The following is a 63,635-nucleotide window of genomic DNA, read 5'->3' on the forward strand; positions in this document are numbered from 1 at the left end:
AAATTTTAACTTGTTGCTGATGCTACTGATACATTAATAAATCAATTACCGATCCAGTATCTGCCTATAGTAACTGAGGAGGAGCACGTTTCATAATAAGCTCTCCTCTTTCCTACTGAGATCATGTGATGTGTCTCTGGCGCCCCTCAGTGGAGGTTTGGTGTAACTGCACCCTCCTTCTTCACTGCTCTCATTTCCACACTCACTCTTTAAAACCTGTTTCTGTACTGCTGTCAGTTATGTCACTTAAAATGTCTTATTAGCTTTATACATGGATGCATTACACATTTTATCTGTCAGAATAACCAAGACTGTTTTAAAATGAAGACAAATTTATTGTGAACGGTGGCAGTCAAGACTTCAGATTACATCAGAATTGCCTTTTGACCTGTAAATCTTTGATATCTTCCCCCAAACTCAAAGATTACAAAGTATGTTTAGAAAGTGTGTATCTTCAGTCAGCTAACATTTAACACAATTCAATCTCAGCAAGTCGAGAATTAATTCACCAGATCTACTTTGTTTGAAAACCATGAAGAACGTTAGCGTTATGATACTGAGCTCATGCTGGAAAAAATGAGACCAAAAATCATTTTGTTCACTTACAAAAACTAACAACGTGGTCAACAAAAAATGAACAGCTGAATGAAAAACATGCAGGATGAAAATCACAGATGGAGAAAAAACAACTTCCAACTTCATTCAACATGTGAAGTCACACCAAACACTGTAAGTTAAAACTAATTAGCAAGCTAATGTTTAGCTAACATCACTTTGTAAATCAGTGAGGCTGAAACTAATCAGAGTCTGAATGTTTCCTGACCCTGAAAACTGCAGTTTGACCCCAGATTCTGACATGACATTTTGTGGCAGCATTTTGTGGACTTTGCAACATAATTCCATGTGTTGATGAAGAGAATCAGGCTGAACTGAATGGATTTTGCTCACTCAGGAGGAGTATGTAGGGTCAGGTTGAGACACGGAGACGTGGGTTTATTATGCTTTACTGAAGGCTTAAAAATCTGCAGACAGTTCCACAAAACACTTTTTTTCACTTTCAGTTTCATTGTACATCTTTTTCAGAACAAAAACATTTTCTGTATGAATATTTGGACAGAGCAGACTGAAAGATGCTGCTTTTTCAGGTTTCAGGCAGATATTAAGAAACAGATGCATTAAAAAAACACAATAATGTTCCTAAATACATTCTAAATGTACGTTCTAAAGGTAAATCTGATATGAGATTTTCTTTTTTTTTTTAATTCAAGCTCTTGACTTCAGCTTTGTGCTCACTACAGTAATGACTCACCTGATGAGAGAGAAATAAATCTAGTCAGTCTGAAAACATTTGGCCTGCAGGCTGCATTCATTAAGGTTTGTCTTGACTAAATGCATAAATGTCTCAAGGACAGCCAAGTTCAAAAGCACTCTGTTAGTTTGAGCTCCTTTAACAATAAACCTGAGATGCATTATTCTTATTTGACAGATAATAATAATAGGTCTGTTCTTTTCTTTAGTCAAATCAGATTTGGCTGATCTTGTCTTTGTTTTCTCCAGGATGTAAATGAGCTCAAACTAAGACCAATATGAGATTTTGACCATGTTTTTATACTTCTTAAATTTGGCTCCTGAGAGACAGTCTTTTGTCTCGTCTCACCGCTCCATCCATCCAGTTTGTTTCAGTAGTCAATTTAAAGTCTTGTTGCTCCACACAGTCATTCAAAAGAAACATCTGAGACACCTGTGAGCTCAGCAAAAGATCTCCTGCTTTTCTTACCCTTTTTCTCCTAAGGGGAGGTTTAGGAGAAACAGATGAGAATTCAGGGAGCTCAAAATAAGAATCTCAATTATTATTATTATGAAAAAGACAATTGTGCAAAACAAAATTTCCCTCTGGGTTTTTTCATGCTTCTTAAATTTGGCTCATGAGAACTGGCCTAACTAATTTTGAGCTCAATTTAAGATCTTAGAATGTTATTATTTTTGTCTCACTGCATTGATCTTAAATTAGGATTAAATAATCAGCTGTTGAAATAACAGTGAGATCTAAAAGAAAATCTGGTTTTCTTAAAAAGACAAGACAGTTGTGAGAAAAACTACCTTTGTCTCGTTCCAGCCCACGACTAATTTGAGCCCAGTTTTATATCTTAAAATGTTCCGTTTTTGCCTCACTGCACTAAACTTTTAAAAAGTCTTAAAAACTTTGCTCAGGGATTCTCTGGCTAGCTGCTAGCAACTTTTGATTTTAGGTCAGATCGAGGCTGGATCATGTTTCCACCACAAATGAACTACTCTAGAATTCATTTGTGACCAGACTGAGACCACTTCCTCAAACTGAACCACACAGGTTAGGTATGACAGAACCCTTACAAGCATCTGCTCCCAGTATATAATATAGTGTGTATTGTTAAGGTTTGGCTCCATAACTGGTTTCTGTTGGCTGGTTCAGTCCAGCTCTGGCCCCTGGCTCGCCTGAGAGGCTCTTACTTTTATTTCCTGGAGGACTTAAAGAATTGGCTGACAGCAGCGTCCCAGCTCAATTAACCTTCACGCGCCTTCAAGTTCATTCAACAAAAGCTGCTTGAAAAGAGGAAAAAAGTGAACAAAGCAGCTGGGGAGTCTGAGGAAGCTCATCAGTCCGGTTCTCATATCTTTACACTGACTTCCTACTTGTCAAAACTTGATTTTAAAATATGTCAGTTGGTTTATTTCTGATCTGCTGCTCCGTTATGATCCGTCCCATTCAGGCTACATTTTCCAGACTCTGAACTAAACATGGAGAAGCAGCGTTCAGTTTTTATGTTCGACAAATCTGAAACAAAGAAGAGCAAAGAGCAGAGGTCTGTTAGCATCACTGAAGTCCTAACAATGACGTTAAAGCTCAACTTCAAAACAACAAAAGTTACAGACAATATAAAAGATATAATTACAACATATTCATATTGTGGGGCAATTTGATCTTGATATTAAAAAGCAAAACCAAAAAATTTTTGCTCATGTTATCTCCTTTTGCATGTCAGGACTTTAGGGGACTGGTTTACACCAGACGAGCAGTATGGAGGCATTTCATGGGTTTTTTTGGTGGTTTTTATGTTTGAAAACTGGTCACCATTCACTTCCATTGTTTGGGAGATTCTGCAGTGCTGTTTCATGTGAAACTCCTGCAGTGTTTTGTGGATTAACAAAATAAACCATACCTTCAGTCGACATGAGGGTGAGGAGATTACGACTGAATTTTCATTTTTGGGTGAACTATCCCTTTAAGATCAAAGCAATTCATCAACACACTCAGGTGAGTATGAACACATATTCTAAACACACCTCCTTCTTTAACTGCTTTGTGCAAGAACAAATTTACAATAAGAGAAAAATACAGCATTCAAGCACGAGACTCACTGATGGAAACGTGAAATAATATAAATACACAATTCAACAACATATATAACACAGGTCTATCATTTCTGTTTTAATGTGGAAATGTTACATATTAAACAAAAATGGATTCTCATGTGTTTTTATCCAGATCTTGAAGACAAACTTAAGGTCAGATTTCTGTTCTGACAGCTGTGATGTCATTAGTTTATGTGCTTATAATTAAAGCTGAAACAAACATTTTAAATGGAAAACTAATACAACCAAACAGTTTCATATTTTTGGACATTCTGTAGTTTAGACAATAATGTTTGTTTGTTTGTTTTCCTCTAATCATTGAAATCTCACACTAACATTTCATATTTGTTTTTTATAAAACTAAAACCAGATGAAACAGGAACATTAAATTCCATTAAAAAGACAATAAAGAGTTTTGTGTTTGGGTTTTGACTCTTTGACTTCATCACCACTGTGTCCGTCAGCCAATTTATTTCCCGCTAATCCGTTAATCTCCTCTTAATGTCCTCACTCCACTTCTCAGACTTTATTATTTATCATTATTACGCCCGACTCTCTGATTGGCAGCTGTTCACGGTTAGTGAGTCTCAATGGAAACAGAAGTCAGAGGTCAGGAAGAAACAGTAAACAGAGCAAATGTTCCCTGTGACCCTCGACTGGTGGAGAACGAGACTGATGTGCAAACTGAAGAGGAAGAGGAGTTTAAGTTCAGCGTCTTATTTCTGCATCATAATGTAGCTTTGAATTGTGATGATATTGGTGGGTCCTTGCAGCTTCATGTTGTTGATAATAAACAGAGTTTGAACACAGAGATGATAAATGAACCCGGCAGAGAACACAAAACTTTTGTGGTGCAAGAAAACATGACTAAAATTGTTGGACTGCTTCATCAGAACTGTCCAGCAAAGGGTCAAAAAGCCTTGGAAACAGCCTCCCCCAACATTTTTCCACCTTTGTCTGGCAACCTGTCAAAGCTGACCCCTCATTAAGCCCCGCCTCTAAACAGCAACTGTCCAATCATAGGATAGCAACAGTAACCAGGTCTGTCAAGCTTTGCATTTCTCTCCATGCTGAAGGTGTGCAGGACACAAAATTTGGTCAAGTCACCTGAAACGAGCCAAGAACAAATAATTATTTGCCTTTATGCCTTTATGGTACATATTCTTCTGGTGGTTAAATGGAAGGGGAGGGACTTCAGGTTTTCACATACAGAGAATTTGTCATCGTGTATTTGTGCATAACATAGTACAAGAAAATATGAATCAAAATAAAGAAGATGATGGGAGTTAAATTCTTGCTGTTTATCTGCTGGTTTGTGTTTTTTTTTTTTTTAACTGTATTTATAATTCATGGACACATTTGCTGAACAGGTGATAGGTGTAGAGTGAGGGGTGAGGGGTGAGAGGTGAGGGGTGAGGGGTGAGAGGTGTGTGTTGGTTAATGGAGGATTTAAGTATTTGTCACCTGATGTGTTTTCGGTACAAGCAGGTTTTGTTTCCTGTTACAGAGGAGACAGAAGTGGTCGTACCTGTCCTTTAATTATTAATTCACTGACCAAGCTCTCTGAAGGAAAAACTAAATTTATACTTTCTTCATCCAGCAGTTCTCTGTTACAAACACCTTGTAGGCAGAGAGGAGGGTCACATTTATTAAATAGGTGATGATATTAATGATTAAAAATTTGAACATTATTCTATCCAAACAACACTGTATTGTTACCATGTTTAAAAATCATTAAATGCACCAGACTAAAGGGCAACAAATGCTGAAAAATCAAAGACATGTCTTTAAAAGTGACATGCTATTTATACAGCATCATGCTGCCCTTAAAGGGACAGTTCAGATTATTTTGTGTGTGGTTGTATGAGGTATTTGTCCACAGTGTATCACCTACAGTAGCTGGTGGTCAGTTTTTTTTTAAGTGTACGCTATATTTAGAATAGTTTCTTCACTTTATTTTGCTGTCAGACAGACTTTTCTGATGGGAAACTGAAATTATAAATGATATATATGTATATGTAATGTGTGTGTACATATAATCAACAAATTAATCAACTATGAAAATCATCATTAGTTTCAGCCCTAAAAACACAAACTTTTTATTTTATATATTTCAGTTACATGTTATTTAAAAATATTGCTTCATGTTTATTAGAGCCAAGAATCATTTTTATGAGTGTGAATATAAGACAAATATTTACCTTTCTTTTTTTTCGGTAAACGATAATAATAATAAAAAGCTTTGTGTCAGAGTCCTGCATCATTTTGTCGGGATTTATTTCACAGTAAAGACCTGCTCACTTTACAACCGTGTATTTTTACTGAAGTAAAGGATCTTCCACCTCTTTTCTGCAGCCTGTGTGGCACTAATGACCCCTCATACATGAGAGACCACCGCACTACAGCAAACACACACACACACACACACACACACACACACACACACACACACACACACACACTGACCTCTCTCTCCATCTCTGTCTCTCTCTCAGTGTGTGTGTGTGTGTGTGTGTGTGTGTGTGTGTGTCTCTCAGTGTGTGTGTGTCTCTCTCAGTGTGTGTGTGTGTGTGTGTGTGTGTGTGTGTGTGTCTCTCAGTGTGCGTGTGAGTCTGTCTCTCTTTCTCTCTCTCTCTCTCTCTCTCTCTCTCTCTCTCTGAGTGTGTGTGTGTGTGAGTGTGTGTGTCTCTCTCTCTCAGTGTGTGTGTGTCTCTCTCAGTGTGTGTTCTCCTCTCCGCTCGGTCGGTCGGTCGGTTCGGTCTGCGGCTGATCTGATCTGTCATCACTGTTCTGGTATCGATCGTCATTAATCGGATCAATAAGATCAGAGCGGGATGAAGCTTCTCTGCAGCGGATCGATGGTTTATCTCCTGCTGCTCCTCTTCCTCCCAGGTGAGAGAAAAAAAAAACATTTTCAGCTTCTCTTCTGATACTTTGAGGTTCATTGATCATCAATCAGCGGAGTGAAACAAAATAAAAGCGTCTGTTTTTTGTTTATTCCTGGACTGAAATGTTGAGAAATTTTAAATGAAGGGTTCTGGCTGTTTTATTTTGGAACATTACATCCATGTTTATGTATGAAAAGTGAATCTGCATGTTGTCAGACTGCAATTTGCAATTTGAAGAAACCTTAAAAAACTACAGAGAAAATAACTCGTCAACTAACTCTTTAATACTACATGTCTCCATGAAATGTAATGATGATGATGATGATGATGATGATGATGATGATGATGATTATAGTAATGTTGTTGTTGTTGCATTATCGCCTGACTCAATAATATCAATTATTATAACCAATTCATTCCTGTTACCTGAACTATTTCTGAAATGTTATCCTATATTAAAAATATCTATATTTTTAAACCATTGAACAGAGATGGGACGTAATTAAGTACAAATATTTATAGTATATAATAGTTACTGTACTGAAGTAGATTTTTCCAGCTGTCTGTACTTTGCTTGAGTATTTATTTTTCTGAGAACTTTTTACTTTTACTCCCTACATTTGATCATAAATATCTGAACTCTTATTTTAAAAACAGACTTGCTACTTTAGTTTTATTGCAAAATGAGAACAAAAAAAAAAAAAGAATGTAAAAAAGACAAAAATGACATAAATGATGTAACAAGACAAAAACAGTGTAAAAGATGTAACAATTTTAAAATGACAAAAACAACGTAACAGTATTTAAGACCAAAATGACGTAAAAGACATGACAAGATCTAAGACAAGAACAATGTAACAACATGTAACAGGACAAAAATGTTGTTAGACATGACAAGACAAAAACAACATCAAAGATGAAACAAAACATAACAAGACCAAATGAGACAAAAGCGATGACGAAGACGTAACAGGATGAAACAGAGACAGAGACTCTGGTGGAGAAAAGCTGAGCTTCACTTTCAGCTTTGAACAGAAACAGTCAGTAGAAACGTCCTTCACAGGATGACTGTGTACTTTTATACTCTGAGTACATTTCAGAGCCTGAACTTTTTCACTTTTACTCCAGTAAACAAGTTCAATCAGTACTTCTACTTATACCAGAGTATATTTTTTTACAGAAGTGTGTGTACTTCTACTGCAGAACAGAACGTTTGGATGTTTTCCACCTCTGGACTTGAAGGTGTTCTGTGTTCTCATGCCGTCAGTATTGACACAGTGGAGCTACAGTTCATGTATTAATGATGCTAAAAACTTCTGTGTCTTTCAGTCCTGGTGCTAAAAAGGCACAATCCTCATTTAGAAACCTTGAAAAATAAATAAAATGGCAGGAGATTTAAATGTGGATTATTAGATACGGTGCTGAAAAAAGATCTAAGAACTAAGTTATAACATGTACATGCCATCAGTTTGGTGTAATGGTCCTTTTACACAAGAGTTTTTCATCCTAGAAACAAGCTGAAGTGTGTTTTGGATGTTGTCACAGTTTGGTGACCGACAAAGAGCTCAGGAACGTGTTGAAACAGGAGGATGACAGTCAGACTGAGGATTAAACTCATCGATCTGTTTTGGTTTAAAGTGTCTGAACTCTGGAGAACATTTCATCTGTTCCACTTTTATTTTCATCAAATTTTGTTCCAAACTGTGTCTTTATGGGTTTTACAGGAACTTAATCAACAATTATAAACAAGTTATAAAATAGTTTTCATACATGGATCCAGATTCAGTTACTGCTCACGATTAATTCATCTTATCAGCGAGTCACTGAGATCAATGAGAATGATAAGATCTGAAGCTGAACAGTAGAGCTGCAATGATTAATCAAATCTATTATTAATAGATTATTAAATTCATCACCAACTATTTTGATAATCGATCAATCGTTCTCTGATTCTAGCTCCTTAAATGTGGATATTTTCTGGTTTCTCTCTGGTTTCTGAGGACGTCATCTTGGGCTTTGGGAAACTCTGGTCGACATTTTTCACTATTTTATGAACCAAACAAGTAATCAATCATGAAAGTGATCAATAAATGAATGGGTATTAAAAATAAACATTACAGAAAAGACTTGAAAACTGTCGAGCACATGTACGTACATCAGGGGAAACTAACTCTTAATTAACTCTTGGTTGCTCTGTATTCCTTAACAAAACATGACATTGTTTGCTTGCTAATGTTAGCTAAAAAGTTAGAAATGTTAGAATGTAACATTAACTAGAAAGTTAAAACATTACATGTTTTAGTTACATTTAGTTTTAGTTACATTACATGTTTAAGTTTTCAAAACAAAGAAAAACAATTACATTAAATAACCAAAATAATAACCACATGCTCCACATGTTTGGAGAAAATGATCGACAGATTAATCAACAATGAAGATAATTAGTAAGTCAGTTGCAGCTGTAATTAACAGTACAGATAAATATCTGGCAAGCAGGAGGTCACTGCCATTTTTGTCCAATGTGTTGAACAGCCTGTCGGTGATGTAACATTTACAAACTGTAATAACCTCATTATAAACATTTATAAGTCATTGTAAGGGTAGTCTTATTGTAAAGTGGTGCTGAATTTGTTTTCATCGGGGGCTGCAAGTAGCAATTATTTTCATAATCCATCAATCTGTCAAATATTATATTTTGATTTCTTGTTTAATCTCTCAGTTTATATAATGTCCAAAAAAATACTGAAAATCACACAACACACAACAAACCCTCTGAAGGTGATTTGACAACAAGATGACTTGTTGTCCACATTTATATCATGAGAAAATGTTTTGAAAAATCACTGAATTCATAATCAAATAATCATTTCAGCTCTAAACACTGTAAATCTCAGCTGACGGTCTTTATCAGTTGCCTTCATGTGTCGAGTGTGTTGGTGTGTTTACTGGGCAGTGAAGTGAACGGGGGCGTTCAGGATTCATGTGTCTCTGAGTGATAAGGACAGGAGGACAAAAAAATAAAAGAGTTTAGAGCCAGGAGGTGAAGGTCGGGGTGGAGGAAGGGATCTGGAGCTGATGTGGTTCTTTAGAGGCCTGATCCAAAGTGTTCAAATGCTTTTATTGTGAAGGAATGACCAGATGGATAAAAAGAGATTTTTCAAAAGCTTCATGGACCATTTCAAATTCAGAAAAGTCTGCTTTTTATTTTGGTGAACTGAAACTAAAGAGCTTTGAGAACCTTGATATTTCAGGGATTTTAGTGTCTTGTAGTCTGTCTGTACCAATGAAATGTCCAAACAAAGGTCCAGTGAGTCAGATTTATGTTGTCTAAATATGGCAGAAATGGAAGGAAATATTGAAAATAAGAATTTGTTGCTACCTTTATATCAACAGAGGGAGATGCAGTTAAAGCCCAAATGTTCTTTACTCAAGTAAAAGCAGAGAGACTTGAGTAAAAAAGTCTCAGCAGTCAGCAGCAGATGAGAGCGGTGCTGCACGCGGAGGGTAACGGTGCTGATTAGCTGGACGCCATCGCTCTCTTCATAAGAAAATGATTGGACGGCCAGCGCAGAGCGGTTTTACTGCTGATCATGTGAGGGGGGTCAAGAGCTTTAGATCTGAACCTGAACCCAATAGGACCCGACAGGAGCGGACGGGTTCGGGTCGACTCAGACAGAATTTCGTCGTCATCGGGCTCAACTTTTCAGGCACGATTAATGCACTATGGGGATCATTGGCGTGGCGCACCAGGGCTGCACGATGTGCAGTTTTTTACTGAAATTGCGATTTATGATACAGTCAGTGGGAATGATCAGTTTTTACTTTTTCAAAGCATTTGGTTCTAGTTCTGTGATTTGGATACTGAACTTGGCCATATAACAATTTTATTGTGATTGCAATTAATTGTGCAGCTCTGTGGCGCACTGCTCCACATCGCCACACGCATAATTCAGATTGTTGCACTGCGCTTTGCCTCTAGCAGTCTCTGAAGGCAGCTGAACTTGTCGTTTTTTCACACTCCTTCATAGTGTGACTGGTTTGCCGCCCTTGGAAGAATTTCAGCCCAAGTACAAGATGACAAAGTAAAGTTTTGTGCATTGGCGTTGGTATCAATGGTGACAGATCAGCGTGGTACATGTAAGAAAACAGGAAACAACCGCAAGCAACATCATGATGAAGGCAAGGTAGATGAAGAAGTTTGGTGAATAAAGCGTGTTGTTGTTGTGACGTGTTTTAATTTGATGGACTTCTATCAAAACTCACCTCGCTGTTTGACATTTTCAAAAAAATTGACTCAGTGATTTCAAGCAGCACCGCGGCATCTGCAATCTACTCCCGGAAAGTTCCTGGAAACAAGAACACATGCTAAACAAAAGCAAATTGGCACCTGGGATGCCAACAGTATGAATGTGAACAAGCTAACAGCTGCTAGCTTTTCTTTTGCAGCGATGTCATCATTTTAATGCCAGAGTTCTCTTCCCAACATGCAAATGTTCCCCCAAAACAAGTTCCCCTTTGACACTATTTTGCAGCAGCGCCCAAGAAGTTTGTGATTGGTTTAAAGAAATGCAAACAAGGCAGGAAGATTTTTTCCTCTGAGAGCCGTGGAGATGTGCAGCGTTGAGAGACCGTGTATTTTTAAATGACCAGAAACAGCCGTCCACACTGGTCCATGTAGAATGAAACTCAACTGCTGGTAACTGGGAATGCAATATGTGTGTGTGAGTGAGTGCGTGTGTGCGTGTGCGCGTGTGCGCGTGTGCGTGCGTGTGCGTGCGTGTGTGTGTGTGTGCGTGTATGTATGCATGTGTGCGTGCGTGCGTGTGTGCGTGTGTGTGTGTGCGTGGTTGATGTCAGGACAATGCGAGGAGGCAGACTGAGCCGTGATAAGCGATGATGGCTGTGAGGATTAAAGCCGTCAATCAAACTGTCCGTCCAGATAAGAGGAGGAGAGACCTCCAGAGGTCAAACAGCAGAGATAATCCAAACACACTTCAGTCACAGACTGACACACACATCCTGTCTGCTGTACACACTCCACATGGACATCAACAGTGATTTGTCCAAAGATGATATTAGATATTCTAACACACATTTGTTCTGATGGAGTCACATTTTGAACTTTGTCAACAATTTTGTCAACATTCAGCGCTGCATCCAACTCTGCAGTCAAATCTTTGTACAACATGTTGACAAAAAATGTCTACTTTTGTTATTTTGTTATTTTGATTCTTTAAAAGTGAGCAGAAACCAGAATGCAGGACTGGGGGAGGACACCGTCTGCTTTTCACCATCAGCTCCACTATAGAGCTGGGTATCAAATCAGAGATCCCAAATCCATTTGATTCATTTCACAAGGTCCAGATTTGATTTGATTTGATAAAGATATGATTATTTGTTCAGTTCAATCTCAAAAGAGATTTTCATTCATGCTGTGAACTGATCCCAGAGCAGTTACATCCCCTACCTTTGTCTTTGGGGGATGAGAGAAGCAAAATATTTTATTTTATGTTGTGAATTCTTCATTTTTAGACTCTTAGAAATAATGGTTCCAGAGAGGGTTCTAAGTGGAACCTTTCATAGATGGTTCTGGGTATAACCCTTTAAGTTGGGTTTTTAGAACTCTCTGACAGGGTTCCAAGTGAACTCCTCTGGAGACAAGCTGAAGAACCCTATATGGTTCTACTTAGACCTTTTATTGCTGTGGAAATAAAACTTTGACTGATGGGAAAATTAATTTGGTTTTGTTTATGCAAAATGTTTAAGATTTTGTAAGTATGATTAATTGATTAATTGATTGTTAATTTTACCAGTGATTAAGAAGAGAGCTTACAGTTTGCAGCCCTGATGTGGACACACAGTTCACACAGTCTCACAGGGGGAGGATCTCTTTTTGCAGCTCTAAGATGCTTTAGTTAATTTTGCTTCAGTAATGAGTCACAGATCTGCAGTAAAGAGCTGAAATACATCTGATGACTCTGTTCTCTGACCGGAGCCTGCAGAGGTCAAACCCTGCAGCACCAAGAGATCTCTGAAGGCTCATCACGCAAAACTGCAGGCTGGACCACACATCCACAGGAGAAAACACAGATATTAAAAGATCAATTTGGGGATTTTATGAAACCCTATCAGAACATGCAAAGGGAAAACATTTTTTTTTTAAATCCAGCTCTGCTTTTCACACCCACTGCACACACACACTGCAGAGCTTATGTATCGTATTGATGGAAAATAGATCAGGAATATTCACACACAATGAAAGAAAAGTGCACACAAAGTTCTGCTCATTTGCTGCCGATGCTTTGAAATGCACAGAAAGGATTTAGCTTTTATAGACAGATGCTTCAGTGTGGTATGAACAAGGTCAGCATGCGAGTCTGATGTGGTTTGGACGAGGGGTTTAGCGTTTTTACATCAACTTTCGACAAAATCGGAGCAAAAACAAAAGTGTTGCATTTATATTTAGAATATTTTGACTGTTTTCAGATGAGAATCTGCTGTTATACTGTGGAAGCTAAATATCACTCTCCCCCAACCAAACAAACTCCTTTGAAAAAAATGTCACAGAACACAGGCGATGTTGGTCCACTGCCTCGATCTGTTGGTTTGTTTGTGTTATTGTGTGACTGCGCTGTTTTAAAGGGTTAATTCAGATTCACTGATATAATGAAGACGAACAGCAGAGGGCTGTACCATGAGTCAGAGTTATCTGTGTCACGAAGGTGGCGCTCTCTTTTACTCGGCTACATCACCATGGTAACTGATGCTAGGCTCATCACCTGGTCAGGAGCAGGTGACGTTCTGAGTTTCAGATTAAATCGGCTGTAAAAAGTTCTTTATGGGTGATATAGATTATAAACTGAGGGAAGATGTTAAAAATGAAACGTTGCTGTGCTGTATGTTCAAATATCATTGAATCTGTTATTGAAGCTGTAAATGTAGGAACATAATGTAACGTAACAGCAGCACAAACTGTACACATCGTGTTGTCATGGTAACCTCTGTTTGGTGATACAGACTTTTTCTGTTTGTTTCAGGTCATATTAACACTTTAAATTTACAGTATATCATCCATTTCTTCGTCTTCTCCTGCCTTATTTGCAGCAACAGTTTTGCTTTTTTCCATTATATATTTTTTATATTTTCGTTAAAACGGCTTGTTCATCTTGATTTAAGTGGGAGGTTTATGATCGCTTCACTTCGTGTGGAAGTCAAATGACAGCAAACGCCCCTTTTTATGTGAGTGTGCAGAGTCTGAGGAAGGAAGCCTGAGGAATCTCTGATCCGGGTTTTAGGTTTTGTCGAGCAGCTCAAACAAAGAAAGTCTGGCTGTGTTGAGGTTCTGTCGTAGTTCAGCCCTCAGCACAAGGTTCAGTACACAGAGAGATTAAATACTGGACTGGTTCGACTCGCACGGTAAAAGATTTACTGCTTAATTATTATATTTAATGCACTAAGACAATAAAATCAGTTTAACAAACCAGAAAACACTGAGAACCTGGGATCTGATGTGGCCTTGTTGAGGAGATTGGGATGATACACACACACACACACACACACACACACACACACACACACACACAGCTCGGGTCATATTGACTTAACATGCCATCATCTGTTTTTTGCACTTAGCCATGATCCACATGATTCTGGCCATCTGTGCACTTAGAATGTATAGACTCACTCGTTACCATGACGACGACGACGATGATGATGGTGATAATGAAAGAGATGAAGATGATATAGTGATGATGCTGTTGATGCTGATCATGGTGAAGACGGTGATAATGCTGATAAATATGTGCTGCATTTTGTGTGTGTGCGCGCGCGCGCGCGCACGTGTGTGTGTGTGTGTGTGTGTGTGTGTGTGTGTGCGTGTGTGTCTGTGTGTGTGTGTGTGTTGTGTGTTGTGTGTGTGTGTGTATGTGTGTGTGTGTGTGTGTGTGTGTGTGCGTGTGTGTGTGTGTGTGTGTGTGCCAGCTGGCTTGCTCTCAGAGCTGTGAGCACTAACACTTTAACTCCTGAGGGAGTCGATGCCGCCTCACAGAGTGCTGACTCGTCTGCTCGGTGGACCGTGAGGACATCTGAACAATGAGCAGAGACAATGAGAGGCGGAGCTGCAGGTCGATCACTTCACAGCTGTAACCACCTCACCTGACAGAAAAGTAGCACTGAGTCATTTTTAGCTGATGGGCTGAATCAGGTAATCGATCAGCATTGGCCAAAATAAACCTGATGTTTACTGAACTCTACTGTGATATGTATCATCATACGACGCAGGGCTGCAGACTGAGAGCTGTACTTCACTTCCTTCATGCTGAACACACATGAAACACACAGATAAATAATTAACTTCAGAATAGAACAGAAATACACTGTGCAACACACTGCAATAGAGTTTTGACTTTTAACCCCAGTTAAGTTTTGAAATAAACTTTAAAAACGTTTGCTGACCCAGAAGTTTTAGTTGAGATAATTTACTTTTCTTATTTAGATAAACTTGAATCTTTGAGTTTTAGGAAAAAAAAGATATTTTAATTGTCACATTAAGCTGCAATTTGTCCTTTTTAGTGTCTGAAAAATTAAATAGTTTTAATTGAAATCATGAAAATTTTAACATTTACTTTCACTTAAGTGAATTAACTGTTTCTAAAATTCAAAGCTGTAAGAGGAAAAGTAACAACAAATGATCAGTAGTTGATAAACTTTTTCAAAACTTAAGAATCTGAGTTTAGCTGCCCTCCAGCTTGTGAACTGAACGGTCTCTGTTGTTTCGGATGCTTGTTGTGCGATTGGATGCGAGAACGGAGGAGATTGTGTATTTGTGTTATTAAACGTGCCTCTGTCTCTGCCCTACAACACACTGACCACAATGACCCTGAAACTAAACTAAAAACCCGCTGGTTCATGTTAGATCGCTAATTAGTACTCAAATTTGCTTTGCCAATGAAAAATTTCTGGTCCTTCACCTCCCAGACGGCAGCATTTTTGACCCACCTGTCTGTACTTTTATTCACTTCCATCCAGATCAGCAGTTTAAGGTGAAGAAATCTCCACAAGACAGATGGAAATATCGACAAAGTGGAGCTCTGGCAGGGATTTGGTGGTTTTCAGTGACTCAAATATGACGCCGTATTTACACTGTATGTGGATCAGACGTGCCCAAAACTCATAGTTTCTTTTCATATCTTTGTTTTTCTTTAGTTGAGAGGTGATTCAAATATTCGTGGCTTGAAATGAATGATGAATTACAGCCTTCTGCTTTGAAATATTGATTTTTTTTCAACTTTTTTGTTTCTACAGCTAATAAAACAGAATAAAATAACCAGCATATACATGTATACACAAAGGAAATATTTTTGTAGGGCGTTTTTTAAATTTGTGTCAGTTTAAATGTTAACAGCAGCAACAAAATGATGATATGGTCGATATCTTCACATTAAAAATTCGACACCTGTTGTCAGAGACGTGGTTCTCAGGGTCCACTCTTAGAAATAAAGATGCTTACTAGAAGCATAAAGAGTTCTCTGCCTTGTCCCTGTAAGACAACCCTCTTTGGTTCCTGGTAGAACCTTTTCTAAAGGTTCCACTTGGTATCCTTTCAGAACTAAAAGAACTGTTAGTTTTACAAAGAATCCTTGACAAACCCTTTCCTCAAAAAAGGTTGTGGCTTCATATTATCAGTGGAACCTCGGCCCTTCAGTAAGAACCCTTAGGAACACTTATTTCTAAGAGAGTAAAGCTCCTTCAGTTGGCCACAGATGGTGTTAAGGAGGTTCTGGTGGGCACTGAAGAGGTTCTACCGGTCCTTCAGAAGGTTCTAGTTGTCAGTGATGAGGCCACAGAGGAAGTTCTAAGTGGTTACAGTTGACGTTGAGGTTCTTTAGTATGTTGAACACCTATGGGAGATTTTGAAGCACCATCACTCTCCAGCACTTCATGAAAACACCAAATAAGGGGATATTTTTGGAAAGATGGTTTTCGTGCCTCCAGTAGAGATCCACATGTGACAATGGACCCTGAAGTTGTTCTCAGCACCTTACTAAGACAATTTATGTTGGATTTTACTTTCATTTGTAACCAGCCTGTATATACAATGTCATATTTAATGGGAATCTGGCCTGTAATTGCAGGATATCTCACCCGGAAAGAAGGTGCTGGAGACAGAGACAGGCAGACTGTTGTCATCACGGTTCTCAGACTCTGTGCTAAATAAATCTCATGTTTGAACGTTCCTGCCCATTTTTATTTCCATTTCCCCATTTCCTTATATCATCTTTATTAGAGTTAAGTACTTTATAAATGAGGAATAAGTGCATTCAGCCTCAGTTAGCAGACTGTCTTATTGTTTTACTTCCTCTCATCAAGAAAACAAACTAAAATAGAAAAGGTGAGACAACTGAAACTTTCAAGGCAACTTACTGTGACAGATTTCTGAGTTTTCAATGAAACTCAAACTCTTAAGTTTTGAAATATACTTAGAAATATTTTGCTGATCTGGTTGGATAATTTTCTACTTTACATTGATCTGAATCTTTGATGTTTAGAAACTCAAACACACACACACACACACACACACATATACAAAAGAAGTGAAATGAAAATATAAAAATGTTAGCTGTCACTCACTTCTATCACACTTTTTGGGGGGTTTCTAAAACTCAACGAGTCTAATTTATCTAAAAATGCAAAGTAAATTGTTTCAACAAAATGTTTTTTTTTTAAAAATGTAAAAGTTAGTTTTGAGCTCAAAACTCAAATATCTATTGGATTGAATTGCCTGGAGACTTTGAGTTTTCTCACCATTTTTTTTTTTAGTGCAGGACACTTTAGCCGACTTCATATATGAGATAAAATAAGTTAATTTATGTGGAATTAACAGGCTTGTTTTTTTCCTCTCATCAGTAAAACAATATGCTCTGTCTCCCATAGGTTTTTATTTATTTGGCGACTGAAATAAAATGTCCTGTGACCCACCTGTGGGTCATGAGCCAGTGTTTGGGAATGACAGCACCAGAGCACCAAGTGAGGGTTAATAATCCCTAATAAATGCACCATTTCCTCCTGTCTGCTGATAAAAAGCAGTGAGCAGCTGTTTTAGGAAATTGCCAAACCCTCTTTAAACATGAAACTATAAATTTGTGAGATGTTAAAGATCTTCGGTAGGAACCAATGAGCTCGGACCTGAGACAGGAACACAGACAGGAAGTCCAACCGTATTAATAATCAGGCAAATGCAGCTGAAGAGAATCAGAGCGTCTCTGTCTGCGCCTCATAATGAGATAACCAGTTTTTCATATCTGCCCGAGAGCTTTGCTTCCACATTTCCATTTTTGTACAAAGGATGGTAACACTCACACTGTCCCTCTATGTGTGTGTGTGTGTGTGTGTGTGTGTGTGTGTGTGTGTGTGTGTGTGTGTGTGTGTGTGTGTACAGTCATGTTGGAGTTTAGTAATATATTATTTTTTTTTATCTGAAGGTCATTGAACTGTGGTCTTGTGTGCTTCCTTTTTTGTACATGGCATGTTGTTGTGTATTTATTTTTGTCTTTAATATTTTGTCTCGGAGTCACGAATCTGTTCTCAGTGTTGTTGAGTCTATTTTTCACACAGTCAAACATGGAGGAACAGATTTTTTTTATAATTCTGATTTCTCAGTTGCGGACAACAACCACCGACTGTACAGAAATAAAGACAAAATATCCCGGACACGAGTGCTGGTGGTAGAAAGAGGACTGAAGATCTGTACTCAAGTACAATACTTTTACATTGCTAAAATATTACTCTATTACAAGTAAAAGTTGTTTTTAACTGATGTCACTGTCACCTCTCCAAACCAGGGTTGCATATTTTGTGTGTTTTCCTAAACCAGTAGTTCCACCAGTAGTGAACCAGTAGTAGTAACGTAATTATGTGGTTTACTCTTTTATCTGGTTTGTTTTCACTCATCATGAATTTATTTCCTCTGCAGCAGCCGTCAGAAACTCCTCAGGGTTTAGGGCCAACTTCATCTCATGGTGGATAAATATCCTGCACTTTTAAGGACATTTTACATGTCATGTCTTAGCATTTTAAATGCTCCATGTGTCATTCAATAGTTTTTATGTGTTTTGTATTTTAATTTTCAGTCATCAGAATAACAACAAATCAGGTTCACAGATCACTGTGACCAACTTCTGAAATACTTTTGTTGAGTTTCTAAAACTCAAAGATTCAAGTGTATCTAAAGAAGAGTTGCAGTGTAAAGTGATTCTTACATTCTCCAACTGTAAAAAAAAAATATGTTGCCATACATCAATTTAAAAAACAAAAATATTTTGTCAAGTAAAATGTGTATCATAGCCTGCATCTGTGGCTCAGAGTCTTTTCCTCTAAAAGAAAAGTCCTTAAGAAGAAAAGAAAGAATTTGCGGCTTCAGACTGATTTTTTTTATTTTGTTTCTCTTTTGATTGGAAAGCTTGCAGACCCCGGCCCACATAAATCCTAAACGTAGCTAGAACATGACTCCTCAGAGTGCTCTGGTTAAAAGGCGACAGCCAACAAAATCTTTCACTCTGACCCTCCAGGATGTTTCTCTGGTGACTCAACTTCATTCCACAGATGTTGAAAGATGGCCAGCTGCAGCTGATAGTGAAATCTTTGTCGGTGACAGATTTGTTAAATAGCTGAAGTGTTGGCTGTTCGAGGTGCTTCATTATTTACTTATATGGTCACAGGACTTCAGACGCAGCTTTATCTGCTCTCACTCATGGCCTGTTTGTCTGATTTGGACTTTAGACCTCATGAAATATAATTCTGATCTGCAGATCTCATATGATCCGTCTTGTCTGGTTCCAGAGTTCCTCTGATCTGATCACATGTTTTATGGATGTTGAACCTCAAAGTCTAAACACTCTGAAACACGTCCTGCGTGTTTGTGTTTTGACTGTCAGGGTTGAAATCAGGACGTGAAGCTGTGAAGTTTCTGTTTTGTCTTTTTCAAACTCAGATAGGTTCATTAATCCACTCATCTAGTTTAAAGATGACATATATTTTAGTGCGTCACCTCGTCTTGTGGCTGAATTGCATATTGGTCACACTGTAAAAACAAAAAAGCTGAGAAAATTCAAAATTTCAAGTCAAGAGACTGCAATAGATTTTTGAGTTTTGAGCCCAACTCAAATTCTTAACTTTTGAAAAGGTTTTACAAACTACTGATCTTTTGTTGAGATAATTTTCTTTTCTTCTTTAGATAAACTTAAAGCATTGAAACACAAAACTGAATGAAAGCCTGACATTTCCTGATTCAGCTGCTTCATAATAAAAGAAAACAAAATAATGGGGGGCCTTTATTGTGAAGAATTTATAGGAAGTAAAATGTTTACGCACTGTTCAGCTGCCAATTAAATATGAGTGCTTCACCACTAAATACACAAAACAAATTCGCTGATGCATCGAGTCAAAATGAGTCAAGCAGCGCATGTGGATGAAAAAGGGGCAAAAAGTGGTGAATTTTTTCTGACCTTCACACACCTGACTTCCACTGAAGTGGGTGTGGTTGCCGCATTGTCTATTTTTGAAGCACTGGCACTACATTGGTAGACATGTTTTAGACTTTAGACTTTGTTTTAGTTTAGGTTTTTATTAATATTAATGAAAAAAACTTTGATGGACCCACTTGGCATCTTTTCTGTCTACCGCCATCATCATCAACATCATCATCATCATCAGTCGTCACAGGATTTAAAGGATTTATCAGTCTGCTGCCATCCTGCACACTCTGATTAATGTGTAAATCCTAAGGTGATTACCAGGTTAATTGAACTGGGAAATGTGGCTTCCGCGTGTGTGTGTGTGTGTGTGTGTGTGTGTGTGTGTGTGTGTGTGTGTGTGTGTGTGTTATGGTATGTGTGTGTTCGGAGCGTTTCTGTTGGATGGACTGACTGTAAGATGTTTTGCTGAATGTATGAGACATTTCAGGATCAAGAGCAAATCACAGCAGACAATTAAACACCACAGAAAAAGACACACTACCAACCTCATGGACCTCATAAGAGCACACAGTGTGCTGAATGTGGTTTAATTTTTTTCCTCATGATGAAGGTGATGTCTTCAGTAGGGGTTAGGAAAATACTTGATTCTTAGATGCATGCATGGTGCTGAATTGTCAATTTTCTAAATGTCAATTAACATGAAGAGACAGAGTGACAAAGGGTGGAACTCAGCTGCGAGGGTGGCGCAGCACCTGGACAGTCTGTAGCGCACACACACGAGAGTTATCAGCAGCTAACAAGGTGAGATGTACATCATCTTCTCAAAAGGCAGCAGTTGCAATCATGTTTTATCGCCCTCAGAATTATAATGGTATTGAATCATGAGGTACCTGAAAATTGCCACCTGTAGTCTTCAATCCCAAAAAGGTTGAGAACTCCTGACTTACAGCACCTTGGAGGGGGTCACTGCTTTTTGCAAAGACAGACGGAGTCGCCCTTTAATAAAAAGGTCTTTCTCCCTTTCTTTTCCTCAGTTTACCCGGCCGCTCATGGTCGTTATGCTCAGAAGCTGATGAGTGACTTGTTCTCCAGCTACACCAACGCTTTGCGACCCGTGGAGGACACGGATCACATCATCAACGTCACGCTGCAGATCACCCTCTCCCAGATCATCGACATGGTAATCAGATCCTCACTGCTGATCCAGATGTTCATGCTGTGTGTTTTCACTCCTGTGCTGATGTGCTTGTATCCTCTCACCAGGATGAGCGAAACCAGATCCTGACTACCTACCTGTGGGTCCGGCAGGTATGGATGGACTACTACCTCACCTGGAAGAAGGAGGACTATGATGGCCTCGACACAATCCGCATACCCAGCAGCTACGTATGGAGACCCGACATCGTCCTGTATAACAGGTAGGTGTGGCAGAACATCTGCAGGAAATATCCATCCTCCTCTTCCTCTGCCCTTTTCCTGCTTTCACACAACTTCCTCCACTTCCCCCATCTCAGTGCAGACGATGAGTTCTCCAGCTCAATGGAGACCAACGTGGTTCTCCGTAATGATGGACAGGTCATGTGGGACCAGCCAGCCATCACCAAAAGCTCCTGCTCCGTGGACGTGGCCTTCTTCCCCTTTGACGTGCAGGAGTGTCACCTAACCTTTGGCTCCTGGACTCACAACGGCAACCAGATGGACTTAATCAATGCCTTGGACAGCGCAGACCTGGCTGACTTTGTCCCCAATGTGGAGTGGGAGGTGAGCGGTTATCTTGTTCATATAATCAGAAAAATATCTTATTCCTGAATCTCATTCTTTGACAAAATGGAACCCTTTTTCCAACCAGGTTCTTGGCATGCCAGCAAAGAAGAATGTCATCCTGTACGGTTGCTGCTCGGATCCGTACCCGGACATCACATTCACCCTCCACCTAAAGAGACGTGCCTCCTTCTACATCTTCAACCTCCTCATCCCCTGCATGATGATCTCCTTCCTGGCTCCCCTGGGATTCTATCTGCCGGCTGACTCGGGTGAAAAAGTCTCTCTGGGTGTCACAGTCCTGCTGGCCCTCACCGTGTTTCAGTTGCTGGTGGCTGAGAGCATGCCGCCGTCCGAGAGCGTCCCGCTGATAGGTGAGAAAAATGAGGAATCACTTATTTTTAGGTCTTGTTAGCTGTTCAGTTCTTGAGAAGAAAATTATATTAAATGTCTTTTCTATGGTGAGTCAATTAGATGTTGGTCATGGTTGTTGTATAACATGTAAAAAGTACTATGAAGTAGCTGTGTTTATCGAAAGACTGGACCAAGTTCTTTGGAAACATTAAGGCGGTCATCATCGTGTCCAGTTGATGGATGGATACACGCTGCAAAAGATAAAATTCCAGGAAACACAGTGTTAGTTTCCCAGATTTTTCTTGTCATACTTTTGGCAAAGAGGAAAACATAGGCTTTTATTTGGATTTGGGTGCATGGTTTTATAAACCAGCCAGCAAATGCAGGCAGCAGGCAGTCTGTTCCAAGGCTCTGATTTTAAGAGAGGCAAAGCAGTAGTTGGCAGCACATGTGATTACATCACAGGAATGCTGTTTGTGACAGTGCCCTGCATCCTGTCAAACTAGTACAACTGTGTCTGTTTGCTCAGCATGTTCAGAATCTGAATGTTGGGTTTGTATAAATAATATTATAGTAAGGACAAGACCTGCTGTATGAAACGTGTCCTGAGATAACTTCTGTCTGGCGCTACATAAATAAAACTGACTTGACCTTGTGTTAGGGTCAGAGTCGAAGCAGGAAATGTTACGCTGAAACAGAAAAACTTAATGTTAAATGGATGTTTTGTAAAAACAATCAAAACTTTCCTCTTTTTTTTTTTTCCAGTTTTGAAATTTTTGTATTTAAAATGAGAGTTACAGTGGTTGAACTGTTCTGGGTTTGTGAAAGAGTGTTGTGGTATATTGACCCAAACATTGTATCTTGGACTGATCTGTCTTAAAATGATATGTTCTATGGGCTGTCAGTGAATGTTCTCATTCGTCCAGGTTGGAAAAAACTAGCTCAGACTAGTCTGAGATGCATGAACTAATGAAGCTTCTTGGATGAGAGGCAAAAGGTCTTCAAAGACATATAAACAAGTCCAGTTGCCTTCGATTTAATCTTTTCTTGTGGTTCTATAGGCTGTTTAGATTACAGTTGCAAAAAAAAAAACAACCTGAGATTACTGAGGTTACTGGACAATATCTTTGAGGAATGAAAATGAGTACAGAGCTCTTGCTGACCCTCGTATCCATCTCTCTTTGAAGTCAAAGCCTGAGAAGGTGGAGGTGTTTGTAGATTATGAGGAGGGTCTGGTCTCCCTTTATGACACTGATGCTTCAGCTCTTATCTACTCCTTTACTGGCTGCTCCTTTGATGAGAAATTCTACTCTTTCTTCAATCCCTGCAATAATAATGGTGGTAAAAACTCTGACCTCACATCATCTGCCCTCTCTGAAACATCAGATTCTGTTCTGTTCTGATGCTGACAGAACTGAGTATTAATTAGACAGCCAAGAAGTTTTCAAATGTATTTGTGCAGTAACTTTTCCTAAGAGTGTCTGTATTTTCAGTTAAAATGTTTTTTTTCCCTTAAATTAGACAAAAGGCAAAGAAAATGTGTTCATTTTTATTTGTTTCAGCCACAGACGGTCATACTGACCCCACCGAAATCACAGCTGTTATATTGTTACTTTTCACACAGTTAGAGATGCATCTTGGTTGCTTAGCAACTATCACTGTATCTGTCAATAAAACTAAACAAGCGATCTGGATTTCCGATTTCCTCATGCATAGAGGTCACTACAGTGGACAGCTATTCAAAAGCCATTTTCTTGCATATGCATGGGTTTAGATGACATAGATACACATCAGCCACTACAGTGGACTGCGTCATCTTATACTCCTACACCTACTGGAAAGTCATTGTATATGCTATTTTTTTCCCTTCCAAACCAACATGGCTGACCGTCAGCCAGAAATGCAGAGTTCCTCTGGAATATTAGTCCAATCCTTCTATTCTAGGAGAACATTGCAGATAAAAAAATGTTGTAACATCTAAGGAGTCATGTCATTGTTAAATCTTCCAAGAATTGATTTTCGATTGTGAGAAAATTTGAATTGATCATCTGTCCACTAAATTGGACATCATGTGTTACTAGCTATATTTCAACTAAAATTCATACTTTTACTGGGACTGTTGTTCTTGAAAATACTTCATATGCAGTAACTTTTTGGATGTAAATAAATGTATTTATTAGGGGTGGGACTTTAACTTTACGATTAATTAATTACAAAAAAAAAAAATGCATCAAAAAAATGTACGCATTTAATCGCAGTTTGCACTCCAGACAACACAGAACATTTGTCAGTGCACGAGTTCCTGGTCCACCGATCACACTGACCCCTAATTCACCCCAGGCACAGCTGCGCCGCGGCACTCAGAGGAATATGCTGCCATTCTAGTCGATGCTGCGCGTCTCAGCAGCGTCCCAGAAGCGGCTTGGCGCTCTACTCCGCAGAAAATACACAGCAAGTCTATTTTTGACGTATGGCGCATCAAATGGCACAGAGCAGGTCGAACAGCTAGTGGCAGTGAGGATGAATGGCTGCCAGGAAGAGAAAAGAAAAGTTTATACACTGATAGCGATAAAAACCTGTGACTACTGCAGAGTTGACTATTATACCCTTTTCCATTGAGGACAAAAGCCAGATGTTAGTTTGTCTTAGTGGGTATTTTGTCCAAGGGCTTTAGTGTTTTGTATGGCTTATAAATATAGCAGGACAAATCTCCATCAGTCACCAAACTGGTGGCAGAGAAGCAAAGCTCACAAGTCTTTGAGACTTCATGCATGGAATATGAACTCCAAATGATTTTTGATTTCCTTTTTCAACAGGAAAGTACTACATTGCTACCATGACGATGGTCACTGCATCAACAGCCCTCACCATCTTCATCATGAACATCCACCACTGCGGTCCTGAAGCTCGTCCCGTCCCACAGTGGGCCGAACGCTTCATCCTGAACTACCTCGCCCGCATTTGTTTTGTGTTCGAGGTCGGTGAGAACTGCCTCGGTGGGAACTCGTCCAGGAAGCAACCTCTGTCGCAGGAAGAGTCTGATGCCCCATCAGCCAATGGCGGAAACTCCAAAGAAACAAACTGGGGCGTTAATGGGCAGGCGTGGGGAGGGAGGGTGGAGGAGGAAGGGGGTGGGGGGTCTCTGAAGCAGGGGCGGGATCTAACCATCCAGTCAGGCTGGAAAGAGGATCTGTTTGTGACCATCGACCACTCAGAGGAGGAAGGAGCTGCTGGAGGATGTAAAGCGGAGCGGGAGGAGTCCAGCAGTGGAGAAGAGCATGTTGAGGAGAAGAAAGGCGTAGGAGGTGAAGGGGGAGGCGGAGTCAGGGAGAACAGGAGAGAGATCTTGGTGAAAACCCAGTGTGTGTGCCAGCACCAGGGACTGCGCAGGAACATTGAGTACATTGCCAACTCGTACCAGGACCAGCGAGCCGCGCAGCTGCGCATTGGAGAGTGGAGGAAGGTTGCCAAGGTCATGGATCGCTTCTTCATGTGGCTCTTCTTCATTATGGTCTTCGTCATGAGCATCCTCATCCTGGGAAAAGCCATCTGATGGAGATCCGGCTTCGAAGAATCACATAGGAGGAAGACAGAAACTAATTGGTACACCAAAAAAATAATTTGTTTAAAGGAGCTAAATGTAAGAATCGGCCACCTGTTGAATTCATACTTTTAACTTAGCAAACTTATTAACACTGTTATACAACTGACCCTCCTCTAAGCCCCGCCCTCTTTACACCTGTCAATCTTTTCATTCTTGTACTGCACAGATGCAGTTCATAGCGATACCAGTGGCAGATTTATCATCGAAATTGGCTGTAAATTTTGAAGTTAACTCTGAAGTTAACAAAAGCAGCTTCTCATTTCTAGCCGTTGACTTTTGAATTTTGTTGGCTAAAATGACGACTTTCGCTATCAGATTACATTAAAGTATCTACTTAATGTGAACTAATGCTAATGCATGAGTAAGCTGACAAGTCTGCCTCCAGCTGACATTTTGATGTTTCCATCTGACACATTTTAGACCTAGAATCCTGTGTGTAAAATTACTTTACAGCTGCATAGTTGAAATGATGTTAATGCTAACTGAGGCTAAAGCTACACACCAGCAAACATTTGTTAGACAGCGAATACGAGTATATGCACACGATGGATGGCGGAAATACACTTATTATGTCGGAAAATGAACCACAAGGATTAGATTAAGTGCAGGGGACCTTGAGATTGTCACCAAGCTCAGTGGTGAGTCACCATATGAGCTAAGCTAGTTTAGCGCAGCCATAGAGAAATGCATCATCACTGACCCACTTTGAATATGTGCTGGCCCACATCAGGGAATCCCCACAAGTTTGGCAGATGCAGCGGTATCTAACATATGTTTGGCTGGAGGTAATGATGCTGCAACTAGTAAGCGTTAGTTAGCTGGACATGCCAATAATTGCAGCTGACATTAAAGCAGATAGCTATTAGGCCTGCAGTCCCTGAGCTATGGTTGCTAATCTATGACTGGACAGATGCTGTTCAGAGGTGGGCCTTAGCTAATGCTTAATAACCAACATTAGCAGTCTAGAAGAAACTCTGCAAATTCAGCATCAGACTTCACCCCATTACTCTCCGAGAGCTGTCAGCAGTGGAAAACAATGTGTTAATTCATGTTTTGCTTCTAATTCTGTCACTTCTTTGTTTGCTGCTGAATGTGGTTTCTTGCTCTCGGGGAAGTACTACTTCTTCATCTGTCCATGTTGGACTGAAGACAGACTGAACACGACACTCACTATCTCCTCTTGACGTACAGAGTGGTAATATAAGACAGGAAGGGCCGGGGCTAGCTGGTTAGCATGCCAACTTCAGAAGACATCTCTACCCACAATACATAGACGACTCATGTCACGTCATTTCTCCACATTCTGCTGATAATGTTGGTTAAATTCCAAATGCGTTCAACTAAACATTTTGCATGTAGCTCCTTTAACCATTAAGTCTAAAATCAGTTTTTGCGAACCATGACGATTTTGTGCAAATAGTGCAGGGCTTTTCACACTCAGCCCAGGGCTTAGCGTTAACCGCGGGATAACTTAGCCCCTGTTCACACACAGATTGTTGAACCAAGGTTAAACTAAGGACAGGGCTACATGATTCACACCAACCTTCTACTAACACCAAGTTGGTACAATGTTCTGTGACTACTCCTTCGATATTTTAGCCTTGTCTCACAACTACCACACTCTGTGGTATCCTTGCAAACAATGATTTCTAGAATTTGAAATGTTGATGTGTTGGTTTACAGGAGGCTCAACCACACAGAAGGAAAACATCCATACATCCACAGATTGGTGGAGTTTGTCCGGGTAAAATAATCAAGAAATGCCCCGTGTTGCATTTGAGAGTTTAGTGTCCAGCTGCATAAAACTTAAAGGGGATTTTTTTTTGTCCCATGTTTTCTTACCCAAACACTTCACGTAACATGTTTCCAACATCTGCAAAAGATTCCTGGCGTCAAAAACTTCCACACACGCACTGATTTGTCTAATCAAGAAGGAATTTCTGTGAAGCTGCGACAGTGAAACCATTTCTGGTCAAGTGATCCAAATTATTACTGATTACAAACCAAACTATTGTTTTCTTGTTTGTGGTGTTTTTGTAAAGAATTTTGTTAAACTGTTGGGTGAGATTCACAGAAAAGAGCTAAAGTGAACCGAGGAAGACGAATTAATGTAATGAATCAGTCAAAGAAGAACAACCTATCAGAATGATCTGGACGTGTTGGTGGAAGCAACAAATAAGTTGTTAAGTCTTCAATTTGTTTTCAAAAAACGTCTGTTGGCTCTTTCACCACTAAGAACGTGCAGACACCTGAAAATTAACTTGCACCCACATACCAATCATATTAATCTAAAGAGCACGGCTTCACTTCAATCAGTGAAATGCATCTTTTTCTGGCAAAGTCTCAAATTACAGCCTGTTCCCCTCAATCTGCATGCAAATAATACAACTTTACAATTTCGAACACATGATGCACCAATTTCACGTTATGAAACATTCACAGTTTGGTTACAATCTTACAGTCTTATGGTTTTATTTATCAGACGCTTTTATCCAAAGCGACATACATCTGAGAGCTCATATAACACAAGCAAGGATCGAGTCAGAAGAGAACAACACGACTTAGTGCCATGAAGCAAAGTTCAAGTCTGACAGGACGAGGTGCCTACAAGCAGTGGCAATGTGCATAAGATGCATTGAATTTTTATATACAATATATATATTTGTGCAGCCAATCAAGTACAAAGGTGTTCATGGCAGAGCTGGGTCTTCTCTTAAAGACTGAGAGGGACACAGTTTGGTACTGTAGCTCAGTCCACCATCAGGGAGACACAGACTGGAAGAGTCCAGCTCATGACTTTGAGCCCTGTTGTGGAGGTTGAATCAGACATCTTTCATTGGCAGAGCACAGTGAACAGGAGGGAGGGTAGACCTGGATGAGGGAGTTCAGGTTGGCGGGAGCAGTTTTAGTTGTATTTTGTTGTGCATGCAGGGAGGCCTGCAAGTAAGGAGTTGCTGTAGTCAACGTGTGATATTATGAGCCTGAACCAGCAGTATGCTCAGATAGGTAGGGTCTGATCTTTCTGATGGTGTACAGGGAAAAACAGCATGACTGAGCAATCAAGACCACGTGGAAACTGAAGGTCAGGAGTTCATCAATCATGACGCCCAAGTTTCAGGCAGACCTTGTAGGTGTGAGCTGAGGGGATTCAAGTTGGATCCTGATTTCTTGTTGTATGGTGGGACTGGCTGGGATGACAAGGATAGGTTAGGGTTGGGCACCAAAACTACTTTGATTGGTTGAGGAAAAGATTGTGGTTTGGGTCAAAATAAGTGCATTAGGAACACTTATTAGTAACACAAAGTTGGACGTTAAAATAATAATAATTCACACAGGACATGAACCCTGGGCTTCTGGGTAAAAATCCTGTATTTATTTGATTCATTCATCCACCCTGACCTTCCTCCAACCTCTGTAACTTTGTGACTCTTTATTCAACGTCACCTGACATGTTTTTACTCAGTGACACACCGTCTCTGCACAAGCAGAAAATAATCTGGAACAAACTAAATGGCATGAGATAACATGCAAAAAGCAAAAACATGAAATGATGAAATTATGCAAATTAATGAATATTATATTCCATTTCCTGTCCCTCCAGGAAGCTGCTGGAGCTGCACAACCACGCAATTTTGTCCAAACTCTACAACTTTTCCACAGCAATCATCGTTCCTCCCTGAAAGTTCTGCCAGTCACAGCAGTGTCCCGTGCAAACATCATACATGTACGTTTCAGTGTTTTGTTTGATTATTCACTATTTTTTTTGCACTTTTATTTATTTATTTTTTCACAGGTACTGAAAAGAACAGGTGAAGGTTTGTCAGTCCTTCTTGACATTTATCAACGCTCCACCCACTTTTATTTTAGAATTTTGTGCTTCTTGATTGAATTGATTTTGCCTTTTCGTGGAATACACCCCCTGGTGCACTTCTTCATCTGCAAATAAAGCAGATTTTGTTTTGTAATCATTAGCCTTTTTGTTGAGGTTACTTAGAATTTTTAATGAATTATACAAAAGAGGTGCAATGTTCTTTTGCAATTTTAATTTGCAAAAAACATGCAACACGAATTGTAATTTTTTTTTAGAAAAACTGCCATGAAATCAGACATTTTAAATCCTGGAGGGACTGCATTTCTGCCAGTAGACTCTCCCTAAATTCTGCACACTTGTCCTTTAAGTTTGCCACACTTTTTTATAAAAATATATTTAATTTTTTTTTTTTGACAACTTAAAAACACATGCAGGATTTTTTTTTAATTATCAAAAACAATGAAAATTAAATAATATCTAGGACTGCAGCTAAGAATGATCAGTTTTCTAACATAAACCAATCATTCAGCACAGCGTATAAAGTGTAAAATACTTCCTTATTCACATTTCAAACAAATATTTTTTTTAAGTAAGAATTTTGTGCTGATTAACTGTTACTCACACAGGCCATGAATGACAATGAGTATAACAGTTAATTCTACTTTTTTCATTGATAGTTGTACCAGAACATTTAGACAAACAGAGGAATAGAAAAGAAGGTGGGAGAGTGGATGTAGAAAACTAAAAGAGGATAGAGATTGTTTTTAAGGAAGGGAGGAGGAAGAGAAACATCTGACTCTTGATACTAACAAAGCTGGTCTAAGTTTTGCTAACAAGAGCTGATTTTTAGTGTGGATCCAATAAACACTACAGCTCCCAAATCTGCTCACATTTGGGCCGAGTGTGTCGACACAGTTGTCCTCTGGATACCTGAGGAATCCTCTGCTAAAACAAATCCTTTCCTCTGATGAAACGATAAAACACTGTAATTTAAAAAGTTGGCTGGAGCAGCAGATTAACGATGATTCAGAGAAAATCCTGCAGTTTATCTCTCACATTATCAGTTTTTCAGCCACAGATGAGTTGACTGTAGAGACTCACTGCATGACCGAGATACGCACCATATCTGCAAAACTAACTGTCATCATACTGAATGATTATCATGGTGATAACATCGTTAAATTACAGAATTAATTTGGATTTAGTCACTGCAAGAAATGATCTTTACTCATATTTTAGTCTTTATTTATTAAAAAAAAAACAATTAGGATGAAACTTTAATGTTACCTTGTGAGTAAAATTACATCTTCTTCCTTCAGTCAGTTTATCTGCTTTCACAAGAATTAAAAATGTTTGATATGCCACCTATTTAAAAAGAGTAAACAACAACTTTAAAACAATATTCATTTTTACACTGTAAATGTCCCAATCAATACACATTTTGGTCACAATTATTCAATAATCAAATTTAAGGGATACAAATAAAAATATTTCACTCAAGTGAAGAAAAGTTCAGTTAAATTAAACTTTATACGCCTGATTATGCAAAATAAAGTTACCCCATGTCTCGTCTTTTGCAGTGTTTATAGTCTTAACCATGTGAAAACAAGAAATGCCAAATTTATCACTGTAACTACTTGTTATATATCCTGTTTGTGTGGTTTGTCAGAAACATATTTACACACATCACACTGTGAATGCCATGAAATGCATTAAAGATTTATTATTTAAATGAATGTTTGTGGAGGCTTTTTTCAGAATTTATGACATGAATGCAGTTTGGTATTCTTAATGCAATGCATTTTGGGGTTATTTTTATTACTGAAGTTGCTGCACTAATTTTGTGTTTCTCATACAGTACAGTACAGTACAGTGTCGATGTACATGTATATTATATTACATTATATTTCCACAGCATTATTATGCACTTGCAGAATTTGGTTACAGATAATTACATTATTATTATTCCATGGTTATTTATAGCACTTGAAATATTTTTTTAATTCATGTATTATCAAGTGCAGTAGTTCAGTATGTTCCCTTGACTGTGAGTTCATTAGTTCCTACCTGCCATTGTTTTGTGGTGTGATTAAAACTGAATTATGTTGCCTTCAAACAAACAAACAGTATTTTGAAGAGGCTGAAACAGACTTCTTCTCCATGCACCTTGGAAGTAGGTGTAGTCAGACATCCCTGCTCTACATTTTCTAAATGTGTTTCTACATAGCAACTACCTCAATGCACAAATGTAAGATGAAGGCTGAATAAGAGAGTAAATAAAGTGTGGACTCCAGAATGTTAGATTACTGTTAGAAATGCATGCGCACATAAGTAATGTGTAATAAATTTGGATTAAAAAAACTGCTCCAATAAGTTTTTGTTATTGTGCTGTTCTAGTTTTCATGCTGTGGTTTGAACTCATGGCGCCTCAGCAGGAAGACGACACTGCAGCAGCAAACAGTGAGCAGCAGATGGAGCTAAAGAACCAAAAACTGAATCCTGAACACTGGCCCCCCTGCATCGGACCTCAACTGTCACATTCAGTACAAACACATTTCCATCAAACACTTAATATCTATACTGTGTGTAATTTTGCATTTAGTCTGTCTCCCTCCAGTTTACATGTCAGAGTATCCTGGTGCAAGATACTGAACCCTGAATGTCTCCTGAAGGCACAGCCCACAGTGTGAGAAGAGCAGAGGTGCTCCTCTGCCATCAGAGGGTGAATATGTGTGTGAATGGGTGAACATGACATGTCAGACACTTTGACTGGTTGGATAACAAGAAAAACACCATATAAATACAATTCCACTTAGCATTTATATAAAGCACATCAACAACTGTTCCTGCTAATGTGTTAATGTGGAATGTGATTTATTTATAAATCTTGAGGAACGTGCAGACCTCAAAAAGCCATGATGGCGTCTCATTCCCAACCTGTCACAGATGATTTGTCATTAGCTCTTTTCAAATGACATCAGTGTTAATTAAAAATGACAACACAAGGACAGATACCAGTGCACCTAAAGTGCTTCAGAGTGCTTCACGTGATACTTCTTCTTTGGTTTTGAGGGCATCTCTGTATGTTCAACTGCCAACTCCATCAAATACACTGTGCTCAACCTCACCACTACTGGTTACTGCAATAGTGGACCAGTCAACATTGCATTAAATCAAAAAATACTTCCATCGATTGGTTGCGTGACAAGCCATAATTTTCTGGATCTGGGTATCATTTGGCTTAAGAAGTTTTGATACCACTGCGATATTACTTTGAACTGGGTTATACAGATACCCGACTCTAATGTAAACCCATGTGTGGGTGTATGAGGTGTATTTTCAGTTCCCCTCAGTAACTTAATCAATGCTGATACTGTATACTAATAGATAAAGGACTGATAATAATACAGTGCATGCTTGGAAGTCCTTAGATATAGCAGTGTTCTTACCAGACAGGATGACATGCAGCAAATTTTTAAAAGGGGGGGTGAGAACAAGCAACCCACCAACAGCAACCCAGCTCATAAATGACTCCTTTGGTTCTGTATTTTTTTTATAGAACATGCCATAGTTTAGAGAACATTATATATGGGACTGAAGGAAAAAGACTGCAGTCTCAGCTCAGTCCAACACTGGCAACATCACCACCAGGCATGAGAGGCAACAAACCTCAGACCCCAGACCTGCAGGGGCCTGAAACACCACATTCACTGCCTACAAACTGTTTTATGACAATCTGATTATCAGTAAATTTGTTTGATAAATTTGCAACAGAAAGCAGGTGTATTTTCTTAAAGTAATATATTAGCAAACTAGAGATCTTCACAGGTCAAAAAATTCATGCCTTCACCCAAAAAGGCCTGGAAATGTATTACCCAGAACCACACCAGACTCATCTGTTGTTTGAAAGCCAGGATCCAGACCCATGTAGAGCCAGGAAATGCTGGAATGGTACCCACAGCAGACATGTCCATTATTTCAAAGGTGAGATCAGGACCCATGTAGAACCAACAAATGTTGTACCCGTCCCAGCCGGGAGACACAGGCCCAAGTGGCAGTGATGTCACAGCTGTTTGCAAGATGAAGTTAATTTACAAGTCGTCAAAATAAAACTTGCCTTGTTCCCTGACTGGCTGCAGATAATTCATCGTCCTGCTGATGAAAGCTGGTAAAATACATCCAGGTTCTCTGCTGTGTTCTCGCGCTGTGTGAAGACCGTGCACTTACTGTCATGTTTTCAGATCACAAACACGACCCACTTAGAATCAGCTGTGCAGTTTTGTTGCATTGAGCATAATAAAGAAAACTTTGACTGTTTGACCCTTTGCCCCTAACATTTGCTGCTAATATTAGCACTGCTAATGTGTTATCTTCTGTGTTCTCTGAGATGAGTCTGACCTCTGCTCTCTGACCCTTCACTTCCTGAACAGGACACCTGCTCGTACAGGTTGTTTTGCACCACCTTGTGGCCACAGGTGCACTTTGCACTTTGCTTGCAGTTGCTGAATGTTGCAAGTTGCAACACACAAATGACTCAAAATCAACACAACAGATACACTTAAACAACTACATACCTATAAGAAAACAAAACATTTCAATATTCTCATTTTCAACTGCTCAGCAAACATCTTGGTAGGTGAACCTCAAGATATCAAATAAAATGTCCACTCATTAAAAAGAAAAGTTTTGTATTTTTCCCTTGGTGGCATAAATGAGTTTTTCCATGGTTTAACAGATGGAAAGACCTTTGAACCGGTGTCCAGCTGTAGTAATCTTTTTATTTGCACCTGACAGTCTGAATGTAGGTGGAAGTAGCTGAAGGATAAATAGCAGACAGGCAACCTAACAGAGTTAATACCCAAAATAGTTTGTATGACTTCTTCCCAGTGTGTTTTTTAAACTTTAGTGCAGCTCCAAAGGCAGTGGAACAATGAACCTTCTTCTAGGTCACATTTATGACATGAATGAGGATTATTATTATCAAAATGATGTGACAGGGATGTACACATAATACGTTTAAATTACATCAGCTTAAATCTGGTGCTGATTATACATTTTGACAAACTCTTCCAGACATTGTCAGAGATTTCTAAATCTAAGTCACCACACCAAGACAATCTACTGTCCTTTTTCAAGGCTAGACAGAGGAGGGCTAAAAAACGAGAGTATTTCAAAGGGATATTATGCAATTTTTTCCCACACAGAATGTTAAACAGACTTGGGGCCCACAAAAATAGAACGAGAACAAACCCTGATAGGTATTGATATGTTGATACTTGATCCAAACCTGCACAGGACACCGATCAGGTCCTGGTGGACCCGTGAAGGCCCCTACCACAAACCACCTGACATACAACTGAACTGTTCTAACTGAAACATATTAGTTGCTTTTGGAACAAAAAATGTAGCTGCCATGTGGAGTCTGTTGACTTCACTGTACTTGGAATGAAATCTTGCTATGGGGACCTCAAAGAGGTCAGTTTGGCTGCACTGGTGCCGACTGAAAATCATCATTCCTCACACCCCGAACTTCTTTCAGTTTCTTTGCTTTTTAGTTGGCATCTAACATTATACAACAAAACAGCTGGACACTCAAACAGCTTCTTTCCTTGCATGTGTCAGGATCCTGGACCAATAAATATAACCATTATTATAATCATAATAAAAGGTAACTGGGCTTCTTCTGCACTCTTGAATGTCAAAGTTTTGTTTTGTAAAACTTTGTTGTGAAAAGTAAACCAAACAGAAGTAACAACTACAAACTGTTGCATGTTGGGAGCTCAGGGGACCACACCGCCCCCTGATGGTTCACCAGTTTCATCACTGTGTTCCAGTTGCCACAACAGCTGGTAATGAGTTAAAGTTTCTGAAACAAAGGTGTAAGTATTTGAAGAAGTGTTTTGAAGGGATGATTTAATTTCTTTTTTACAGCTACACATAGAGTTAAACAGACCCAGGACCCAAAGAAATAGAACAGGAACCAACCCTGATCTGTATAACATGATTCCAAACCTTCACGGGATCCGGATCAGGTTTTGGTGGAACCATGAAGACGTCTACCATAAACCATCTGACATACAGTATTCCAACTTAGACATACAGGTTGCTTGGTGTGAACTTGTGGACTTGTACATCTGTGCCTGTCTCGTCCTTACATTTGGTTTTTGAACGTCATCATTCCTCACACCCTGAACTCACCTTGTTAGGTGGCATCTAACACTATACAACAAACAAACTGCGCACTGTGTCAGGATACTGGACCAATAAATGTGATCATAAGTGTGATTGTCCAGGAGCAGGACTGTCATAACTCTACAGACCAGTCCAGCCGGGGATATACAGTAATAATAACTGGGCTTCTTTTGCGCTCTTGAATGTTTTGCACTGTAAAACTTTGTTGTGAAAAGTAAACCAAACAGAAGTAACAGCTACAAACTGTTGCATCACCGCGTCTTCCAGTTGCCACGGCAGCCAGTAATGAGTTAATGTTTCTGATCATTAATGAGGTCCGCTGTGAGCTGCTTCACAACAAAACACTTATCAACAGTTTCTGATGGTAATTAGTCCACTGGGAGCACTGGGAGAGGACCAGTAATAGATGTTCTTCAGAGATCAGAGGAGAACACTGGTTACAGGAGGAGGTAATGAAAGCTCCTGGGATCTACAGGGACTCATGACATTGTCAACAATGGTGAACCTTTGGTTGCTGATTTTCTTTGGTCCACAGAAAGAAAACTTGCTGAACAACTTTGGTGAACTCTGACCTTTCCTCTAGTGTCACCATTTGCCATTTCAACATAAGGCATCAAATAAACAAAGGCTCCCATGAACCTTTAATGAGCACACACAACTTTCTGTCCAGGTACTTTTGGTCAGAGTTTTTTTTTTTCTTCATTCAGGCTCAGCCCTTTAGTTCCAATGAAGGGAAGCCTTAATGTTACTGCAAAGAACAATATTTTAGACAATAGTGTGCCTCTAACTTTGTGGCAGTTTGGGGGAAACTTTCTCCTGTTTCAACATTACAACATCTTCATGGTGGAGAAAGAAGTGGACTGCCCTGCACAGAGCTCTGATCTCAACACTGTTTTTCACACCTTTGGGATGAGCTGGACAGTGGACTACAAACCATGTCAGCCAGGTTACAAAATCTGGTGGAAAGTTTTTTCAAAACCCACCAAAGTCTGCAGGTTTGGAGAAAGTTGATACAATAAGATGGACAGAGGAAGCAGAGAGAGCAGTGTGAAGGTAAAGAGAGAGGGCCGGTCTGCAGGCTGGAGTCTCCTCAGAGAGAGAACTCCCTGTCCGTCGCCCCCTCAAGGCCTCACTGCAGATTTTAATTAAATTAACCTGCTGGTCACCAAGACACCAGGGAGCTCCAAGGCCTCCGGGAGGCACATGTGGACACACATCACACACGCAGTTTCAGTCCAGACACACAAACCGAGACAGAGATGCATCCACTTCAGATGAAAAATATTGTAACTTGATTTAGAACGTCTCACTGTTTGACTCCACTTCATGATGGAAAACATACATGAGGAGAACAGAGAGTCTGCAGGAAAGTGAGAGGGGTGATTTTCCTGATAAGCTGTCACACAAACTCACAGACGGAGTTCCTGCATGTTGTTAGCTGGCTGCAGCCAACATCTCAACTGTTACGTCCACTGACTGCAAAAACTTATCTACTTTATCTTTTGTTTTCTTTTTTCTCATTTTTCTGATTTGTAGAAGAGGATGAACAATGCAGTTAACACAGGTTACCAGCCCAGCAGGCCAGGCGCTGTTAACATGGCCAACACAAAGCATTGCTTATAAATAGCCCTTAAAAAATGGTAAAGGTTATCAGTTAACACAAGGACATGTTAGCTAACATGGTTAGCAAGGGAAAGAGTTAAAAACTATGAATGCAGCCCAACAAGTTGTTTTATCATGAAGGTAGAGTGTGATGATTTTAGGATATCGAGGCTGAGCAGTACAGAATCAGTCAACTTCAAGAGACACAATGGACAATATCAATGATAAAACAGATGGACAGATGTTAGTGTTTAAACTGATTTCACCATTTAACTAGTAACCACAGTATTTCCAGGATTACCTTTAAAATCATGCAACGTTGAGTCCTGTTGGTGCAACCTGCCGCTGAAGAATATCACAACTACACATCAACAAAAGTGAAACATGGCTGCATGTGACAGATTTTTCTTCCTCTGCCACTGCAGGCAGGAATAAACTCAGTTCATTAATATAAAGATGCTCCCATATAATCACTCAGATGGCAAACGGATGTTTTGGAAAAAATAGATTTTTTATCGGGCTTATACTTTAAATTAGTCAGGCATCAGAGACAAACAGGCAGTTGATGTTTTGATGGTGACGTTGACTGAGGGCAAAGTAAAATCATTAAAAGAGCACACACTCTCCTCGACAAGTCAGAGCATCATCAACGCTCTGACGAGAAGACGCCTTAGGCTTTTCATGCTGAACCTTTATCCTGCTGTGATCATTAGACATTTCATTTAGTTCTTCTCTTTTTATGTGTTTGATGAAAGTTTGAATTAATCTGAGACTGCAGGTACCACTGTGTGATCTATTTCATTTAGTTTTCATTTAAGAATTACAGAGAAAGATAAATGTTAGCTCTGATTTTGTTCATATTTATGTTTAGTTTACAGTAACATGTGGTCATAAATCTTGAATTATTATATCATGATCCCTGATGCCTGAGAATTTAGCTGTCTGGAGGTTTTTGACAGACTTGTCTTTTTTAGAACTGTCTGCTTTGGATGGAGAACGTATCAGTAACTCCTCTCAAACAGCCCATCGTGTTCGAGCTGGAGGGCTTCCACGTCCCACCAGGCTACGGCTCTCTGCTGTTCATCCTGACCCTGTTAAACTACTTGGTGACGCTGCTGGGGAACGGCGTGGTGGCGTGTGTCATCGTCATAGACAGGAACCTGCACAGACCCATGTTCGTAATGGTTTGTAACCTGGTAGCCTGTGATATGCTGGGGGCCACGGCGGTGCTGCCTCGCCTCATGATGCACTTCCTGACAGGGCAGAAGAAGATCGCCTACATCACAGCCATCGCTCAGGCCTTCTCTGTGCACACGTACGGCGTCGCAGTGCAGACTATTCTGGCTGTGATGGCCTATGACAGGTATTGAAACACATCAGCACATCAAGAGTTTGTCTCAGATTCAAGTCATGTCATGCTCAGATGAAATATCTGTTTTTGTTTCTGCTTTGTTTCTTGAACTGTTGGAATAGAAAGACTTTTTCTGCATGTCACCCTGCTTGCTGCCTTCCAAAGTCTGCAGTCTGTGTCCAGGGTGTCAGACTTCAGTTCATGAGCCACATTCAGTCCAGTTTGATCTCAAATGGGCCACAACAGTAAAGTCACCGCATAAAAAAGTACAAGAAACATTCACACTTCGTGAACCACTCATTTACTAATCAGATGATGTACAGCCTGAGATGTCCTAAGAAAAATACAGGCAACTACAACAATATACAGATCACAGACATATTTATAATAATCCACGACATATTTATGTATTTTGAAACTGAACAACACCATAATATTTCACTTCTTTATGGTTCAAACAGAATCATTTCCACTACTGTGTAGTAAGCTTAATGTTTTATTCATACATTTTTCTGTTATTATTTTCATTTTGATTCAGATTATCATTCCTATAAAACGGTAATCATCTTCACATTCCTCATGTTAAAACTCATCTCAGCCAGTCTTCTGTTAAATATAAAGGAATCATGTGAATCAGCTGCAGTCAGTCCGTCTGCATCTTTAAAAACATCTGAAATCTTACAACTGGCATCACTGAAGGTTTATGTTTTTTGAGATATTTGTGCGTTTTGGTCAGATTATTTTGTGTGCCTGTATATATTTTTGTGTTGCTGTTTTCTTAATTTTATCATTTTTTCTTCTACTACTTTATTATTTGTTTCATTTTTTTCTTCTGTTCTTTTCATATTACTTCTCTGTGTGAGACCTCTGCAATCAGAATCAATGATTGTAATTGCATTTTGATTTGTTCCAGTTTATAACTGGGGGACACCCATGATGAACCTGGGATTTTAGTCTCTTTTGCATACTCTTGTTATTAAATGTATTGTTTTGTTTATGTTTTTTATTCGTGCTAAATCAAATCAAACTCTGCATCACCACCTGACACCAACTAATGTGGAAGTTAATGAGAAATCTCATTTTGAGGTACATTGCTGTGTGCGAGCCGCTCAGGTATTCCTCCATCATGACCTCAGCTCGGCTGCACTCCTGCTGCGCCCTGGCCTGGTTGGTCGCTCTGCTGTGTATTGCTGTGCTCTTCGCCTTCCACCTGAATGTCCCCATGTGTGGCAATACCATCCGACACGTCTACTGCAGCAACCGTGCTATCCTGAGCCTGGCCTGCTCTCCGACCCCCATAAGTAATATCTACGGTCAGTGCTTTCATTTAGAATAAAGCTACAGACATAAAGTATGTTGTTGTTCATTATTCTTTATCAACCAGTTCAGCATGACAGGGACGGTAAGTAATTATAGGCACTTCCTGGACTCAGAATGGGTTTGCTTGAAGTGCAAATTTCATTTAATGACACAGAAAAGGAATATTTTAGGAATCTTTTTGGGAGAGGTAGTACGGATGTTTTTGGAAAAATGTGCTCCTTTTCATTTGGACTTTTTGTGAGAAACAGAGATTCTTCTGTCTAGGACATGTAACATTTGCTTTGAATTTCTTTCTCTCAGTCTTTCTCTGCATCTCTCTCTCTGTCTCTCACTCACTAAGGAAACCGAGGAGGACGAGACCCGAGTATGTCTATATTAATGAGAACTGGATCCAGCATACAGCAGCTCTCTGCTTGGTGCAGTTGTATTGTTGTCAGGGTGGAAATAGTAGACGTTTAGGGCCCCATCTTACACCCAGCCTGGTTTGCCATTTTTGCCACACGTGCAAGATAGCAAATGAACTTGTGCCTGGTCTGTGCAACCATAACGTTGTGCACAGGTTATCAAACTTCAGAAACACTTTGTGATTCTGTCTCCTCCACCCACAGAAGTGTTAGCAGGACAGAGGAGCGAGGGTGAGAGAAGGAGATGAGGAAAAGAGGAGATGGGCAACAGCCCGCTTCAAAGCTGCACCTCAGTCCGGCTCAGGTGGGTGTTCAGCCGGATTGAGATTGCAGTTTTGCAGCGAGTGTTGGTCGGTTCACCTCTCCTCTCCACTGTAATGTCTGTCTCTCCTACTCCTCAGCCAGCAGAGCAGCATAATAATGATCATGATGATAATGAATTATAAAATACATCATAATTTCAAGGTGCTTCAGTGTAAAACATAATAAGTTACACATCTGCATGACTTTTACAGTTGATGTAATGTAATAGTTTTTGCAGGCATTAATGTTACATCAACTATTTACACATGAAGCTGCCTTTGAAGTGTCCTGCCATCTCCATATATTCTTGCCCTTTCGCTTCTCGAACCAGGAGATCTGTCACCTCACTTAAAAATATTTTCTCTTTGTTTCCTCCCAGTAAATCTGCCATCATGCTGCCACCGCTTGCACTCCTGGTGCACCTGCTTCTTAATATTGATGAGAGCTGACTTTCTGATTGGTTTATTGCGTGTTCAGCCCAAACTCACCCATGAATTAATCAGGGCACTTGGGCACAGCTGATAGGAGTATCCTGCTGTGTGTTGCTGGCACAACAGGCAGGATAGGGGAGGATACCCTTGCACACCTGGCACAAGACGGCAAAGCTGGGTTTGGACACATTTTGAATAAATTAAATTCATTGCGCCTCACACTTTCAACTTGCACTTTAGATCAGCCCTTAGAGTTGTTGGGCTTATATACAATGTACAGTGACAGGAATTTACCAGAACTCAGGAGAAATACAGGACAATTGTGATGGGAAAACAGCAGTTTCCGTGGATAATTGGGAGTACTGATTGCACATACTGGAGGGCAAAATGAGGGTTGGGATGATGGAATGAGGAGGTTTAATTAACTGAAAAGATAATTGTGATTTTTTCGGTTTGTTTGTCCTTCCAGGTCTGTCCATGACCTGGACTGTGAGCACAAGCATCTTCCTGATTATTGCCTTTTCCTACTTCAAAATCCTGCACGCTTCTGTAAAACAAGGCAGAACTGACAGCATCGTCCGCAGCAAGGCCTTTCAGACATGTGCGTCACACCTTGTTGTGTATGTGCTCTATGAAATAGCTTCAACGGTTATAATTGTGAGTCACAGGATCCCCTCAATCTCCCAAAATATCAAGAAGTTCTTCAGCATCCTGTTCATCATCATTCCACCAACCATCAACCCCATTATCTACGGACTGGTCAGCAAAGAGCTACGTGCAAGCATCATCAAGCATTTCAGCGTACAAGTCCATCACAGAAAGTGGTAATTTTTCTAAAGAGCTGTAGCACATCCCTGTGTCAGTGATTATTAAGTTTTAGAGCAGCCCATGGCCTCGTGGTCTACGGTGCAAACCATGTAATCTGTGTGAGCTCTACTGTCAACTATCAAATATAAAATAAACTGGATATTGTCTTTGTTTTTGTTTCTCAGCCTGATCACTGGCCCTCCATTAATTATCTCAGTGTTTCACAGAAGAATTAATGCAGGAGAGCTGGCTTTCTGATTGGTTTATTGCATGTTTGGCCTAAACTCACTCATGAATGAATCAGGGCAGTTGGGCACAGCTGATAGGTGTATCCTGCTGTGCACTGCTAGGTCAAGGGTCAGGACAGGGCAGGATGCCCCCGCACACCTGGTGCAAGACGTCAAAGCTGGGTTTGGACACACTTTGAATAAATTAAATCCTTTGCGCCTCACAGTTTCAACTTGCACTTTAGATCAGTCTGAGATTCGGCCCTTAGAGTTGTTTGGCTTATATACAATATACTTTAGACCAGCATAAGATAGGGCCCCAAGTCAGGTCTTCAGTTTTTGAGCTACTCAAGTCTGTCAAGTCTTTGAGAGGCAAATCCAGGTGAAGTCTCTTATGCAGGGGTGGGGGGTAGGTTTGGAGCAGTGATTCAAAGGGAACATTAGGTCATTTCAATATTAAATTATTATCCTTTCATCTGAAATAGGGTACAGGGTGTCTCATACAGACACACAAGGTCCCCTATAGCATCAAACCAGACAATCAAGTAACTTCAATTTGAAAGTTTTGGATGAAGTGGGATGGATGAGTAATGGGTGTTATCTTAAGTTTTTAATTGAATGAGGAAATTATGCTGTGCCCATGTCACCTCAGGTCATTATTATAAAGATGCTCACAGTTTTGTTTTCCTTGGAAACAAAGGACACATTCCCAGGCATCAGAGACAAACGGGGAGTTGATGTTTTGATGGTGACGTTGACTGAGGGCAAAGTAAAATCATTAAAAGAGCACACACTCTCTTCGACAAGTCAGAGCATCATCAACGCTCTGACGAGAAGACGCCTTAGGCTTTTCATGCTGAACCTTTATCCTGCTGTGATCATTAGACATTTCATTTAGTTCTTCTCTTTTTATGTGTTTGATGAAAGTTTGAATTAATCTGAGACTGCAGGTACCACTGTGTGATCTATTTCATTTAGTTTTCATTTAAGAATTACAGAGAAAGATAAATGTTAGCTCTGATTTTGTTCATATTTATGTTTAGTTTACAGTAACATGTGGTCATAAATCTTGAATTATTATATCATGATCCCTGATGCCTGAGAATTTAGCTGTCTGGAGGTTTTTGACAGACTTGTCTTTTTTAGAACTGTGCTGCTTTGGATGGAGAACGTATCAGTAACTCCTCTCAAACAGCCCATCGTGTTCGAGCTGGAGGGCTTCCACGTCCCACCAGGCTACGGCTCTCTGCTGTTCATCCTGACCCTGTTTATCTACTTGGTGATGCTGCTGGGGAACGGCGTGGTGGCGTGTGTCATCGTCATAGACAGGAACCTGCACAGACCCATGTTCGTAATGGTTTGTAACCTGGTAGCCTGTGATATGCTGGGGGCCACGGCGGTGCTGCCTCGCCTCATGATGCACTTCCTGACAGGGCAGAAGAAGATCGCCTACATCACAGCCATCGCTCAGGCCTTCTCTGTGCACACGTACGGCTTCGTAGTGCAGACTATTCTGGCTGTGATGGCCTATGACAGGTATCGAAACACATCAGCACATCAAGAGAGTTTGTCTCAGATTGAAGTCATGTCATGCTCAGATGAAATATCTGTTTTTACAGGAGATTTTAGATGTTAACTGTCATGTTTCTGTCAGTACTGCTGTTTTATTTCTGGGTCTTGAAATGTTGGAATAGAAAGACTTTTTCTGCATGTCACCCTGCTTGCTGTCTTCCAAAGTCTGCAGTCTGTGTCTAGTAATAAGACAGGTATTTTTAGTTTATAGTTTTTATCCTATAGAAATAGCTTTTATTCATGTTTGTTATATGTGTCATATTTTATTTATTACGTGTTATTTTTATTATTTATTATCTACTAAAGCATATGGGAAAATATACAAACATCTTGAGATCTGGTAAAGGTACATATTTAACTGTGATATTATAGATTGTTATTCTTGTCATCATACATTATTATTATTATTATTATTATCTATGTTTGATCTTTCCTCTTGCTCTCACTTTTTACTTGTACCTCTCCTTTTTTATTGCTGTTGCTGCAATGACACTTGAACTCCAGTTTATCTCATTTCATTTCGTTTTGAGGTACATTGCTGTGTGCGAGCCGCTCAGGTATTCCTCCATCATGACCTCAGCTCGGCTGCACTCCTGCTGCGCCCTGGCCTGGTTGGTCGCTCTGCTGTGTATTGCTGTGCTCTTCGCCCTCCACCTGAATGTCCCCATGTGTGGCAATACCATCCGACACGTCTACTGCAGCAACCGTGCTATCCTGAGCCTGGCCTGCACTCCGACCCCCGTAAATAATGTCTACGGTCAGTGCATTCATTTAGAATAAAGCTATATATGTTGTTGGGCATTATCCCTAACCAAATAAGAGAGCAAATAATTATGAGCACTTCCTGGACTCAAAATGGGTTTGCTTGAGGTGCTCTTTGGACAGGGACATGTATAAGCAAAAATTACAAAAAAAAAAAAAAACCTCCATGACACAATTGCATTTTATTTTATAAATCAGACACCACAAAACTCAGTACTACACTGTCAATCTGTTTAAATGGTCTCATTATAAGCTCAAAGGACAAATTAAGAATTTTTGATTAAAAGCTGCAGGTCATACTGTGAAGTCTTTCTTTGCTTTGCCCTGGGTTTTAGTTGTGGCTCTTTTACTTGAAAAAAATGAAAGCAGAGACACAGAATATTGAGAAGTTGAACTAAATTAATGTAATTACTTAAAAAGTCAAGCATTTGTGTTTTTAATGGCTTAATTGTGATTGTCTGGTCATATTTGACCTTAAAACAAAACATATTCTGATGTGTTTTGGCATCAAACCTTCATCAGGAAGTAAAAAATCAAAGGCTTGATACCGAAACACCTCAGAGTTTGTTTGTTTGTTTAAGGTCCTTACAGCTGCAGGGCTTACATATAATGTACAGCACCAGAATTTTACCAGGATTCATGAGAAGTACGGGACACTTGTGATGGGAAAACAGCAGTAATTGCGATTGTGTTTTTTTGTTTGTCCTTCCAGGTCTGTCCATGACCTGGACTGTGAGCACAAGCATCTTCCTGATTATTGCCTTTTCCTACTTCAAAATCCTGCACGCTTCTGTAAAACAAGGCAGAGCTGACAGCATCGTCCGCAGCAAGGCCTTTCAGACATGTGCGTCACACCTTGTTGTGTATGTGCTCTATGAAATAGCTTCAACGGTTTTAATTGTGAGTCACAGGATCCCCTCAATCTCCCAAAATATGAGGAGGTTCTTCAGCATCCTGTTCATCATCATTCCACCAACCATCAACCCCATTATCGACGGACTGGTCAGCAAAGAGCTACGTGCAAGCATCATCAAGCATTTCAGCGTACAAGTCCATCACAGAAAGTGGTAATTTTTCTAAAGAGCTGTAGCACATCCCTGTGTCAGTGATTATTAAGTTTTAGAGCAGCCCATGGCCTCGTGGTCTACGGTGCAAACCATGTAATCTGTGTGAGCTCTACTGTCAACTATCAAATATAAAATAAACTGGATATTGTCTTTGTTTTTATTTCTCAGCCTGATCACTGGCCCTCCATTAATTATCTCAGTGTTTCACAGAAGAATTAATGAAGATGGATTTTTTTTTTTTTTTTGTTCAGAGAATTGAGAAATTAAAAAATTAAATGTTTTTATGTTTTTATGGAAGTTCTACTAAGGTGCAGATCCTGGTCAGGATGGACGGGACATGTCCACCCCAACTTCTGAAAAACATGAAGTTGTCCCCCCTAATATATTATATTGAAATAAATTATGTGATTGACGATATACATTTAATAGAATCTGCCTCCACTTACAAAGTAATTCCCATATCTCTCCTGCTAAATGGTATGAACCACTGTCATCACTTTCATCTGGTGAAAATTAGTGCTGCAGTGACAGTCAGCTAATGTGTGTAATGTATGTTACTGAGTAAATGACGTGTGCTGATTGAGTCTGTAGATCAAAGTCAGAAAGGAGTCTCCGTGATGGTGGAACTAAAATTACTCCAAAGATCTGTCCCTATCACACAACACCCAGAGATGTTCACAAATCATTCTTTGCAAGTCTAAAAACTCCGTCTTACACCCGGCCACGGGTGAGAGGTCTAATAATGAGGGCAAAGCCAAGGTGTATCTAGATGCGTTTGCTGTCTGGTGTGATCGGCTAAAACCTGGTCAAAGTGCAAAGCCTGTGGCGCAATCGGTCTGTCTTTACAAGAGAGCACCCGGCACGTTTGGCCGAAGCACACACACACACACACACACCTCCACAATCAGAAACACCTTCACACCTTCAACGTTGTGTCAACTGGTAAAACAAAGGATGGACCCAAAAAGGCCGACTGAAGCTCAGCAGGCAGAGGTCAAAGTGATTTGATCACTGGACACAGAGCCCGGACACAGAGCCCGACCACAGAGCCTGACCACAGAGCCCGTACACACAGAGCCTGGACACAGAGCCTGGACACAGAGCCCGGACACAGAGCCCGGACACAGAGCCCGACCACAGAGCCTGACCACAGAGCCCGGACACAGAGCCCGACCACAGAGCCCGGACACAGAGCCCGGACACAGAGCCCGACCACAGAGCCCGGACACAGAGCCCGACCACAGAGCCCGGACACAGAGCCCGACCACAGAGCCCGGACACAGAGCCCGACCACAGAGCTCGGACACAGAGCCCGACCACAGAGCCCGGACACAGAGCCCGGACACAGAGCCCGGACACAGAGCCTGACCACAGAGCCTGACCACAGAGCCCGGACACAGAGCCTGACCACAGAGCCCGGACACAGAGCCCGACCACAGAGCCTGACCACAGAGCCCGGACACAGAGCCTGACCACAGAGCCCGGACACAGAGCCCGACCACAGAGCCCGGACACAGAGCCCGGACACAGAGCCCGACCACAGAGCCCGGACACAGAGCCCGGACACAGAGCCCGGACACAGAGCCCGGACACAGAGCCCGGACACAGAGCCCGACCACAGAGCCCGGACACAGAGCCCGACCACAGAGCCCGGACACAGAGCCCGGACACAGAGCCCGGACACAGAGCCTGACCACAGAGCCCGGACACAGAGCCTGACCACAGAGCCCGGACACAGAGCCCGGACACAGAGCCTGACCACAGAGCCCGACCACAGAGCCCGGACACAGAGCCTGACCACAGAGCCCGGACACACAGAGCCCGGACACAGAGCCCGGACACAGAGCCTGACCACAGAGCCCGGACACACAGAGCCTGGACACAGAGCCTGACCACAGAGCCCGGACACACAGAGCCCGGACACAGAGCCCGGACACAGAGCCCGGACACAGAGCCCGGACACACAGAGCCCGGACACACAGAGCCCGGACACACAGAGCCCGGACACAGAGCCCGGACACAGAGCCCGGACACACAGAGCCCAGACACAGAGCCTGACCACAGAGCCCGGACACAGAGCCCGGACACAGAGCCCAGACACAGAGCCTGACCACAGAGCCCGGACACAGAGCCTGACCACAGAGCCTGACCACAGAGCCTGACCACAGAGCCTGACCACAGAGCCTGACCACAGAGCCCGGACACACAGAGCCTGACCACAGAGCCCAGACACAGAGCCCAGACACAGAGCCCGGACACAGAGCCTGACCACAGAGCCTGACCACAGAGCCTGACCACAGAGCCCGGACACAGAGCCTGACCACAGAGCCTGACCACAGAGCCCGGACACAGAGCCTGACCACAGAGCCTGACCACAGAGCCCGGACACAGAGCCCGGACACAGAGCCTGACCACAGAGCCTGACCACAGAGCCTGACCACAGAGCCTGACCACAGAGCCCGGACACAGAGCCTGACCACAGAGCCTGACCACAGAGCCCGGACACAGAGCCTGACCACAGAGCCCGGACACAGAGCCTGACCACAGAGCCCGGACACAGAGCCTGGACACAGAGCCCGGACACACAGCCCGGACACACAACCCAGCCCCCGGCTGAGGAGCCGCTTGCGCTGCAGTCCCTGGACCTCCACAGCAGCAGGGACAGAGTGAGGCTGCTCAATTACTAAAACTGGGTTAAGAACTGTCCGACACATTAATAACGCCTGGAGGGATAGTGGTGAACCATCATCTACCAGGAAGAAATGATGAATCATCATTATAGGAAATCACTTGAACGTTTGGTGGTGAAATCAACAGTAGAACTCACAGCTGTGTTTAATAGTGAAAGTAGGAACATTTCTACCCAGTGTGAAGAGAACTCAAGGGATTGGGACTAAACAGCTGTGTAGCCTTAAGAAAACCACTTATCAGTGAGGATGATCAGAAAAAGGGCTTCAGTTTGCTAGGGATCATAAAGATTGGACTGTGGATCAATGGAAAAAGGTCATGTGGTCTGATGAGTCCAGATTTACCCTGTTCCAGAGTGATGGGGGCATCAGGGTAAGAAGAGATACAGATGACGTGATGCTCCCATCATGCCTCGTGTCTACAGTACAAGCCTGTGGGGGCAGTGTTATGATCTGGGGTTGCTTCAGTTGCTCAGATCGAGGTTCAGAAACATAATGAGTTCACTACCTGAACAGGTTTTTACATCAATGGATGTTTTCTTCCCTGATGACATGGACATACTCCAAGATAACAATGTCAGGATTCATGGGGCTCAGATAGTGAAAGAGTGGTTCAGGGAGCATGAGACATCATTTTCACACATGGACGGTCCACCAGTCCAGACCTGAACCCCAATGAGAATCTTTGGGATGTACTGGAGAAGACTTTACGCAGCGGTCCAACTCTCCCATCATCAATACAAGATCTTGGTGAAAAATTAATGCAACTCTGGACAGAAATAAATTTTGTGACATTGCATAAGATTATCGAAACGATGCCATGGAGAATGTGTGCTGTAATCAAAGTTAAAGCTAGAGTGTGTGACCTTTTTTTGGCCAGGCAGAGCACTCATGTACAGTCATATCCATCAGAGATCATGGTGAGGGACACCACTTTCTCTCTTTGTGGGATCTGGGTGTGGCAGGACTCAACAGAAAAACAGGCATATAGATACTGACTGACCTTTATTTTTAGGCGATGACCTCTAGTGGCTGTGGTAAATTTGCTGGGAACAATATATAAAGCAAGAAACTCCACATATAAAGGCGATATGGTAGCTGGAAGGATGAAAGAAACATAACTTTCACACTAAAAAGGGGTGAAGGAGTTCATGTCATGATCTTTTCCTAAACTAAACAGTTGATTTACTGAAACTTTAGCAAACTATGGCCGTTTTGCAATATTATCCATAAATTTATTGTCACGTGACGTATTTATTAACTGCCAATACTCTCCACCATGTATGTCGTTATAGGAGTCATTGGCAATCGACGTGTTGGTGTGGACGGTCATCACCAGTGCACCGTGAAAATATAACCAGAGAAGCTCATGACAACTGAACCACCTCTTCTTCAGCGAGCAGCATCCTCAGCCCTTCACTCCACACCAGCTGACTGCCTGTGCACAACACAAGAGAGGAGGGACCAACCACAGTGTGCTGGTAGATACTATAAGCTGTGCACATATGACTGAACAACATGCATGGGAATGAATTATAAATTAATAAATATATTTCACAACTTTTCCCTATTTACCTGAATAAGTTGCTAAATCTGTTGCCTGTCGCTTTTTAGAAACAGTAATTAAGTCTGAAAAGTTACTGAGAAAGTTTCCAAATTGGCAGCATTGGTGACCTACACATGTTTTAATGTTACATCACTCATGATCTGAAACTAAGTGAGTCCCTTGATATTAAAATTGTATCTACAAAACAGTGAGAAGGCTTCACTGCTGCTGGTGAAAACTAATACAGCTTGCAGTGATGATAAGCAAAGACTGATGAAGCTAAGACAAAGCAGGTATTAATGCATGTTAGTCTAAACTGATGTTAGGCTTTGCATTTATTATTGTTGGTATTTTCATTTTGTGGAATTTATTCATGGAAAAAGGATGCACTCCTTTGTTTTATAGAAACTATTATCGTTAAATACATTTAGTCTCTCTGATATCTAGACTGACAAAACTTAATTGTTATTCTAACATTAACAGAATACTATTTTCTCTTCTTTCAGGTTGATGGAAAACTACACATACAACAGCTTCACACTGCAGGTTGAAGGGTTGAAGGTCACAGAGGATTCTGTGTATCCTGTCTTCTTCTTTTTCTTTATTTCCTACATTGCTATAATGGTTTTGAATGTAGGCATTTCAGTTCTAATTTTCATGGACAAGAACCTCCACCAGCCGATGTATCTGATCTTTTGGAACCTGTCGGTCAGTGACATAATTGGAAGTAGTAATGTTTTGCCCCGTTTGCTTATAGACTTGTTGCGTCCTCCTTCTGAGCGTCTCATCAGTTATTATGAGTGTGTTGTTCAAGCTTTCACCACACAGTTGTTTGGCACCACGTCCCACACTGTGCTCATGATTATGGCCTTTGACAGATACGTGGCCATCTGTAACCCCCTGCGCTATTCAGCCATAATGACCAACAGGATGGTGATGAAGCTGACGGTTTCTGCCTGGGGAGTGGCCTTTGTTCTGGTCGGGATTCTGCTCGGTCTGACCGTACGGCTGAACCGCTGCAGGACGATGATCATGCATCCTTACTGTGACAACGCCTCCTTGTTTAAACTCTCCTGTGAGAGTGTGTTCATTAATAATGTCTACGGCCTCACTTTCACTGTGGTTCTCCTCACCTCCTCTATAGGCAGCATGGTTCTCACCTACACTAAGATTACAGTGGTCTGTCTGACCAGTAAGAACAAGTCTTTGAACAGTAAAGCCCTGAAGACCTGCAGCACTCACCTGGTTGTGTATCTGATCATGCTGATCACTGGATTTGTTGCCATCATTCTGCATCGTTTCCCTCAGTACACAGACTACAGAAAACTCGCTGCCATTCTGTTTTTTATCATCCCTGGCACCCTCAACCCCATTATATATGGAGTCCAGTCTAAAGACATACGCAGATTCTTATTTGAAATATTTCAGTCCATAAAATGTTTTACATTCTGTAAAAAATAATAGTTTACTGTCTTTTTTGGCAAATGATTCAAACAAATTATATAAAACCATGAACACTGAATGAAAGCTTTAAATGTGTGTATTTTGCAATAAGTGAATATTATGGCCAAATATGATGTGACTGCAGAGGATTCTGTGACATCCACTGTACATTTATGGATACAGAAATCTAAAGCTCTACATACAGTAAATACATTATTATAAAGTGTTAGAACACAGCCAAATAAGCCAAAATAAAACATGGCATATTGTGCAACTCTGTAGCTGTGATCAGCTGAGTAGAGTCCAGTTTGTTATCATATAAATATTATTGTTTGGTGGAAATGGTCAGTTTATATCTGTGATCAGCATAAAGCTCAAAGAAATTCAATATGCAGTAAATAAAACAAGATGGTCCCAGTGGCCCCGCTCTGTTCAGACTCTGTCTTGGCTCTTTATAATGTGCCAGCTGGCCCTCTGACCATTTTCTAATTTACAGTGAAAAGAAATGAATTCACACTGGTTTTATTCTTTTAGTCTTTATATGACAGATAAAATGAGTGTTAGTAACAGAGAAGGCTGATCTTTGTGTGATGGCTTTTCAGGCTGTGCAAAATACAGCAGGATCAGACAGTGACTATTAGCTGAAGAGGAGAAAAAGTTACACAGAAATTAGGATAATTCTGATCCCATAAATGTGTATTTCACACTAAAAGAACTTAAACAGGTTAATTGTCTTGTCCCTGCTACTGTAGGAACAGTTTATGTTCATGGTTTATGTTTCCGAATCATTCTAACATTTATGGTTGCATGATGGAAGAGGGTCAGCTACGTTTAATGTTGGCTGTATAAATTCTTTCAAATGTAACGAAAGCATTTGCAACTACGACCGTCCACTGTGTGATTCCTGCAGACTCCCACAGCTGGACGTTTAAGAGATTTGATGACTGGCTTTTCCATCGTCAGGCTTTCAATGCAGTGTGAGGATTGTGGGGCAGAATCCCTTGCAGCTGTACTCTGGCCGTTTGCAGCATAAGCCCTCATCTGCTCTTTACTTGGTACGGAGCACACATGGATTTTGTTCAGTCACCTTCCTCTAGATGCCTTACCGTTCACGGCTGATAAGCCCCATCCAGTCATGCTGTTTGCCCACTAATGAGACAGTGTTTTGAAAGGCATAAGGGTGTGTCCACACACCAGTGGGCCTGTGCACCGATCACTTTAGCCCGGGACTGCAGGGTACCCAGTTACCAGGACTTACGGACTCGGCTCCTCTTTTCACCCTGTGTGAAGAGGGACAGTCGGCTGCAGTAGCTGAAAGCAGAGAGTAACAAGCAGTGTGCAACATGTACAAACTACAAGCACTACCACAACTGCACAGCTGCATCATACACACCCTGTGCCCCCCCCCCACCACCACCACACACACACCAACTCTAGCTCACACTCACACACACCAACTCTAGCTCACACTGCACTCATAATGCTAAAAGTGACCACTTTTACGGCTCGTTGCAGACCAGTTTCTCTGCTCTGCTGCATTCACTGTCACTCATATGACCTGCTTTCTCTCGTCCACACACATCATACATGCACACACACGAGCTGTCTCTTAAAAGAGCCACACTACTCGTATAACAACACACAAAGCAGCGCAGTGCCGTACTGAGGCCAATGTGCATCTAAAAATGACTCCCTGACTGTGTGCTGGTATGGTGTAAGTTTAGTTTGTTATAATCTGTGGCAGAGTAGTTTTCCATTTTGTTGCAGTTTGCGTCCACGTCCAACAGATGACAGTAGCATACATCAACTCAATTCAGTCAAAGACCCTTTAAAAGAAAGAAAATGTACTGGGAACCCACTCATGTAAGTCCCTCTGATCTGAGAGCCTGTTTCCACCTTCAATAGGTGACACATGCTTGACTGTTGGGAGGAAAATGTGTATATATTTCTTAAGAGTTATAGATTTTTATAATGCAGTTGCAGAGGTGACCCTCTCATTCTCCGGGGGCTTGTGAGTATCCACACACCTGTCTGGCTCTTCTCAATCTGGGCAGGAAAGGAGAACATCCAACACCTATTTTTTTTTTTCCAGAGCCGGTGCTGTGTTGTCCCAGCAAGTTCTACGCCCTCGATCACGTTACCCAACGTAACAATAACTGATTTCCCTGCAGATAAAATTGAGTCTATAAAAAATTGCAACAGAGATTGAGATCTTTATTTGAGCTGGTGAACAGCAATGAAACAGAGAAGCCAAGACACTGATGTTCAAAGTAGGTATTACTGATGTACAACCAGCTGTTCTTTTTCTCTCACAATGTCTAATCAAAGTCAAAACGTGTAAAGAATGCAGAGTCATTTCTTCATTGTTCTACTTCAATGATCTGTGGAACCTGTAGGGTTAAAACTTTTGTGATTTAGCTTTTGTAGTAGAAGAAAAAAGGGCGATGTGGAGGGGTGCAGATATGTAGAAATATTTACATAAGATAACGTACTTTACTGAAACTATGTGCTATAAACTGCAATGTGTTATAATCTGGGCAAGGCTGACAGTTTTAGTTCATTTGTACAATCATCACATTCTCAGAAACTGATCTCTGATGCATGATTTTGTCTCAGTTGTCATATTGTCACGAGTTCTTAAGAAAGTGAAATGCAAGTATACAGCATTAACTTCTTTAGCTTTCAGTGTTACTGCTTTCATATTTAATGTCCTGAGACTGAACCTGAGATTCTCTGCAGACAGATTTAAGAACTAACAACAACAACAAAAATGACACACCATCCATTCTGAGATATAGCAATTAAAACCTATAACTGGGAAACACTGCAGGTTTCTGTTGTTGTTGTTGGTGTATACTAGTTGTGTGACATAACATGATAGCTGGATTGCCAGGTCATTACATCATTGTTTTGTTCTTTCAGACTGATGGAAAACTACACGTACAACAGCTTCACAATACAGCTGGAGGGGTTAAACGTATCAAAGGATTCTACATACCCCGTGTTTCTTTTTCTCCTTTTCTCCTATTTGTTCATAATTGTTGCAAATGTGGGTATTGCTGTTCTGGTGTTCATGGATAAACACCTTCACCAGCCGATGTATCTGCTTTTTTGCAACCTGTCAGTCAATGACATCCTCGGAAACTCTATCCTGGTTCCCCGTTTGCTTGTAGACATGTTGCGTCCTGCCTCTGAGCGCCTCATCAGTTACTATGAGTGTGTGGTTCAAGCTTTCACCACACACATGTTCAGTACCACCGCTCACACTGTGCTCATGATTATGGCCTTTGACAGATACGTGGCCATCTGCAACCCGCTGCGTTACGGCGCCATAATGACCAACAGGATGGTGATGAAGCTGACGGTTTCTGCCTGGGGAGTGGCCTTTGTTCTGGTCGGGATTCTGCTCGGTCTGACTTTACGACTCAGCAGATGCAGAACTCTCATTAGAAGCCCTTACTGTGATAATGCTGCACTGTTTAAACTGTCCTGTGAGAGTGTGTTCATTAATAATGTCTACGGCCTCACTTTCACTGTGGTTCTCTTCACAGGTTCTATAGGCAGCATGGTTCTCACCTACACTAAGATTACAGTGGTCTGTCTGACCAGTAAGAACAAGTCTTTGAACAGTAAAGCCCTGAAGACCTGCAGCACTCACCTGGTTGTGTATCTGATCATGTTGCTCAGTGGAATGTCAATCATCACTCTGCATCGCTTCCCTCAGTACTCGGACGACAGAAAACTCGCTGCCATCTTGTATCATATCATCCCCAGCAGCCTCAACCCCATCATTTATGGCATGCAGTCCAAAGAGATTAAGAAACTTTTGTCTACATTTGTTGAATTTAAGAAGGTTTTTCCACTGTTATAAAGTTTGTTTCCAAGGGTTTTTGCACATTTATCAATAAAAACAGGATGTTTATGTAAGACAGTTACCTACCTGCCACAAGGTGGCACTGTTGCACCGTCTATAGCAAACGTGGCAATTCACTCTGTTTGTCCCTTCCGGGGAACCATAGCTTTGTGATTTGCTCTGTGTAGGACACCATGTTTTTCAAAGTTTACTTTTACCTGTCCTAAGAGGTAAACTTTATAATGGCGTCCTGCATTATGTTTGAATATCAGCGCTAAAACCACCCAGGACATTTGGCAAATGTCCACCATGGGTTTGAGTGATAATTAACCACGTCTGTAACCATTTAATGAGTTAGTGAGGTCTGGCTAGCATGCTGTGTACGAGTAGACGACTGATTCTGTATAAATGGACAGGGTACATTCACTTTTCTGTTTCCTTCGTCCTCTATTTGAAAATATAATGTTATGTTGGTATTTTATACCTTTCAGAATGCTGTGTATAATTTCATTAGACAATAACATTTATTTTCATGTGATATATTTTGTTATGTTATTTATTTTTGTTATGTAAGAGATTTGTTTTTTTGTTTGAGTAAGAGAATTATTTCTGAAAAGTTTACTTTCACTTGGTGATGAAGCCAGCAGCCACTGTGACAGCAGGCAGCAGAGATGAAGAGTGTTACTGTCACATAAAATGCAGCCAAGGTCTCGAACCACAATCCTGAATCCTGCGTCTGGTGCGTCCTTCTCTTCGCACAACACTCCACTAACAACATTTAAAAAAACACGACAACACCGAGTCCAGGGGAAGTGTAGAGAGTCTGTCAGCGGGTGTGCTGAGTTATCTTTACCAAGACTCAGCTCTTCTGAGAGTTTGTTAATGTCTAGGTAAGATAATAAGGAATAATGGTAATTCATATCCATCCATCCATTGTCCATAATCACTTATCGTTGACAGATCACCGGGGGGCTGGAGCCTATCCCAGCTCTAATTTAAAGTTAACAATGAACCTATTCTGCTGCATGTCTTTGGACTGTGGGAGGAAACCCCTGTCACACACTCCCCAGACCTTAAGCTGTGATAACCTGGTGACATCTTGTCATTATCAATCACAGCACTGATAATAGTGTGTCATTTCTGTAATATGTTAACACATTTTTAGTGGATATCAATGGGCTAATTATGTCATAATTATAATATTAAATCAAAATTGTATTCTCTTGATAATAATGGGGAAATGTGATCATAATATAGAGAATTTCCCAGCTTTATTGTGCATCAAAAAACACAAATAAAGTAAAATTTGAACCAAGATGCATGTGTTGCCCCCCTGGACCCGTGTGTGTCAGGGAGGGGTGTGATAATACCCTGCTACCGCTGTCTGTAGATGTAAACAAAGAGGCGGACAACTTTAGCTGATGTCTGGTTTGGCTGCAGGATTTATTATGCAGCGCTGCTTCTGTGGGGGTTTTAGGTTCCTCCTAAGCTTTATGCACCCTCTGCTGACCTTTCTGAGTATTACACTAGTACTGTAACTAGTAAAACACAATGAAATTGGCATTTTAATCATTATTTAAGACACAGTAAAATAAAAATATTTATAGGGGTGTCTACTTTTTAACCACATTTAACTTATTATTTTAACCATGAACTGTACCATCCCCACAATGAACTGTAATGTTGTCCCATTGACTTTTTAACATCTTCTAGTGACATTTTAAATTCCTGTACATCTACTGTATTTTTAACCATTTACTCTGAATATTTATGTCTTTTTTTTTTTAACACATTTTTAACCCTTTTACACATGTCTTCCTTGTACATCAAAGTTTTTCCCTCATGGGAGCCCCATGTTGCTTTTTTGTAGACTTCATCCTCTTATCCTAAGTCAGGTCTTGGAGGTAGCAGTTCCAGCAGGGGACCACAGACTTCCCTCTCCCCGGCTACACTGACCAGCTCTGACTGGGGGATCCTGAGGCGTTCCCAGGCCAGGGTGGAGATAGAAGCCCTCCACCTAGTCCTTGGTCCTCCTCCCAGCTGGAACACCTCCCTAGGGAGGAGACCAGGTAGCATCCTTATGAGATGCCAGAACCACCTCAACCGGATCTGTTCTATATGAAGGGGCAGCGACTCCACTCCGGAGTCCCTAATGGACGACTGAGCTTCTCCCCAAACCCGAACGTGCCGAGTTTGTTATTTTAATCCAAACCACAGTCTGTCATTGTTTGGCTTTTTTTTTTAGTCACTTCCTGTTTTATTTTGGTTTGTTTTCTCTTGTGTGTCTTTGTTGTTTTTACTTCCTGTCTTTGTCTGTTTTCTGCTTGTTTTGATCATTGATTATTTTCACCTGGTCTTCACTGTCCTCACCTGTGTCCTGTTATCCTCTCCTCCCTCGTGTATTTCATCTTGTGTCTTTACCTCCTTAGTTGTTATTTCGTCTTCATTAGTTTGTCTTAACTCCCAGTGTTTTCCTTGTGTACTTTTGGATTTGGTTTGTGGATTTTAGATTCTGGACTTTGGTTTTTATATCTTTTCTTCTGGATTTGTTGGTTGCTTTTGTTTGGGCCCTTTCCTAGCACCGTAACTTTTTTATTTTGTATTTTTTCATTAAACTTTTGCACATATCCACTCGTGTTGACGTCTGCATTTAGGTCCTTTTGTCCTGTTTCAGGTTGACAGTCTGACACAATCTGTTCCTTCCCCTGACCAAGTAGTTTTATTGCCTGAGCCTGAACAAGCAGTTATCTCAGGCCTGATGGCTGCATGGTGAACAGGTTCTTGGATGGAAAATGTCTTTTAGTATCCTTTTGGTGATTCAAAGGCACCTTGTCTCTCTGATATGTGCAAAAACTCACATGTGAAATATGTGGAACACATGTTTTACACGTGTTGTGCCACATGTGGTAACATGTTTCCTGCATGTGATCACATGTGGAAAAACATGGGAAATTCATAACTTTTGTTGTGAGCCGAACCACCAAGAGACAGAGACTGAAGCATGGGACGCAAAGCAGAGTCCAACAGTAGACCAGGAAATCGAGTCAAAATTTTACCCACCCAGGTGAGACACAGCGTGAGTACAGTGATGGAAAGGCTGGGAGAGGAAAAGGCCGAGGGCTGGTGTCCAACCCCCGACAGGCAGTTTCTTGTTTGTCTTCACCTCCATGCAGCAGGAGGTGGACAGAGAGGACTGACAGAGAGCGGAGTAACCAGACTGGCACATAGACAGACAGACAGACAGACAGACAGACTCACAAAGAGAGACTCTCTTTTTTATCCTTCTTACTTTTTTATTTATCAAACTTTGCTCATTTATTACAGTTTATATCATATTTTTATTGAATATTTGTGAAGTGAAGAAATTATTAAACTTGAGTTCTGCCTCTTTTTGGGTAACGTCCACTGCTCACTCCTGTTAAGAGTTTACTTTAGTTTATTAGGATCCCCATGAGCTGCAGCAAATGCTGCCACTATTCTTACTGACGTCTGACGTGTGCATACAATTATACAATACATACACATAACAATTAATACATTACAACACTAAAAAAAATTGTAAAAGAAAATCCACAGCACAAACGGTGCTGTTATTCAAATGTCAGTAATGTTATAAAAATGACCTTACAATTAATTAAATTATACTACATATTGTGATACAATCAGACTAAATACAATATCAACATCAGTAATAACAAGAACAAAAGCGATAATTATCATTATTACAATCATCACATCAACATTCATATCATTTTCATATAATTGCTAACAACATTAGAGCACATGAACCCTTGGCAACAACAAACAACAAACCTTCTTGGGCCACAGTTGCATCAGACATTATTCAAGTTAATAAAAACTGAATTCCCTTAAGTTAATATCACGTCTATAAAACATCGTATCAGAGATCATCTTGTTTGGTGCTGGTGTTGGTGGGTTTTACCACCAGGTCGCTGGGAGAAACGAGAGAGTGACGACTGATGGAAACCAGAGACCCTCAAAGGAGGTATAACTGATCTACTGATCATTTAAATCGTTTTATTAAAGAAAACAATAAATAACATTTACTTCTTCAGCTTTCATTGTTACAACAATAACTTGAATAATGAACTTGCTCATAGGAGATGGTGACACTTCATGCCTGAGAGGAAGTTTCTGTTGTGTTCAGCACTACAATCATTAATATTATAAAGACACTGCATTTGACATTAAAATCATTGTTTTGTTCTTTCAGGTTGATGGAAAACTACACCTACAACAGCTTCATACTCCAGCTGGAGGGGTTAAACGTCTCAGAGGAGTCCACCTACCCCGTCTTTCTCTTCTTCTTTTTCTCCTACCTGTTTATCATGGTTGCAAACGCGGGCATTGCCTTTCTGGTTTTAATTGACAAGAACCTCCACCAGCCGATGTATCTGCTTTTCTGCAATCTGCCGTTTAACGACATCCTCGGGAACTCTATCCTGGTTCCCCGTTTGCTTATAGACTTGTTGCGTCCTCCCTCCGAACGCTTCATCAGTTATTATGAGTGTGTGGTTCAAGCTTTTACTTCACACATGTTTGGTACCAACACTTACACTGTGCTCATGATTATGGCCTTTGACAGATACGTGGCCATCTGTAACCCCCTGCGTTACGCCGCCATAATGACCAACAGGATGGTGATGAAGCTGACGGTTTCTGCCTGGGGAGTGGCCTTTGTTCTGGTCGGGATTCTGCTCGGTCTGACCGTACGGCTGAACCGCTGCAGGACGATGATCATGAATCCTTACTGTGACAACGCCTCCTTGTTTAAACTCTCCTGTGAGAGTGTGTTCATTAATAATGTCTACGGCCTCACTTTCACTGTGGTCCTCCTCACCTCCTCTATAGGCAGCATGGTTCTCACCTACACTAAGATTACAGTGGTCTGTCTGACCAGTAAGAACAAGTCTTTGAACAGTAAAGCCCTGAAGACCTGCAGCACTCACCTGGTTGTGTATCTGATCATGCTGATCAGTGGATTTGTTGTCATTATTCTGCATCGTTTCCCTCAGTACTCAGACTACAGAAAACTCGCTGCCATTCTGTTTCACATCATCCCCGGCAGCCTCAACCCCATCATTTATGGAGTTCAGTCTGCAGAAATCTGCAAATCCTTGTCAAAATTATTCAGATCCAAACCAGTAATGCCATCACTCAAACAAAATGTAAACTAAACTGTTTTATTGTATTTCATATTATAATGTTCGTTCATACACTGCACTGTTTTCAGTTAAATTTAAATTATGAAATTTTTTTTTTTAATTTCACCCTCTGAAGTTGAATGTTGTCCCTCGGTGGCTCCATTTTGGAGAATATCCACAGTGATGAAGATCCGTTTTAATTGAGAGGAAAAATAGGCTGTACTTTTGATTTTTGTGTGAACTGTCCCTTTTCTGGTGCAAAGTGAGAAAAATACCAGCCCCGCCACGGTTCTGTGGGCTGTTTTTGAGATTGCTGCGGCCGAAAATGCCTGATTTCACAGCAGCTTTTCTAAAAAGTCTTTTTGCAATTAAAATTGCAGGAACAAGTGAAAATTGCAAAAGGAAGTTTTTTTCTATAAAATCCATTACAATCAAAAGCAGCTTGTTCCAGGAGAATAAAATCATACTCTGTTCTGAGTGCTCTCACCAGAAAGGCTCACGAGCACAAACACACAAACAGAATCAGCTTAATTTGTAGATGAAGACGTGCAGAGTGTTGATTAATAACAATCAATCAATAACAATAACAACCCTCTTCTTTCAGCACCTCTGACAGAATAAAAAGTGTTTAGTTTAGTTTAGTTTTTCGTCTGTACGTCCTTGTTCTCACTGGCTGTTTGTGGTCAGATCACCTTCTTTGCCACAAAAATGCAGATGAAAATTTTGGATATTAAAACCGTACTCAGAACTCAATTATGATTTCAAAAGTAACTAAGTAGATTACATAGTGAAATGAGTATGAGTTAGTCTAATCAGTGCAACAGACAAGTGAAAACACATCAATAATACTCTTAGATATTTAAGACATAATGATATCAAACAGTAGAAACTACAGCCTTCATTAGTGATTACAGATTCATATGTTGGTCATATTATCTGTCACTACATGGTTTGTTTTTCGGGACAAACAGGACAGGATTTGGGATAACTGCTTGTGATTTGGGACTTTTTCTGGATATTTGGTCAGTCTAGGTGCTGATGTGATCAAATCAGAAACAAGTACATTCGGCCTTTTTCTGATTTTCTGATCCTGTATCATACAGTTGTTAAAATTATGCCACAAATCTCTGTTGTTTATGATTTGTTGTGTTATTTATCTGTTATTTGACTTGTTTGTAGAAATTCTCTCCGTCCACCAGTCGTCTACACCGGTTCGTCATTTACAGGTTCGTAGAGGGCTGGAGTCCCGTACAGCAGAGAAGAGAAGCAGCATGACGTCACCCAAATAAAACAAAGCACCCTAAATATTAATGTTCATCAACCCCAATGTATAATGTATGCTATAATAAAATGTGTTTACTTGCTGCAGTATTTGTGCTCATTTACTCATAAGAATAATGTCCATGTGCGCATTATTACCACAGAAAACACAGCGAGATGTGATTGGTTGTGTTAGTTTAGTTAAGTTTCAGTTTACGTGCACAAGTAAACACAACAAGCTCTATAAATAGAGAAATTCAACAAAAATGTTAAAAATTAAAGGTTATCTGTGCACACAAAGCGGATGCACCGGTGGCGCTATCTCATCACCTATGTTTAGACCTATTTTTCAACTGACAAGATTGTGACAAGATTAGTTAATCAATCAATTCAGTAAATGACCGTGAGATTAATTAAACAATGGACATATTGGTTAGTTGAAGTCCTATAATTATAGATTGTAGATGGTGAAATCTCTAAATTCCTGACAAATGTTCTTAAACTGTGGGACTATTTGCAGTTTTTTACCACTGAGTCTTTCCCTTTAACACCCAATCATGACACCGTCACCTGTTCACCTGTGGAATGTTCCAAACAGGTGTTTTTGGAACTTTCAGTCTTTTGTTGCTCCTGTCACAATTTTTTTCGAACATGTTGCAGGCATCAAATTGGCAACGTGGCAAAAACAAAAGCGTGTTGTTCACATGTATTTCCAGCCGATGACTTTGTTGACAGTTTCCATTAAACCCCGTGGACATGACATAATGTTTTCTTTGCCAGTTGTAAAGGCTTCCTGTGACAACAGTGATGTTCATAAGACCGACATACGTGATGAAAGTATTGAGGGGAGGGAGAGGCCTCAGGTCTGATGCACTGACAGCTGAAAGGTGATCATTAACACTTTACTGACTGAAACCTAACAGGTAGTTTTTCTCTTCTTCAGATGCTGAATGTAACGAGAACGTGTTTGTTGACTGACAGTGAATTTTTCTTTACTTTAGCATCAACAACTAAACAAGAACAGATCAGTGTGGCTCTGTGGTTTAGTTTCATGCATTCACACTCGAAAAAAAGATGATCAAATGTGAAGTTTTATTGAACTGTACAAATTTAAAATGCCTTTGTTTTTAAACTGATTTAAAAATATACCAGATACTTCTCCTGAATATTCTTTACTGTCGATACTTGTGTACTTTTATTAGAAGGATCCTGTGTGTTATTTATGATACTCATCTTAAAGCCGTGGTGCCTGAATGAGTTTTGACATCCAGTGTTAATATAAGAGCCCCACCAATAAATCAGTTAACTGATATTATCTGTTCCATCTGATGTGCACCTGAATAAGAACTTATTTTTAACCAAACAGTTTGATTTATTGGTTTAATAAACCGCATTTTGATCCTCCAAGTTTGTTAAACTGTAAAATATCCTGCCTCCATTATATATCTGGCTAACCACTTTTAAAGGATCAGTGTCTTTAATTATATATCTTTTATAGATAGATAGATAGATAGATAGATAGATAGATAGATAGATAGATAGATAGATAGATAGATAGATAGATAGATAGATAGATAGATAGACTAATAAGCCAAACCTGACCAGGATATTTGGAAATCGTGTTATTTTCCAGCACTCTTTTCCTGCATTCTGGTGAATTTATTGAAAAATATTTTGTTGCCTAAATGTGGACTGAGGATGAACGAACCCTACAAACAAACACTAACCTGTGCAGGTAAATGAATCTGATAATGGTGCTGTCTGATAAATAAGAGCGTGACAGTGATTTGATTATTTCACCTCCAGCAGCTGCTCTAAGGCCTCACTATTGGTGACATTGTATTTTTTATGAACATTTCATTTTTATTTTATAGTCTGGATGTGAAATTGAAGAGAAGAGTGAGTCCAAACTCTATGAAAGGTGTGTTCTGATGTTGTCTACAGTATGTTTGTACTCTTGCATTTCTCACTCACTCCTTTTCGACCTCTACCTCGTATCCTTGAGCTGCTGTAACCAGTGAACTTCGTCAGTGTGTGATCAGTAAAGTTTTATCTTATCTTTTCAGTAACACTTTAGATTACAGCCCGCAGCAGCAACTGTGTAAATACTCCAGAGTTAGGATGTTTTTTTTTAAATAATACTGTATCAGCACAGAACCTACCACTACAGATATGTAGGTAGGTTCTGGGTAAGAAGCTTAAATAGGGGGTTGACGATTCATGATAATAAAAGAAATTATACTGCAGTTATTTTTTAATGAGTGGGTTCCTATTCTATTATTACAGGGTGAGTATGATCTGTTTATATCTGGACACTTATGATGAATTTATGCTACAGTTATTTTTTATCTGATGCTTATCAA

At 40.5% G+C, this 63,635-nt stretch overlaps 6 protein-coding genes across 6 annotated transcripts; all 6 read left to right on the plus strand.

The window, feature by feature from the left end:
* The first annotated feature begins 6,144 nt into the window (after positions 1 to 6,144).
* On the plus strand, positions 6,145 to 29,663 carry LOC146319565 (neuronal acetylcholine receptor subunit alpha-10-like). Its single transcript, XM_084730140.1, has 7 exons — positions 6,145 to 6,282; positions 20,785 to 20,930; positions 21,014 to 21,168; positions 21,265 to 21,511; positions 21,600 to 21,885; positions 24,682 to 25,468; positions 29,071 to 29,663. Exons 1-6 carry the CDS (start codon positions 6,225 to 6,227, stop codon positions 25,416 to 25,418), a joined length of 1,629 nt encoding a protein of 542 aa, XP_084586266.1. The 5' UTR covers positions 6,145 to 6,224; the 3' UTR covers positions 25,419 to 25,468; positions 29,071 to 29,663.
* An 8,397-nt stretch (positions 29,664 to 38,060) lies between these two features.
* Positions 38,061 to 41,767, plus strand: LOC146319566 (olfactory receptor 2K2-like). Its single transcript, XM_084730197.1, has 3 exons — positions 38,061 to 38,437; positions 39,512 to 39,738; positions 41,353 to 41,767. The coding sequence occupies exons 1-3, from the start codon at positions 38,064 to 38,066 to the stop codon at positions 41,709 to 41,711; spliced, it is 960 nt and encodes a 319-aa protein (XP_084586323.1). The 5' UTR covers positions 38,061 to 38,063; the 3' UTR covers positions 41,712 to 41,767.
* A 214-nt stretch (positions 41,768 to 41,981) lies between these two features.
* LOC146319567 (olfactory receptor 2K2-like) lies at positions 41,982 to 45,361 on the plus strand. Its single transcript, XM_084730673.1, has 4 exons — positions 41,982 to 42,100; positions 43,064 to 43,453; positions 44,020 to 44,246; positions 44,964 to 45,361. The coding sequence occupies exons 1-4, from the start codon at positions 41,982 to 41,984 to the stop codon at positions 45,320 to 45,322; spliced, it is 1,095 nt and encodes a 364-aa protein (XP_084586799.1). The 3' UTR covers positions 45,323 to 45,361.
* Positions 45,362 to 49,271: 3,910 nt separating this feature from the next.
* LOC146319568 (olfactory receptor 8G17-like) lies at positions 49,272 to 51,210 on the plus strand. The gene has a single exon (XM_084730168.1). The coding sequence runs from the start codon at positions 50,062 to 50,064 to the stop codon at positions 51,010 to 51,012; it is 951 nt and encodes a 316-aa protein (XP_084586294.1). The 5' UTR covers positions 49,272 to 50,061; the 3' UTR covers positions 51,013 to 51,210.
* A 2,707-nt stretch (positions 51,211 to 53,917) lies between these two features.
* On the plus strand, positions 53,918 to 54,865 carry LOC146319569 (olfactory receptor 8G17-like). The gene has a single exon (XM_084730195.1). It carries the CDS (start codon positions 53,921 to 53,923, stop codon positions 54,863 to 54,865), a length of 945 nt encoding a protein of 314 aa, XP_084586321.1. The 5' UTR covers positions 53,918 to 53,920.
* Positions 54,866 to 59,082: 4,217 nt separating this feature from the next.
* Positions 59,083 to 60,045, plus strand: LOC146319570 (olfactory receptor 8G17-like). Its single transcript, XM_084730674.1, has one exon. It carries the CDS (start codon positions 59,086 to 59,088, stop codon positions 60,043 to 60,045), a length of 960 nt encoding a protein of 319 aa, XP_084586800.1. The 5' UTR covers positions 59,083 to 59,085.
* Positions 60,046 to 63,635: the final 3,590 nt, after the last annotated feature.

The sequence above is a fragment of the Lutjanus erythropterus genome, chromosome 11, assembly GCF_056507025.1.
Source record: "Lutjanus erythropterus isolate fLutEry1 chromosome 11, fLutEry1.hap2, whole genome shotgun sequence".
Lineage (NCBI taxonomy): Eukaryota > Metazoa > Chordata > Actinopteri > Lutjaniformes > Lutjanidae > Lutjanus > Lutjanus erythropterus.

Coding starts and splice junctions, on each gene's coding strand:
- LOC146319565 (XM_084730140.1), top strand. CDS start 6,225: ATGAAGCTTCTCTGCAGCGGATCGATGGTTTATCTCCTGCTGCTCCTC. Junction 21,169..21,264: donor GACATCGTCCTGTATAACAG/GTAGGTGTGGCA, acceptor CCCCCATCTCAG/TGCAGACGATGAGTTCTCCA. Junction 21,512..21,599: donor TCCCCAATGTGGAGTGGGAG/GTGAGCGGTTAT, acceptor TTTTCCAACCAG/GTTCTTGGCATGCCAGCAAA.
- LOC146319566 (XM_084730197.1), top strand. CDS start 38,064: ATGGAGAACGTATCAGTAACTCCTCTCAAACAGCCCATCGTGTTCGAG. Junction 38,438..39,511: donor GCTGTGATGGCCTATGACAG/GTATTGAAACAC, acceptor TCTCATTTTGAG/GTACATTGCTGTGTGCGAGC. Junction 39,739..41,352: donor CCCCATAAGTAATATCTACG/GTCAGTGCTTTC, acceptor TTGTCCTTCCAG/GTCTGTCCATGACCTGGACT.
- LOC146319567 (XM_084730673.1), top strand. CDS start 41,982: ATGAATGAATCAGGGCAGTTGGGCACAGCTGATAGGTGTATCCTGCTG. Junction 43,454..44,019: donor GCTGTGATGGCCTATGACAG/GTATCGAAACAC, acceptor TTTCGTTTTGAG/GTACATTGCTGTGTGCGAGC. Junction 44,247..44,963: donor CCCCGTAAATAATGTCTACG/GTCAGTGCATTC, acceptor TTGTCCTTCCAG/GTCTGTCCATGACCTGGACT.
- LOC146319568 (XM_084730168.1), top strand. CDS start 50,062: ATGGAAAACTACACATACAACAGCTTCACACTGCAGGTTGAAGGGTTG.
- LOC146319569 (XM_084730195.1), top strand. CDS start 53,921: ATGGAAAACTACACGTACAACAGCTTCACAATACAGCTGGAGGGGTTA.
- LOC146319570 (XM_084730674.1), top strand. CDS start 59,086: ATGGAAAACTACACCTACAACAGCTTCATACTCCAGCTGGAGGGGTTA.